Source organism: Cucumis sativus, chromosome 3 (genome assembly GCF_000004075.3).
Source record: "Cucumis sativus cultivar 9930 chromosome 3, Cucumber_9930_V3, whole genome shotgun sequence".
Taxonomy (NCBI): Eukaryota; Viridiplantae; Streptophyta; class Magnoliopsida; order Cucurbitales; family Cucurbitaceae; genus Cucumis; species Cucumis sativus.
In genome coordinates this window covers 4808257-4880345 of record NC_026657.2, presented here as the reverse complement: position 1 = coordinate 4880345, position 72089 = coordinate 4808257, and the positions used below count along the sequence as shown (strand labels likewise).

General features: G+C 31.2%; 3 protein-coding genes and 1 pseudogene across 8 annotated transcripts; 1 reads left to right on the top strand and 3 right to left on the bottom strand.

Moving 5' to 3' along the window:
- Positions 1–2387: 2387 nt before the first annotated feature.
- On the bottom strand, positions 2388–6363 carry LOC101213699 (annotated as a pseudogene).
- A 10512-nt stretch (positions 6364–16875) lies between these two features.
- On the bottom strand, positions 16876–17927 carry LOC101212020. Its single transcript, XM_004149887.3, has 2 exons — positions 17402–17927; positions 16876–17261 (listed from the first exon to the last, which is right to left on the bottom strand). The coding sequence occupies exons 1-2, from the start codon at positions 17850–17852 to the stop codon at positions 17209–17211; spliced, it is 504 nt and encodes a 167-aa protein (XP_004149935.1). The 5' UTR covers positions 17853–17927; the 3' UTR covers positions 16876–17208.
- Positions 17928–25275: 7348 nt separating this feature from the next.
- Positions 25276–27562, bottom strand: LOC101213944 (probable pectinesterase/pectinesterase inhibitor 59). Its single transcript, XM_011652240.2, has 2 exons — positions 26492–27562; positions 25276–26217 (listed from the first exon to the last, which is right to left on the bottom strand). Exons 1-2 carry the CDS (start codon positions 27384–27386, stop codon positions 25523–25525), a joined length of 1590 nt encoding a protein of 529 aa, XP_011650542.1. The 5' UTR covers positions 27387–27562; the 3' UTR covers positions 25276–25522.
- Positions 27563–37199: 9637 nt separating this feature from the next.
- Positions 37200–49535, top strand: LOC101214186 (WD repeat-containing protein 25). Of its 6 annotated transcripts, none has more exons than XM_011652239.2 (5): positions 37668–37805; positions 44430–44833; positions 47678–47839; positions 48024–48508; positions 48940–49535. In XM_011652239.2, exons 2-5 carry the CDS (start codon positions 44719–44721, stop codon positions 49309–49311), a joined length of 1134 nt encoding a protein of 377 aa, XP_011650541.1. In that variant the 5' UTR covers positions 37668–37805; positions 44430–44718; the 3' UTR covers positions 49312–49535. The 6 variants fall into 6 exon arrangements, with proteins under 6 accessions (XP_011650540.1, XP_031738523.1, XP_011650541.1 ...); XM_031882665.1 differs by having other exon boundaries at positions 44430–46438; XM_031882666.1 differs by lacking the exon at positions 44430–44833 and adding an exon at positions 40872–40941 and having other exon boundaries at positions 37670–37805.
- Positions 49536–72089: the final 22554 nt, after the last annotated feature.

Sequence of the window (72089 nt, the reverse complement as noted above, 5' to 3'; positions counted from 1 at the left end):
CTTAATTTTTAATCCATAATTAATTTCTTTTTTGATGGATAATTATGATGATGGTTACAATGCACTTTTAATCTCATTATAATTCATTTTTACGTTAGTTTATTAATTATATAGTGCTTGTATCTCGCTAATATTTTAATTTTTACACAATTTTCTTTAGTAATCTTCATCTGTTACGAAATAAAAAATACATAATGAAGCAAAAAATTAATAAATACAGCAAATAATAAAAAATAGAAAAAAGAACCATGATTATGACTTATTTTTCTTTTGAAATATGATGATTACGTTTTAATCATTTTCAAATTTTTTCACCAACAACGAGATCAAGAAAATGATTAACTAACAAAATTGGATATAATTTTATTCAAACTTTTCAAAATTTTATGTTTAACATAATTAATTATAAAAGAAAACGTTACCATTTCAAATAATGTAAATAAATGATTTTCGTATAACAGTAGAGTTATTAAATTTAATAATAGTAACGTACCTATCACTGATAGTCAATTTTTTTTTGCTATAACTTGTAAATATTTTAATTTATTTTGCTATTTTAAAAAATATTCCTATTTTTATATTGTTTTTATCTCATATCTTTATCTTCTAAGTACTAAATAATAATAATAAGTATTATAGTTTATGTGAATATAATTTAAATATAACCAATATACTGTTATATACTAATAATATTTTAATTAACTTTGGCAACAAAAAAAAGATTGTAACAACTAATTTTAATCAACGAAATATTTAGTACACATCCATCCTTTTCTCCTTGAATGAAAATGCTTAAATTATCTATTTCATATTTTAATTATTTTTCAATCAAAAGCATTTACAATAAATTTATGTTCTTAAATTAATACAAAACTCAAAAGCACTCACTGTACTAAAACTAGTGGATTACAACCATAAATATTCATAAATTAGAAAATTAACGTAACATAAATTTAAAAAATAAAGGAAAAAGTTTAAAGAAAATTTCATCAATTTAAAAATTAACTCAATATTTTCAATAAGTTTCAATAACCATAAAATTGATTTTAAAACAAATGAAAAAATTTGATTGGAGGGAGAAAAATAAATGGATATTTAAATTTAAAAATTAGGATTTAATTTTATTAAAAAAATAAAATTTATTTGTGGTTTAAAATAAAATTCAATTGCATGAAAATGAAAAAAAAAAGAAAAAAAGAAAATAAAAGGTGAGTCTTGAAGACTTCACCCTACACAGAAAGCATCAAAGCTTCCGCCTATAGTTGGACTAAGTTGAGTTAGTTTTCTTTTGGTAAACTTAAAGAATAACAATTTTAAAGCTATCATCCCAAAAAACTCCTACTTACATAAAGTGCAACCTACTCTCTTAAGCTAAAATAAAACAAAATTACACATTAAACCATATGAAATCAAAAAAAGTTAGAGGGAAAAAAAAACCAATAGAGCTAAAGTGTTTTTTTGTTCAAGTATATGAATTTTGGCAAAGTTATTCCATGGTTTATTTGTGCATTGGTCAAACTTATATTTGTACAAAACTTTATTTCATTGAAATTAAGGAATTTTTTAGGATTTTTACAATACTATCGGTTAAAATTTGTGGGCAACTTAATCAAAATTGATTAATGGTAAAATTGTAATATATATTTTAGGATCCAATTTGATGAAATTCAAAGTTTATGGCCAAAATTGATATGCTCATAAGTTCAATGTCCAAATCGGTCTTCCACCTAAAATAATATTTTAAATGTTATTAGTATATGAATATATTTAACCATCTGAAAATTAAATCCCACCGCCGTAAGTTTTAAAAATCCAACAAGATTTATTAGACCCCGTAGGTATTATGGAAAATCATCTAAAGAACCATGTGTTTTGATAGCATATTAAGAGATAGAATAGCAAAGTGCTTTCTTATTGATCTAACGATTGTGCATACTTCACTTTCTGTATCTCGATCACCTACTTCTCCTATAGATAGCACTAATGTTCTGAAGGATATCTAGAAAGACGGTCCCAAGAATCAACTACTACAATAATTCTCTTGTCCAAAAGATTCTCAAGCTGACGAGTTTGGATTCTAATTTTAGGAATCTGATGATCTTTGGAAACAAATACAGCAGAGGCAAAGCCACCACTTCCAGCAGGCATAGACATTGGATTCAAGGAACCACAATAACTGCATTAATTTCAAAAACATCAAACGAACAACTCCACCATGGTACAAAATCTGTGCAACCATCTTGAAAAAGTAAAGAAACAAAACTGTAATATAGAAGACAAAATTTATAAAATCCCCAAAAAAAAACTATAAAGCTAGGTGGAAGTATATTTTCAACATTAACTACAAATGTTAGTGTCATCTTGATCTTATATACTGTATACACAAAAATATATATGGGTACATATACATCTAGAACATGTTTAAGTATTTATTTGTATAAGAGAAAGCATATAATGTGTACAGCAAAAGACACCCCATGGAACAGAGGAATCTAACAAATTGCCACAACAGCTTACGAATGCCAGTTAAGCTTTCTGATACCAATGACACGTCCAGCTGGGCGTGGTGAACTAGAAGAATCTCCACTAGATGCAGCTGTTGGAGCATCATCAGCCTACCAGGAACAAGATGAACATCTTCTTCCTCATCATCTTCTGCAATAATACAATCATGTGTGCATCATAATGGGATTGTGTGTGTGTGCACAACCGCCCGTGTGTGTGTGAGAAAGAATGAGAGAGAGTGAAATTCAAAGCACAATTTAAGCTTGAATTAGAAATACAGAGAAAATTAATTAGTAACTTCCTGACAGGGACGTTGTTAACCTTTTTGCCATCTTCATGGAGTTGGCATATAATTGAAATTGTAATAACTCATGAAAATCAGACTCCCAACCTAATCCTCCTTTGCCCCCTCCCACCAGCCAGGCCACCAACCATACTGAATAGAAATTTATATTGGAAACACAAAGGAAAGTCTTTAGTCATTTTCACTCAGGGAATTTGCTAAACTTTCTATATTTTCATATTTAAGTTATCATATAATTAGAATTCTCATAATTCGTGAAAATATGACTCTAACCTAATCCTTATCCCCCCTTCACCCTACACAAACATCCACACACACATTTGTACGTTAGATCCTTACATAATTCACACTACCCTTCTCAGTTTTCAATTAATAAAATATTCGTGAGAATAAAAAAAAAAAATTACCTTCGTCTGCTATAGTCAGAGACTTCTCTTCATGCCACTGATCTCGAGATAGAAGTTCAACTGCCACAACATCACCATCAAAAGCCCGGTTCATGTTGGTACGCCTATAAATAATAATTTCATCACCAATACTCTCACTTCCAACATATGCTTCAAATGGGTTGTATCGATTAACACGGAGCTTTCCTTGATGATATATACCACGATGCAAACCAGAAGCAATTTCTGACATGGGTTTATGCTGAAAGAAAGAAGAGTAGGATATGTTAATAACCAGAAACCTTATAAGACTCTAGTATTTTTCCTGAAATAAATATAGTTTAGCATATTCATTGTAATACCTCGGAGTAAAGAACCTTTCTCTTCGATGGCCTCAAATCTTCAACATCCTCCTTATTTGCATCTGTATTTGCACTTTGCACTAACAGATCAAGTAAATGAGTTTGCCCCAATGATCTAACATAAGATTCAACTGTAAAGACCAAACAAATTAACCAGCATGACATAAAAAGCTTGAGAGCAAGAGAGAGAACATAATCATTACAAGCACGCCACATGGTAGACACCAAGAGGCTTGAAGCAAAGCTAAAAATAAATAAACATCTAACATACTTGTCTCTGCACAAATTCCCTCTTCCATAGCCCTTCTCCTATTCTCTCTGTCATTGGTTATGAGTAGAACACAAGTAGCACCACCAAGATGATTTTGATACCACTGAGCAGCCACTCGAATGGCTGAATCACAATGTTAGAGATAACTGTCAACACAATTTAAGCAAGCATTTATGATTTATCTCAGTTATTAGCTTATGAAAACAAACATAGAGAATACTTTGGCAGTTACTGTAAATGATGAACTAGAATGTTAGCATGAATACGTATCAGCTATAAATACTGTCCAAGTGGGATAGAGAGGATGGATGAAAGAACTATATACAGTCCAACTTCAGTACAACATTACAGCATCAACTTATGTAATATCAAGAGAATACCTCCATCATTTCGATCATTTTACTTTCTCCACTCATGTCCTTAATATATGTATCCCTGCCAAAAAATAATATCATTAAAGGAAACTCAAAATTCTAGCCACCATGAAAGTTCAAGTTTTTCCGTACATATTTTGATAGTTTATCCCATGGGAGGTTATAAAAAGATTTATAGGGAAACACACCACATTAGAGTTGTAGGTTCATTTACTATGAAAAACTTAGGCATCATACTTCATTCAGCAATTACAATAACTAGTTAAGCCCTAGTAAAGCTCCTATAAGTCATAGTTAGTTTTTTCTTTCAGTTTTTACTTAAGATGCATAAAACCACACACTAGCTTGATGTACGTAGAAGTAAAACCAAAGGTACTCCAATCAACTCTTGATTGGCACAATTTCTAACTAGAAGTTGGTATTAGCAAATGAGTTAGAAGAAAATAGCAATATCCCAAATTTTCATGTAGTTCAGAAATACAATAAAAGATGAAAGATTTTGAATCTCCAAGCCAAGTGTGAATTTATCCTGTTGTTTATTAAATAGTACAATATTATTTAGAGATGACTCTGAAAGGCAGCAATAACGAAAGTGTAAATAGAAAGCATATATAGAAAGCATACTTGTGGTGCTCGTTAAAGAAAACAAAGAATCTCCACAGGGGATTGCTGCAGAGAGCTCTAACTCTGTTGTAAACAGATAGGTTCTTGTTCTTAACCTCATCCAGCACAACTGATAGCATAACCACGTCATCAATAGCAGAATTCTCAAGCAAACCAATCTGTAAAAACGCATCATTTCATAAAACACTAAAAGTTGAAAGCTCAATGTTGACAACAGAAACCAGACGAAAATAACCTGAGTAAGAACAACATTGGTGTCGAGAACTAGAATTGGCGATGTAGAAGCACCCAAACAAGCAACTGAAGACTCACATTTTTGCAAAGCGAAGCCCACAATATATATCATCTCGAAGATAGTGTTCTCTCACTTGCTGTCATGAAGAACAAAAACCCAAAGGAACAAAGTAACAATAAAAGGATGGAAACTAATGAGATGTATAAAATAAGGCCCAAGATTAGTAATTTACTGACCCTCATCACCTTCCCAGACTTCGTCTTTTTAACAAACAACTTGTTGTGCGACATGTCTTCTGAAGGCAGCTTCAACTATTATTCCACTAAAAGATATAAGAACAATTCATGAATTTGAGACATATTCTTAAATGAAACTAACTACTCAATCACCCAAAAGTAAAAACAACCACAAGAAACGGTGAAGTGCTAAAGCACAGCTAATTCCATAAAAAAAGTATGAAAATCATGGATGCAAAAGAAGAAGAAAAAAGAAAGGTGAGTAACCCGACTTCTTGAGATCTCTAATAGGGGTCATTACCACCTACATACAATTTTCCCAACCAAAACTAGTTGACAAATTTGAGGTAAAATAAAATTTTGTAAATAAATAGAACATTGTAAAAACAATTTAATGGGAAAAAGACAAATCTTTTGTTCGCTCCTAAAAACGTTGATAAAAAAAAAAAAAACATTTAGAGTGAAAACGGCCAAGTCAGGGGATCCATTCCAATAGAGATAGCCTATAAGAGGAGAACACCCGATAAGCCAAAAGCAAAACCCAAATAGAAAAAGATACAACCAAATGAGAACGAGGAGAAGAGGGATAAAAATGTACTAGCCAATCAATAAATGATAAAATACAAATGAGGTAAATTGGACACAAAAAACAACATAGTGATCCTTTTTTATGAAGCAAATCAAATTCGATGACGACCAAACTTCATGAAGCCCATCAATGTAGAAGGAGAGCCATTAGAAAGCAGAACCTTAATCCCAGAACAAAAGAAAAGGTGAAGCCATAACAATTTAATGTTAAGTTGAAAAAAACTCCTCTAGCAGTGGTTGTGCTTTTTTGTCATATGATATAGAACTGTCTAGGATCCATAGTTTCTTTCATTCCTCTTTTTTTCTTTGTTCATAACCAGTGGGGATACTTTCAGGCTAGGATCGCCTTGATGGAAAGGCCAAGATCTGAAAACCATGCACAGCCAATGCCATCAAATGTGAGGCTAGGTTGAAGGAGCCAGCAGATGGACGGTGAAAATCGTACCATTCTTCTTCTATGTGAAAAGGAGAAGCCGGTGGAGAACTCAAGGGTTGTAAGTCAAAACACTGATACTAGTGCATGGCACCGTCACCAAGTTGCCTCGTCATGCACTTCCAAGTTCCAATGCTTATTGTTCCTACTTAATCTTATATTTTGAGGTAAAAAACCCGATGCTAACATTGAGTTGCATGACCAACAGCCTAAGCAACACATTGTAAGGACCAAACTTCCAAGTAGTAATAAATACTTGTACCAATCAGTGGGGAATAATTATATTAACAATGTTTTTTTCTAAAACTATTTAGTAAAGTAGGGTTGTTTTTCACTTTTTTTTCAATTTTTTTTTTTTTGTTCTTAAAAACTAAATTCTACTTTTTTTTTGTTTTTATTTTTCATATAATTCTTTTTATGTTTATTAAATTTGAATTTTATTTTCCGTTCTTAAAAACTAAATTCTTAAAATTTAATACTAATCTATTTTTTCTCTCCAACGAAAAAGTCTATTTTTTTTATGAAGATTAATTTTATTGTTAGTGGAACTTATTAAAAATGTGTACTCCTTATCTTTTTAAATTGATGAAATTTCTTCCAATTTTTTTTTTAATTTTAAAATATATGTTTTCGTTAAATTTTTAATTTATGGATGTTTACCATTGTAATCCATTCATTTTATATTATTTAAAGTCCGTAAATTTTTAAGTAATCGCTTGTTATTGAATAAAGTTAACAAAACACTCATTCATAGCATGTAACATATCATAAATGTCATAACATGACATGAATATCAATCATAACGTCATTATCATGTGATTAATATATCATTCATCATAACATATCAGTCATATCATATCAATCATAACATATCAATCATCCATATCAATCACATTATGCTTCTTAGCTACATCAATGCATAATAAAAAATATATTTTAATTTTACTTTTGAATGTCTAGTAGTAGAATCTTTTACATTGAGATTAGCTAAAACAATATTTCTTTTGTTGACAGTCAATTCTCATTTAACTCAGTCCAACAATTTTGGTAATCAACCTTTGGGTATAATTTATATAAATGACTAATCCAAAAAAAAAAAACCAATCAAACCAAAAGAAAATAATCCAACTTAAATCCATAATTTAAACTATTTAGAATAAAAATATAAATATTTAATGGGAGTACAAAAACCCAATCAAGTACTCACCAAAATAGCAAAATGGTTCAACGGATGGCTTGACTAACAAATGAAGGCAGAGTCACATATAAGTGCACCAAAGTTTTCACATGGAGGTTTATCATAGGGTCATTTGTAAACAATATAAATGACACATAATTTTTGTCATTTTCTATATAAAAAACGACAAACAATATACATAATTAATCATTACAAAAAACACTAGAATAAAATTTGAATTAATAAAAAGATCACATAAAAACAAAAATTAAACTAGATTGAATCAATAAAAAAAGTTAATTACATATATAAAACAAAATTAAAAAATATTTGTAGCCCATATAACAAAAAAATAAAAGTCTATGAAACCACTCAATATTTGTATGAATTCTAGATTTGCCCTTATTAGTTTTGAATTTCGCGTTGAATGTCTACTCATCTTATTAGTTCTCATTCTCCTTCTCCATATTTACCCATCTTCTTATTCGTGATATCTCCGTGACTATTCCATATTTTTTTCATTCTTTGTCATATCTCATATTCAGCGTCATCTCCTTATTATTTTTCCATTAGCAGTATCATGTTCTTTTTCTTTCACTATAAATATAAACGATCGTTTACCAAGATTATTGAGATTTTGGTACATGATCGTGTAGGTCTCTCCCCAATATTTATGTTCACCCCTTTACTACTCTCTACATGTTGCACACACGTACAAGTAACATGCACAGGATATCAAATTTTGGTCAAAGAAAATGTACCACCCTCACGTTACATTGGGAATGTCTAAGTCCAGTAAGAAAATTGAATATTGCCAACATGAGTTTAGTTCAACTGACACTTATATGTTCATGAAGACAAGAGGTCTAAAATAAAAATAATTGAATATTAGAGAAAAAGTAAGAAATTATTAGATGATTGTATGAAACTATTATTTGAGTAGGATTTATTTTGATCCTACCAAAATTAGGATATGAATTTCATATTTTATAGTAGGCTAGGATCAAATTTGATACTACCTTTAGTTTTTAGTCATACTCTCACAACTATATTAATATGACTAACGATTCTAAAAGGGTTAAAATCATGTTTTTTTTTATTAATATATATATATATATATATATATGTATATATGATAATTGAAAATTAAAAATTACTTTTTTTTTTTTGTAAAAATTAAACAATTAAGTTTTTTTTTAAAAAATATCTATAATAATAATAATTTGAAATTAAACTTTAGTTAAGAAAGTAACTAAAAAAGAGTAAAGAAAATTAGATGGTGGGCCACTTATTAAAAAAATTTCTTAAATTCAACGCTCGACCTTATGTTTAAAACCAATTATTTGTCTAAATTGTTTAAAAAAAAACATATTTTTGTAATAAGTTTTGTAAACAACATTATTTCAATAAAATATCCAATTAGTGGTTCGTAAACACATAAATCTTATATTAGAAACAAAACTTTACTTAAGCATGCAGGAGCGTTGACACATAAATTCCTTTTTGATGGAAAATTACCCCTTTTGGTCTCTTACTTTTGTATAATAGGTACACAATTTAGTGGTTGTTTTTTTAAAAAAATAGGTTTGAAAGTACCATCTACAAATAAAATAGTAAATGAAGATGAATTTGTTGTTAAGGATGTATTTAGAGAGAGAGTTTTGTTGCTTGATTTTGTAATATTCATTCACTAAATAATAATAAAACACAAGTATCTTGTAATAAGTGCTTAAAACAAAACAAAAAAAAAAAAAAAGAAAAAGAAAAATGCAGAGTTAAATTCATATTTTGAAGGGAAGAAAAAAAGGAAAAGAAGTGTGTTAAAAGTCTAAGAGGTGGCCCCTGAAGTTCGAAAGAAGTCTAATTAACACCATAATTTTAGTTAGTTTTTTTATTTTTATTTTTTAATGTCTTCTTTCCTCACCACTTTATTTATTTAGAACCTATCAAAAGCTCACCAATACAATCATTCTTAATCATTTTATTCTACATATTAAATACAACAAAATGCTCTAATAAATATATTACTTTGTCTCTTTCTTTTTCTTTCCATCTTTATTTCTCTCTCTCTTTTTCATTTTCTTTTTCAATATTTTGAATGATTACTATCTCTCCAACCAAATCCATTTTTACTTTTAATCTCTCCAACGGTTTCAACCCTCCTTAAATTCTTCTTCTTTTTTTAATTGTATTTGAACTTTAGAGAGTATTTTCATTTTAGTGTCTGTACCTTTGAATTTAAATTTTTATTAAACTTAAATTGACACTTCAAAACTAGTTTATTGTCCGTCTTACCCGTTGATTCTAGAATCAATGGTAAAATAGTCAAAAGAGAGCAAGAAAAGACTAAACTAATAGGCTCATGGATACATTGGCCTTGGTCGATCTTAATTGACCGAGGTTGAACCTCTTATCTTAGTTTGAGGGTCAAAGGCCCAACATAGCCTACGTCTTAACATAGTCTGTCTAACAAAGATGTTGAGTCGGTTGACCACGTCCCATAGATGATCTAAATGCAATTTGTCCAATGTGTAGGACCATAATAAGATAAGAAATGAGAAATAGTTGATAAAGCAGGCTCAAGGAAAAGGGCTAATTGGACATGAGTGAAAATAGTTTTATCAGCCTGGTCAGGGATGAGGTTGAGATAGACCTTCTCTGTTTAACCATGAGGTTGATGTGTGTGTTGAAAGCACTGAAAGGTGTACGTCCTAAGTATAAGGATTAGCTACTGTTATTGTATTTGAGATGATTGGATATAAATCATAGCTTAACTAAGAGTTTTGCATCCTTGAAAGGGGAGCAAGTATGGCAGAAGCGCTGGCAAGTTGCTCGCCTTAATTCTTAGTTAATATATACTTTGTGTCACCTCAAAGTCTTAAAACATTAATCATTGTCGTTAGTTAATTCAATTTTCCTTCCTCGCCATGTCTACACTGAGTTCATATCACATTATGTCATACTCTCATATTCACCTTACACCGCCAAACACAGTAGTGTAAATATCTAGAACTAACATCATAATGTTCTTATTCTTACTGTATAGCGTATACCCATCATTTACTACGATAAAATAGGGGCTTAAATTTCCTATGTTCAACTCTAGACTTACCAGAAAACTTCTCTTCGCTTGCACTTGGGTGGCAGAGGAGAAAACTTGTGTTTGATTCTTATGATAGCAATGCATGAATAAAAATGCACTTTTTATCACATAACCCTATTTAGCTGCATATTAGTCGTAAACTTAGAACTACTCTTGTTAAACATAAAAGATTGACACTTGAGAAATTAGAACACGTGAATAAAAATTTCATGACGACCAAGTGTTGACAAAAATTTGAGAGACGTGAAGAGATGTTGAAATCTTTCATTAGAGTTAGTTTCTCATCCCCAACAATGTTCAAAGAACTTTAAATGCTAAACCTAAGTGGCAAATGTAATTAAACTAAGTTAAATAACATTTAATTATCTTAGTATCAAACTATACAGATTAATTCTAAAATATGCGCTAATAAAACCTTTTATTATCTATTAACATTTCTTTGTATAATTTTTTTAAAAAAATTGTAAGAAAATTATTATTATTATTAGTTAATTTGAGATACAAAATTAAATATATTGAAATGTATAGATTAAAATTAGATAACTAAAATTGAAAAAAGAAATATTTTCTGAGATTGGGTTTTTAAAATAGAAATATACATAATTATTGGAAGTTCCTTATTTTTGCCCCCACCAAATTGTTTTCAATAGACAATAAAATACATGAAGATTTACATACAAAACTAATTATATAATAAGTCAAGTTGGGACAGCTCTTGATCATAACATTGCACCTACTAAATAATGATAATCTCAACATTCTTGCTTTAAAAAAAAAGGAGAAATAACCTTTAGGCACTTGAAACCAAATTAAAATGTACAACTTTCGAGTCAATTATTTGTTATATGTTCAATTTTTGTTTTTCTTTTTTTGACAACTATGTTCCCAAATTATATTCATTCAAATTTAAAATGAATAAATCATAAATTTTTGATAGAGATAATCTATTAATCATTGACAATGAATAAAATTAATTTAGGTTATAACCCTTTTCAAAATTTACTTTCAATACATAAAAAACTGTTGAAAATCACATTCACTCACTTATCTTTAGAAGTAACAATTTAATCTTTAAATTTTTTATAATTTTGTTATAATTTAGTCCTTCAACTTTACTATGTAATAATTTAGTTTTTGAACTTAAAAATGTATAATGATTTAGTCCCAATTGTAGAAACTAATGTAAAAATTTAATGAGATTTCATGCGTAAATAAATTGATAAACTAACGAGAGACTACATTATTTTATAAAATTATATATAAGGTCTTCTACATCATATAATAAAAAATGACATAAAGTTTTGATTATTTATTTTACATTAGAAACTAAAATGTTACAAATTTGAAAGTGTAAGGATAAAATTGTTACATACCAAAGTTCAAAGACTAGCTTAATTAAATTTATACAAAATTAAAATTTTCGTAAGGACTAAATTGTTACTTTTATGAATCTTGAGGGACCAAGAATGTTTTATAACCTAGATAATCAACTATATATAACACAAGGAGATATATACAAGCCAAATTATTTTTAACCTAGATATCTAGCTAACCTAGGTTAGCTAAGGAGATATTGTTTTATTATCTTGCAACTATGATAGTCTTTGTTGAAGTGTTGCTTTTGTTGAAGTGTTGTTGAATTGTTACATACCAAAGTTAACCCAAGGAGCTATTGTTTGTTGAGGTGTTGCTTTTGATCATTTAGACATGCCCCCCTCCCCTCTCCCACCCAAATTGTGGAATTTCTATTGTAGTTCAAAACTCTCAGTGCAAAGTTTTGCATTTTCTTTGTCATTTGTTGTATGTTATTATAGTTCAAAACCCTCTATTGTAGATTTAAAGTGATTTTGACCAGAAGTGGGTTTTGACAATACCATCTTGTCAAATTCCATGTTTCTTTGGGTGCCGGTGTCAAAATCTTTTTGTAATTATTCTTCATGTCATATTTTTTTTGTTTGGAGTCTCTTTCTTAGGTGATTTTTTTATGTGGGTTTGGCTTTTCGGATGCTCTTTCATTCTTTAACTTTGTGTCATTGTATTCTTCCTCCCATGTAAGAGAAATACAATTAGAAGGGGCTTTATGTGAAACCCCAAAACTTCTTAAACCTTTAAAACTTGTTAAGATCAGTCAAGGACAAGAGAAAATAAAATTTATAGAAAAAAGAATAAAATACTTGGAATTTAGATTTTTTTAAACTTGAGGAAAAGAGAAAAGTTGAACATTTTTACTGAAGTGTCAAAATTAAGTCACTAGGCATTTGGAGGTAGTATGAACGACAAAGAAAGGCTAAGAAAACATCCAAGGAAGGGTCATTGGACGACAAGAAGAGGTTTAAGAACCTCCAAGCTAGGCGTTTGGACGTGGAGTAGGCGACCAAGTAAAGAAACTAACCTTCAAAGGTGATGCCTAGGTGTTTGGTTAGCTAGGCGAGAAGGATACCTTGAGGGGTGGCTAGGTGTTTAGGCTTGGCAAGGAGGCTGGAATTGGAGGTTAGTATGGCTGAGGAAGGCTTGTCCACGCGAGGAGGAGTGCTAGGTGAAGAAGGCTTGCGGCCGAGTGTTTAGAGGTTATCATGCGAGGAAGACATGGGCATGTCATGCCAGAAAGACTTGCTTAGCATTTTATCTCGATGATTAAGAGGTTAGCTAGGTGAGGAAGGCTTGGACATGCGAGGAGACTAGGCGGCCAAGGCTTTGCAGCAAGACCATGGAGGTTAGCCATGTGTTTAAGGCATCAACGTGTCATGACTAGGGCTTTCGGTTAAACGTAAGTCCAGTTGTCCTAACCATGTCATCATACATTTTATGATCAAGGAGGACATGGAGGAGGTGATGAGGTGCAAGTACATGCATAAGAGGTGAGTCTAATCAAGGATTAAGTATCATCTTAATCGCATGCAAGGGAATTTATAAATAGGCCAACTTCAGCAGTGAATTTCTCACAACTTACTTATACAAAATCACTCATTTTGGTCTTGAAAGTTAAAAAATTGAGTCTAGTTTATGAGGGTTTTTGTATATTTTGGATTTAAGGATATTTGCATTTTCATCAAGGAAAAGTGAGAAAGTCATTTCATGGGTGAATTTGAGTAAAGTGCACTTCCAGAGGGCTACAAGACTCATTATTTGGAATTTTCCTCGCAAATTTGAGGTAAGAAAGTTAATACAATTTAGAGTAACTTTATAGATGGAAGTTTTATCAAAAGAATTATAAATTATAAATTATGATTTTTCAAATATGGGTCATGATTTTGAAAGTTAAACAGTGTCTAGGTAGTGGCTACGAGTCATGCATGTAAGACGAGATGGACGAGTGTTTTAGTCATTAGAGGTTATTTTAGGTCAGTTTGCACGCATATGACAAGGTCATGGCACAACCGAGCGACAAGGCATATGCTTAGGCTGCACGCATGACCCTGCCTTAAGAGGTTAGTGTGGCACATGGTGTGCGGGAAGCACCAACGCGTGTGTTATATATGCATGCAAGGGGCGCTGGGTAGACGTCAAGCATGCGGTAGGCCCCAAGGCCATGCACACGCGTGGTGACCAGCCCCCTACACCATGTCATTGGGCTCCAATTGGTTGTTTTCGAGTTGTTTTGGAATGTCTTGATATTTTTGAAAATTTTAAAGAAACTTTTTGATATTTTCATTTTCAAGGAATTAATCGAGGATAGAATATAAATTTTTCAGGACAAGGAGGATTAGGAAGAATCCATGAGGCCAAAGCTATATTCAAGTGATTGTGAGTAACACCATGATTTCTAAATTATTTATTGAACATGTTTTCATGTTATACAAGCAATAGCTCATAAAATAATTTGCTAAACATGATCTCAAGTTCTTATACAAGCTATGTTATATTGATAAAGTTTACTGAAATAATATATCCAAGCTACATTATAATTTCATGATTTCAAGAAAATGTTTCAAAACTGTCAAGGAAACATTTCATTTTTTCAAGTGTTTTTTATTCATGCCCGAATATTCTATGAGACCTAGTGTATACATGTGGTTAACTCCATATTGATGGTACGGTTGACGAACCTATTTTTAACCATGGATAATCAGGAAGGGTATATTATCATGCCTTAAAGGAGGAGGGTTAGCTATCCATCGACTGTTCCATCTTCGGACAAAGGTGTAAATACTGCCCGTGGCTATGGAGGACTGTCTTCGAAAAGCTATGAAAATGCTTTAAGTTTCATGTTATGACTATTTACTGATAAATGTATTTTCGGTTTTATACTAAAATGTTTATGATAATCATGTTTTATAAAAAAGTTGCTCACTAAGTCTTTCGACTTATCCTTTCAAAAATGTTTTTTCACTTTTCAGGTACAAATTGTGGATCTCTGCATGTTGAATATACTGCTGCCAAGCCAACTTAATTTTCATTATACAAGGACATTGTGTTTGTTCAAATATTCATAACTTCATGATTTATTCGATTTCCATTGTATTTTTGTAAAGATTTCATATGAGTTACACTGAAATAAAAAGTATTTCAAGTTAAAAGACTTTTGATGTTGATTGTTTCACGCTTTCATGTTATGTGTTAGTTGAGGTTATTTTCGGAGGTGAACGACTTCGACTAACATCACATCACGTCTCGTGACGAGCAAGCAGGTGTCATATCTTTTCTCATCCAATCAATTCAATCATCTATCCTCGTTAATTATCTTATTTTTCAACAATTATAATTATATATCATTATACAAATTGACTTTTCTTTTTCATATTAATTATTTATACAAAACCAAATAATTAATATCATATTCCACCAAAATCCAAATTCATAATGAAATATACATACTCATATATATATATATATATATATACTTAATTTAATTCTAATTTCACCAAACCCAACTTTTGTTTTGAAGATTCTAAATCAACTCAACTTCTCAATTCTTTTAATTAACTAAATCTTTCTAAAAAAAAATCAGTTATTTTAAAATTTCATAAATTCAATCATGAATAATCTTTTAGCTCAAACCCTCGAGATAAGTGGAAATTGTTTAAGATAATTAATAAAAATTTGGAATGTTACACAAATAAACATTCATAAAGTATAGGGATATCAACCAAAGAAAAGTTAAAAAATGTCAATATTGAAGAAAAAAGATGTCATAATTTTCCATAAATTTGAATAGAAATATGGATAAAATGTAAAAATGATTGATGAAGAGTTCTAAAAGTTTATAAAAATAAAATTAAAGAATAAATAAATAATTGTTGTTTATTATTTATATAAATAATATAATAATGATATGTTTGTAAGTTGTTGTGCAATGTAATAGAAATATAAATTAAAATGGTATAAAATTGAACCCATAAAGGCATAAGAAATATGTTTAAAAATATGAACCTAGCAATAGCAATTAAAGAAGTGAGCGTATAAATATTGAAGAGAAGAATATTTAAAGAAAGAAAAGAAAAAGGAGGATTGAGGCATTGAGGCATTGAGGCATTGAGGTAGGGGGTGTGGGGGTGTGGGGGCAGGAGAGACAAAATGTGGAGCCCAACTCATAATGGAGTGTGAGATTTCCCGCGTAAAAAGGGAATTAAAAGTAGAAGATCCCTTTCACAGTTCACACACCTTAAAACCCCAAATATTAATTCCGTTTTCTTCTTTTTTATTTTTGTTATTTATTATTATTATTCTCCTTTACACTACCCTAATAATTTAATCAACCCTTTACCTTCCCCCAATTTCTGTCCGTGATCTCTGGCTTTTCCTTTCACACTTATCATTTTTAAAAACCTTCTTTATTCCTCCTCTCTTCACTCACTGTTTTTCTTTTTTCTTTTTTCTTTTTTTCTTTTTCATTTATTACTTATCCCAATTCCCACCCTTTTTCTTCCTCCAAATGCATCACATCACATTACTTATTCTTTCTTAAACATAATCAACCATCTCCATAACCAACTCCACCATACACATGCATCCATTTAAATCATAATCAAACTATCTCTTCATTTTACTTCTAATCTCTATCTTACTCAACATTAATTCAAACACCTTTTTTCCATCAAATGCTCCATTCAATTATCAAATAAATAAATGGTTCTTTCCTACAAATAAACCTCCAATTATACAATCACCTTAATTACTATTTACTCAAATAAATATTAATTCATAAATTTGTTTAAAAGAAAAACATTTAACAAAGCTTCATTATTTATCAAAGTAAAACCCTTGAAGTTTGAGCTTCAAACCAAGACTAGACCCCCCCAAAAAAAAAAACTAATTAATTAATTGAAAACATTATTGATGAGTTGGCAAAGGACAAGACATGTATTAACGCTAATGATATATATATGTACATATTTTCTCCGTCATTATTAAAGATTTACCCTACACAATATCAAATACTTAAAAAAAATAAAATTGCAAAATCAAATATAGGCATAGGATTCCAACAAAAGGAAAATCGTCTCTTTTTTTTTCTTTTTTATACAAAAAATAAAATAAAATAAATAAAAACTCAACTCGTATTACAGTATAAACTATTATTTGAACTAATTTACTTATATAACCATTATGGAAAAAAAAAAAAAAAGACAAAATTTTCCAGCAGAAATTTTGGCGTTTTCCTTCCTCATTTCTATCTGAAACCTTCAAATCCTTTCTCCTTCCTCACATGATTCCTCAAAACCCCTACACAAAAAATAAGTAAAAATATATATATATCTAAATTAATCAAATCCCTCAGATCGAATATTCAACAGAAAAACCAAATTCAGGACAGCAATCGAGGAAATTAAATAATTGGAAACCCTAATTTAATTTCACTATACCTTTGGACTGCGATTTGCAACTAGGCGGATCTTCGAATAAGGAGAGCGCGAGTTGTTTATGAGCAACACCAATATCGAACAGAATCAAACCAGATTTAGGATCATCAACGATTATATCTTTAACAGGAAGCCATAGAAAGAGCTCTTCCTGAGTGAGACCTTGAACGCCGATTAGACTTCCATAACTGAGATTAGCTGTAACAACGCTTTCAAAAATAACTCTGTTCTCGTATTTGGTTAAACAAGGACCATCCAAGAACACTTTGAGGAGTCCGTTTGGAGAAAGAGAATAGGATTTCACTTCTTTTGGGAGAAGGCCGGGTGGGAGGCCTTTGGAGCGGAGGAGATCGTGAATGGTGGTGGAGGAGAGAGAAAGGGATGAGGGAAGAGAGAGAGAGATTAGGGAAATGTAGAAGATGAAAATGGAGAAATGAGGGGATATGGCGGCCATGGCAGATTAAAAGAAGAGGGGATTTTAAGAGGAGAGGGGGGTTTGTTTTGATGTTCTTTGTTTCAATGGGGGAAGTTTTGAAGAAATACGGTGGAAGACTTTGGTCATTTTACTATTTTGCCCTTCTTTCTTCACGGCCCGTTCTTTCTATTTCTGGCCCATTGATTCTCAGCATTTCCTTAAGCCCACTTTTCTTTTTCTTTTTCGTAAGGAAAAATGATGGTTTTGGTGCCTAAATTTTGAAGAATGTCTCCCTCACTTTAGTTCTTCAATTTAAAAAAATATTGCAATTTTTAGTTCTTTAATTTTTTTAAAAAGGTTTTATTCGTGCTTGAAATCTTCTTTTTAATAATTATATGATATTTGATGATTTTATTTTTCTAATTTACAATAATGAGAGACTTTTAAAATTTAAGCTTTTACGATGACTAAAGAGATATACTTTGTAAACTAGGGATAAATGAATTTATTTTTATAAATTTTGGGTTAAAATTATATATTTTGTAAAACTCGGAATCAAATATACATATCCTTCAACACTTAGGGAGGGAAAAGGGTAGTTTTTTCTTATTTATTATTATATTCATTGTTTATAAAAATATCAAAAAGGGAATTAGATAAGCATCCTAATTAATTAGTCATAAAAAAAACTATTTTAATCAGAATCTAAAAAGGGCTAATGACTATATTACCTTTGATGTAAATCAACAAAGCAGTTCTTAAAATAGAGAGAATCTTAAATCAAATCAAAAATGAAAAGGTTAATAATATATGACTAGATCTCATGGACCAAATTTTGATAAACTTATATATTGCAAATATATATATACATATATGCTATCTATATAAAAGGTAGTATAAAGGAGAATATTTTTTACATGTTTTATCCTTCAAATGTTTCAAAATGTCTATTTTACCCCTTGGTCGATGAGATGATCATTTAAGTATATGTGGCTTTCAAACTCTTTATTATTCTTTCATGAGATGTGATTGTTTGCAAGCAGGTGTCTTTATTCTTTGTTATGTTAAGGGTTATAGGTACAATTGATGTTGATGAAATGTGCTTGTTTCGAATATGTAGGTATACTCTTGTTGTAAAAAAAAAGTATTAGATAAAAATAACTTCGAAAGAAAGTGAGTATCAAGATATAGAAGTAAAGTTGGAGAAGAAGAAAAAAAAATAGAGAAAATAAGTTAGAAAAGTCAAATAATATTTGGAAATATTAAAATTAGAGTCAACAAATTTTGTAAATATGACAAAATTTTCTTATAAAAATATTCTCCATCTTTTATACTTCAAAAACACTTTAGCTACTTCAGACTTATTCTTCATGAAATATATCCAACACATTTTGGTACAATCATCAATAAAGATAATAAAATATTTGCTACCATTTAGTAAATGAGTTGGTTCAGGTCCCCACAAGTCACAGTGGATAAGTTTTAGCCTTGTTTTCTTTCCCGTTAAACAAGATCTACAGTTTGTTTTCAGCTCCTTCAGAACTGGTATTCCTACTGCTATGTCATTCTTCTACAAATACTACAACCCTTTTTGTGAAAATGCTCCAACTTCTTGTGCCATAACTCAGTGTCATTCTTCAAGTGGATCCAACAAGAAGCTTTTATGTTGCATCTTTATTTTGAAGAGCTCGTTCCCATTGGAACAAGAAATTAGGCACTTTCATTCTTCAAATAACACTTTGAATCCCTTCTCTACTAGTTGACCAACGCTTAACAAGTTTTGATCAATCTCAAGGACAAACAACACTTCAACAATCAACTTGGTTCCAACACATTGACACTATGTCATTCCCCTTTACTTCTAAATACACATTGTTTCCTATTTTCACCCTTGACTTGAATGATATGTCAAGGTCCTTGAACAACTCTTTGTCACTTGTCATGTGATTGGTACCCCCACTATCAAAAAACCAACCATATATTGAGTGGTTGATGAGAAACAAGTAGCCATAAAGAGTTGAACTTCTTCTTATGGTACTGCAGTATGTGTTCCTTCTTGCTGTTGAGTTTTTACTTCCTTACAGAATCGTTCAATGTGCCCCAATAAATGACACATTCTACACTTCACATCTGGCTTTCACCAGCATCTGAAATGTGGATGGTTCTACTTTCCACAGTGCTTGCATGCACTACCAACATCCTTTGCAAAAGACTCCATGCTACTTTTGCCACTTTCCTTCTTCCTTTTCCACTTCTTCTCTTTTCCACGTTCTCCCTACTGCATTCTAGCTTTCAGTGCCCCCTCAATGCTTCCTTATTTCCTCATCAACCTTCTTTGCTTTTGTGCTTGTAAAGCATTAACTACTTTTATAAAATTAAGTTTTGAGAGGTCTTTAGTATTTTCTAAAAAGCAATGGTTGCTTCATATCGTTCAGGTACTGAAACCAGAATCTTCTGAACCAATCTACTATCGGATAAATCAGTTCCTAATGCTCTTGCCTTATTAGCAATCCCAATCAACTTATCTGAGTATTCTATGATGGACTCAGAATCCTTCATTTGCATTCGCTTGAATTCTCGCACTAATCCTCTCATCACCTTCATACTCACTTTTGAGAAACTCTCGGATCTCCTTTGCTGACTTTAGGGAAAAAGTCTGTTGAATATAGCAGGAGACAAGCTCTGACCTTTGCCTTCTTGGTGACCCTTTCCTTGTGAGTCTTGATCTGATGTAATGTTAGAAGTGAACCAATCTTATAGTTTGATCAATTGCTTCTCAATAATCACAACCCTTCATGTAGGCTTGCATTCTGATAGCCCAAGCCTGATACTTTTTACCATCAAACACAGATCTAAAATTGTTTTATCCTAACTCCATCTCTAATAACTCTCACAAGCGTATCACTCAGTTTCTCTCGGAGATTCTTACTCATAAATCTCTTAAGAATCAGGCTCTAATACCAATATTGAATATTTAAGCTTATGTAGAGAAATGAGAAAATGGAAAGTATTTTATTTCACTAAAAAATGCTCAAAATAAATACTCATCTTAAGTCTAAAAATAGATTACACAATGTTAGCAACTAATCCCACTAACTCCATAAGAATAGAAAATTAGACTTGACTACAACTAATAACAACCTCAACTATTTTCTAGAGCCTAGACATTGTTCGAAATAATAGTTATGAGTGAGAACCTTGACAGTCTATTTCGATGGTTTTTTTTTAACGAATCTATCAATTAAGTTAGTTTTAGTGTGTCTAAAATAATAGTTGATGAACATGTGCTATAAGAATTGTACAATGGCCTTAGATCTAAGTTAGGTAGTTTTATTGATATGAACAACATTTATATATATCTTTGCTTAGGCCCTATAGATGTCTTAAGAAGGATTTGGCTATAAGGAATGATAACGATGTCAAATGAATTTACCATATTAATAATATCGAATGTTGAACAACATATTGCCCTTATTTTTCATGTTGTTGGCCTTTTAGCGATTTCTTTGGGTTCATCGTCTTCAAGTTGATTTCAAACTGAAATTCATTCAGATGGAGGTTGTTTTTTAAAAAAAAAACATAGAGGTTAGAGGTTCTCCGGAGGAATCCTACAAGATGATAGTCAAATTTCCTTACAAGTTGCAACTTAATAACCCAGGTATGTTGATAATATATGTCATTATATATGTAATTTATTTTTATTACAAATTTGTACCATTAATGTTCATATTTAATATGTTCATAGGTTCTACTGTTGAATACCAAGTTGATGTCGATGGTAGATTTTGATACTTCTTCATGGCATTGTCTGGTTCTATTTCTGATTGGCAACATTGTCGTCCAGTCATATCTATTAATGGAACAAGCATGAAGAATAAGTATGTAGGTACTCTTTTATCTGCTTTAAGTTCTAACACCAATAATCAAATATTACCACTAGTTTTTTGTGTGGTCGATTCTGAAAATGATTCCTCTTGGACGTGGTTTTGCAATTAATTGAAGTGAATAATTTGTGGTAGAAATGACATTGTCATAGTATTTGACCGATACAAAAGTAAATGCAAAGCGATAGAGGTAGTAGTTTCCAACGTTCTACATTGCATGTGTCTGGTTCATTTATTTAGAAATTTGAAGTTGAAGTATAGATGATCAACAGTCGATACCGTGTTTCATGCATGTGGCAAGGCTTATAATGTTGTTGACTGTGAACATCAAATGCATTTGTTGGAATCAAATGCACCTAGTATACATGAGGAGTTACAATCAATTGATTTTTCTAGGTGGTCTTGTGCCTACTCATCACTTAGTAGATATAATGTCATGACTACTAACATATCTAAGAGTTTGAATAATATAATTATCAAGGCTATGGAGTTGTCAATATGTTCCATGCTTGAGGTTTTGAGAATGAAGTTGCATAGATGGTCTTTTTAGCGAAAAAATGAAGTAGACTATCAAGTTACATATTTTATAAAAACAATTAAATGTATTTTAAGGGAACAAATTGAACTTAGTCGATGATGTATGAAGATATATTTAATTTACACATTTTCTATATACATAATTTAATCATTTATATACCTCATTCATTTTCTATTTAATTACCTATGTAGGACAATTCCGTCAACAATATGAAATACCAGGTCATCCATGACACATCTCAATATGTTGTGTACTTACCTTCGAAGATTTGTACTTGTAGAATGTGGGATATATATGATATATAGACCAATTTATTGTATTCTCGGTATTCAACAAGCTTCTCATCAAGTTCATTTGATCTTCCAAAACTTGATAATGTTGCCTACATCGAAAACATCCATTACATACATACTATATTTTTCACCATGCCACTCATCCATGTTACTTTAAACATATTCATCATTTAATTTATAAAATCAATTAAAAAACATACACTTGTAACTGTTTACCGTTGTAAATCAAAAAGCAATTTACCAAAATGGAATAAAATCAAAATAACATAATACATGTTTCTACATTCAACCTTCATCAATTTCTCTATTATATTGAACTAAAATATACTAAGATCCTTGTGAGACCAGTTTAAATTTTGGTCATTCAAATCTTTCACTATGAAACTCTACTTTTCTCTTTTTTTTTGGCTCCATCAATCCAAATGTTTTTGTGAACGAAGATCTCATTATCCTTGAGGTAGAGTTCCTCTTCTCATGCTCGCTCGCTACCCCTCATAGCCTACTGATAAGAAAATATATCTTTTCTTTGAGCCTGTTATTATAGACAATATTGAATATTGTATATTTCACATATTATGCCATACATATACATAACATTAAATATATACGTACAATTATTGTAGCACTCTTCCCAACTACAATTTTCTAAACAGGTGCTTTTTCCTTTTTTTTTCTTCTACATAAATCACATTAAACATAATTTAAATATTTTCATACTACGTATAAATTCAAAAGTAATAACTATATTTACAACTATACTTACCATCATTTCGGCCAGCTTGATCCTCATGATAGTGAGTATGTAATATATAGAGCAACACATAATTATATGATATAATAAAGTATTGTCACATCTACTTATATTGATAAGATACATATTGTCTTTTATTTTTTACATTTTGTCAATCCTGATCATCATTAGAGTGAGTATATAATATATACACCAAACATAATTTTATCAGATAATAACATTCAACTATATATATTGATTTAAAAGTTACATGTTGTCCTCCTTTTTCACTATCTTTATCCCTTGATCCAATTTATCTTCACCTTTATTTCTCTCACCGTTCCCTTCATCATTCCTATAATTGTCCTCCTTCTCTTTGTTGTCAATTTCTTCCATTGTTGGATTGTTTTTCTTCAGACTCATTTGTGAGATTTTGTGTTTCTTTGTATCTTGGTAATAGATTGTATAAACATAACAAATATATGATATATACCCTATCGTATTTGAAATACGAACTGAAAAACAATACTAACTGGATTTAAAATGCATTGAACCACTATGTTGTTCGTTCATACGCCTTATAGAGAATGTTCTACTCTAGATGACGATGAAAATCCTAATCTTTTGGTTGGAAGTGACGAAGATGGACGAGTGGGAGAATTTTTTAAAATACGAAGAACGTTTACACAACCGCCATAGTTCACTCTTAATTTACCTCTGCACATTCCTTTTTTTAAATTCTTTTATTTATTTCGTATTTCTAATCCCAATGTGTAATAAGGTAAATTGGGTCATACATTTGTGAAATTCTATAGCTCGTTTAGGACTTTTATGAAAATTATTATTGAAATAGGCTCATTATGTAAAATCATATACCAAATTAGGCTATTCTATTTGAAAACCCTAAAAAAAAAACTATTATTTATCGATTATTGTTTTATACTTTGTCTAGGTCCATCAAATGAATACAATATACGTCGTGTGGCCATTGTTGAAGACTCCAACAAATTGACTACATTTGTATGCAAGTCTAAAATAATAGCCTTTTTTTTCTATTATTTACCCAATATTTGTACAGACTTCTCAATATAAGAAATTTTCTAACTAAAGCCATCACTAACTCAAATCAAACCCAAATAACTAGAAATATGTCAAAAAGTAAAGCTTCATATAAGTTCACAACACAAATAGAGGATATGTCATATGTGTTACACCACCACCTAAAAGAAGAACAAATAAGGGTGAATACTAAAACGACCCATTTGGATTTTTCTATTGAATCTTTGATTTGGTATGGTTTAAAATAACAAGGAAACAATTTTTTTTGTTTAATTTAATTTTGGTTATATATATAAAATAATAACAATGTCATCCACATACACTAGTAAATTAAAGCAACAAAAATATCTATCATAGTTTCAGACAAACAAAGAATATTATTCATTATGTGGTCGTTAAACCTATAGAGATTAGAACATTAGAAAACTTTGAAAACATTGCTTACTTGAGGTACAATTTGGATTCTTCAATATACAAAATGAGTAGATATACTGTTAGAAATTAATTAGCTAAATACATTATGGATAACACATTCTTAGATACATTTCTAACTTCAAGATACGTGCGCATTTCTAGATACGTGTAACAGTTCAAGTACATGAATGGTATGCATACATGTACTTCATTTATTTTATGTCTTTCAAGAAGTGTCTCTTGAGTCATATAGAAAGTGTTCATTTCTTTTCCCTTGGAAGTAAGAAAGAAAAATATCGAATCAATGAAAGCAACAAATTAAGTTTGAAAAGAAAGTGAGTTTCAGATAACAACATTCTTCTCTGGCATGTTCTTGAGTTTTGTAAGTAAGAGAAGAGATTTTATCTCTTAAAAGTTTGTAAGATTTTAGAGTGAAGTTAGAGAATGCTTCCAACATATACAAGGCTGATGATATTCAAATGGTAAATCCAGAAGAACTTTTTAAAATAAATCATGAAGAATAGGAGTAGATATAGAAGGCAGATATCCAAATAGTAAATCCATAAAAAAGATCTTCAAATAAATCTATCAGGAAGAAATGCAAATGAAAGAACATGTAGCATCTCATAATCATGATATAATTATACAAATTACCCCTTCCTACATTCTATTTTAAAACAATAGTTAGATCCCAAATCACACCCCAATATAATAAAATATTTTATTTAAATAAATAAACAAAAATAAGATGGTGAGAGAGAAGCAAATTCCAAACCTTGAAAGTTTGAATCTCAAACTCCAAGCTTGAAGGGAACTCCGGTGGCCGGAAGCCATGTCTGGCCAGCAATAAGTCTCTGAACACTAAACTTAGATGCCACATTTGGGCTTTTAATGACATGAAAGCCAGGCCATTTAACTCTAAACCGCGTTGAAGCTCTTGGCCCAATATTACGGTACTCCCCATAATACAACGTAGCTTGAGCAAATTTACTACTTTGCCACGCCAACCATCCGGCTGGGCTAACCAACCAATCAATGTAGCTTCTCATTATCACAGTCCGTGAATACTTCTTCCATGGCCTACCCAAGTACGTCTTCACCGAGCCAACCATGGGTCGCAAGTCAGCCGCCGCTCGAATTTGTGAGTTGTGGATTGATATTCCGCTGTTTTGAAATGGGTCCTCTCGACCTTGGGCTGTGATCACATTGACTTGCCCCTTTAAAGGCCTTCTAACGTAAATCATGCAATTTTGTAAAACTACTGCCGCGTTGCCGAAAATGAAGTCGATTGTACCGTAAACGTAACATTGTTTATAGAATTGCCTCTGTGAAAGGACCATTAGTGTGTCTTGGTAACCTTCAAAGCTACATCGATGAAACACTGATAGGTCTGATGATGATCGTAGTGCCACTGCTTGGCCCATTCGTGGACCGGCTGTGTTCACGAACCTTATGTCTCGAGCTATGAAGCCTGGACCTTGGATACCTAAAACCTCAGTAAAATTAGTTAAGTCACATTTAGAAAAAGGAAAACACTAGTTCCTAGATTTTATGATAATATTTACTATTTTCTTGAACTTATGTGTTTGATATCTATTTAAGTTTTTTATTTTGTTTTTAACAAATTGATGAACTTGTAATAGAAATAGAATGGTTACCAAACAATTACCGAAATAATTTAACTATATGAGTGTAATAATAAATAGCTATTTTAAAACGGTATAAAGTGCAAAATATAGAAGGCCAGGAGAGAAATCCACCAGCGGTTGCCGAACTGAAGGTGGTGAAACCGGCGGCGACACTTCTTCCACTTGTGATCACCGTAAATCTCATCCCATCTCCCACCAACATTATATTCCCATTATCATTTCCAACTTCAATATTTTCTCTATATACCCCTCTTTTTACATAAATTATAAATCTCCCCCTCCCACGCCTCCTCGCCGCCGCATCAATCGCCGCCTGAACCCTCCGAAATGTCCCCGACCCATCTTTCGCCACCACCAAATTAGCCCTCACCCTCCCCGGCCTCGACTCCAACAACTTGCGATCACCTTCCGAAACCCACATCGGAAACGACCCATTTCTACCATCATCATATTTAACCCCTTCTTCCTCCAAAAATCCACCATTAATAGCCAAGCAATTACTAATCATCTTCGAAACATTCAAGCATTTGATCGGCGTTATAAAATCCGTCACATTGAGATCCGCGGCGCCGGAGTTGCATAAATCGATGTCAGTAAGAGCAGAGCTAAGCCAGGTTTGCGCATCGAAATCCGTACAACTGCGGCGGTGGATTGCTTCATCCGTAACGACGCAATGGAGTGTGCGGTTTAATTGGAGAACGACGTCGTTGTAGAGCTTGAAACAGTCAGTCCACGCGGTTCTCTGGCGCGAGGTTTTACATGTCGGACCGAAGCGAGCAGTGTAAGCTCTGGCTTCGGCGGCTTTTTCCAAAGTGGTTTGAATGGCCATTTGTCGAAACTCCCGTCTGTTTTGTGGTGGAGGTTTGATTGGGGACATGAGGGAAACGCAAACTCTTGGATGGGGCGTCGTTTTGCACCATTTGATGATGGGATTGGCAGAGACATTATTTGAAAGAAGTGTGAAAAAAGTTATGGAAATGAAGAGGATTTTGTAATGTGAAGCCATGAGAAGAGGGATGAATAAGATGGAATGGGGAATGATAGTGACAGAAAATAGATAATGGGATCGTTCTTATTGTTGTTTGCTTTGAATTGCTTTTCTTTTAAGAGGGAAAAGAATTAATTATTTTTGCGTAGGTTTTTGTACCGACTCTGACCAAATATGTGTCAGAAAGTGAATGGGAGCAGGTTTGTGATACAAGGAAAGGAAAGGAGAGATTGTTGCTTTTGTTTTTTTTTTTCTTCACTTGCTCATTCCTTATGCATGGGTGGTTGTTTTGAGTATGTAAAATCATATTTCTAATTTTCTTTAGAATCAGCTATCTACGACTTGTACTGCACTTTCTCATTTGGTGCAAACATTTGGTAAATCATACTGTGAAAGAGAACATCCATATTATATCTTATCTTCAACTAAGTTACAAACTCTTTATTTACTTTTTAATGAAGGATATCAATTCAAATAAATTAAATTAGTCTTTAACATATCTTTGATTTTTAATGCTTTCTTTTCAACTCTTGTAGCTTCCAATTTACTCTATTACTTCCATGGTTTCATCATACATGGAAAATATAATAATAATAAACCAGCTTTCAGTTTATTGTTATTATTTTCTTCTTTTTTACAACTTTTAATTTATTTTTTAACTATGCTTTTCAAACCAACTTCTCACAGATATTTAAAACTTTACTTGAACTTTAAAACATATTTAGTTTTTTAAACTACAAATAAAAAAATTAGCTAACAAATTATAAGTTTATGGTGAGAAATTAATTTATATTTCGATTTTGATATTTATGTTTATTTAAAGAAAAACCATTTGATTCTTTCTCCATATAGTCTTCTATGTGTACTTTTATTTTTCATTCATTCCCTTCAACATACTTTTAAAATATTCATCTTCATACTTAATTTTGGTTCATTTTATTTATTAAATTTTTTAAATAGTACTAATTTAATTTTTAAAAAATAAAGTAAAAATGAAGATGGAAGAACTAAAATGAAACAAAGTTGAAAGTATAGAGACTAAAATGAACCTAAACTAGAAGTATATATATGAACAAAAGCAAGTCTAAATTCTAAAAGGTACAGAAACAGTTAATTAAACCTAGTTTTTATTGTTTTCTATAACGGATTGTTCTCTTAAATTAACCTTACCTGATTGATCATCTACTTGCATTGTCATTCTTTAACTTGTTGATTATGTCCACTTGAAAGTTTGAATTGAATTTAAAAAAAATGTTTTTAAAAAAGTTCACGTTTGTTTAAATTTTTTTCTAAAATTTATTTATTTTAAATAGCTTTCAAAATACTTTAGGTTCTTTTCTTCAAAATAACTCATTTTTTAAATTAAACACTTGAAAATATAATCCAAACACCCTTAATCTACTTTTTAAAAATTACATATGTTTTAAAAGTTTAATTAGTTTTCAAATGCATGAGTACAAAATAAACAACGATAAAAACTTAGAGATGAAAGAAACGTTATTAAACTTAATTTTAAAAAAGATTTTTTTCTCGTGAAAAAAAAAACAAAAAACAAAAAAGTCTTGTAAAATATTTATCAAACTCAGCCTAAATGATTGGCAACATGTGGTGAGTAGTTGCCTATATTAAAAAAGAATTTTAAATAAGCTATTTGAAAGTGCAAATCGAGTAATTAATGTCAATCGTTTAAGCAAAGTTTGAGGATCAAACAAAATATTTTAAAAAGGTATTAAATATTGAAACAAAACAATCTCTAAAATTATGGAGTAGAGCACACGTCACTCATGCTGTCACTTAATTCATTTGTTCTTATTTTAATATCAATCTTTGTTTTTTAGTTCATTTTAAATTTTCCTTCAACTATGGTTATATATATTAACAATTTTCTTTGTATTTTTATGATTGACATATTTGTTATATTAAATAATAAATACATGAGTAACTTTACTAAAAAAAGAGGAAGGAAAACTTTAAAGAAAAGATTGCTTTTGATATCCTTCATAAAAAAGAAATTAGAAAAAAATTATATAATTGCCTTACTTTTCTTAAAGGACATGTATATTACTAAAACTTTTGAAGACTTCAATAATCGCAATTCGAAGTACCCTTTTCTTAAAATTCATAGATTAATCATTACAAAATTGAAATATTACAAACAAAATTAATTAATAAACTAGCCTTGCTTGCTTCCCAAGATAAACTTATTTAATTTTACATTTGATTAAAATTTATTTAATTCGAATTTAAATTGTTAAAGAGCCGTTAGGCCCATAGTTTTGATAAATTGCTTACAATTGGGATAAGAGCTGCATAATTTGTAATTTGTATTAAAACATAAGTAGAATAGAAACTTAGGTTTTGATTTATGAATTTAATAATTTGCAAATGATACGTTAAGTCAAGTGACTTAATATAATATATATCAGTAAGTTTTTTGTAAGTTATTTGAGATAAACAGACCATGTTATCTTACAACGCCCTCTTAATACAATTAGAAATCAGGTAATGTAATAATTTTATTTCTTTCATATTATCCTTTTTTTTTCAAACAAACAAACAATATTCTATTAGTTTAAAGAAGAGAAAAGTGGTTCTAGTAATTAAATTATTGAATTCATTGTAATGTATACAATGAAATAATTTTTATTCAACTTGAAATGGGATGGATTGTTTCATCTTATTAATTGTTAATTTTATTCAATCAAATATTTTGTCTTTTTAATGTTTTCTTTTAAGTTTGGGATCTTATTAATTAAATTGTTTTTTAAAAATATAAAATACATGTATTTCTTTTGGTTTTCTTCTGCACAATGTCATCCAAAGAATCAATCAACTAATGTAACACTTTCATTTCAAATAAATGCATCCTATCTCGAAGAGTTGCATCCCATCAACATCAAATGCATTAAGTCATCTAAGATTTCACTCAAAAGTTACAACTACTCAATGAATAGTATAATATGGAAATTTACGAAAAATGTAGAGGTAAAAGGGTTACGTAAAGATTCTCCCTACACGGCCCCTTCTAACATAGAGAGATAAATAAGTTAATATTTCAAAATTAGGTTTAAATACTTTATCATTTATTACCTCGACATGTCATTCGGTAGGTGTTTGTTTGGACTCATACTATATTTGATATCACAACTCACAAGGTTCTATCTCGAAATCAATTGACAGTAGGAGAAGTAGTTTCGTATAATATTATAAAAAATTGTGAGGACGTGAAAGTCTTAACTTTTCAAATATTGTAGGAGCCGAGTCCTTAACATATATTATTAGTGCTTCTTTTGAGTTCACCACGCCATTCTTAAATCGAAGTTAATATAAATCCAACAAAAGAAAGTAGCTAGATACATCGTAAGTAAAAATTACTAATAATATCTTATAGCAGTACATGGTAGATTGGATCTCTGAGTTTTCGTAGAAGTAAATTGAATAAGAAGGGAATAAAATAAAAGAGGAAGTAGGGTTGGTATGTGGGACACCCATGTGATACTTTTGAAAGATACATAGATCATTAATTAAATAGGATAGGACCATTGATATATATTATATATAATACACTAATCTTTAAGATTAAGGGAAAGTTTTTAAAAATACTTAATTAATTAAATATATGATCAATAGCCTTCTCACTTATCATGTGATAATCCATTAATAAGCTATCAGATCTTTGACATGTGATGGGGCTGATCACTATAATTTTTTTTTCATCAATAGATATATCGTAAAATCAATATTTTCAATTTATATTCCTAATTTGTTTTTTTGTAGGTTGTATCAATTTAATAGGTAGGATGAAACCCTAAACTGATATTAAACATTATGTTTAATTGATACATCCTTAAGAAAAAAGTAATTTTCATTTGAATAGTTGTTTTCAAATTAATCACTACATTATTATAAAAGCAAAAATATTTAAATCCCCTAAGTGATGTGCTAGAACTATACTTTTGGTGCTTTTTCTTAAAGAATTTTTTTTAAAAAAAATTTTGTAAGATAACTTATTATTTAGATTTGAAAAAAAAAACTAATAAATACAGTAGGTTTAAGATAAACACTTGTAACAAAATACTTTTAAGGGTAGAATGTCACTCTCTAGTTGATAATAATTTGTAAAATTATTCATACATCTCAAATGTCATCTATCTCACTTTTACTATATTCTTGTGACTATTACCACCTTACGTTGGTCGACTTCGACTATTTGCCATCTATACCATTGTTGTTGATAAACTTTGACCATCACCACACACTACCAACAACTGCCAACTCCAAGAAAAATTATCTCAAACAACCAACATTTCAGTGACCATTATTTTAAGTATTAGTTCATAGGTATTCTATAGACATTCTTTCTAGCAATTAGGCATAATCGAAAACAATACTTTTGGGGTATAACAAACCAAATAAATTTGTAAACAATCTTTTTTTGTTAGACAGAGTTATGAAGAAATACTCAAATTGAAACTACTGTTTTAAAAACAAGTCGATCATAATGAACCTTAATTATAACATCATTCTAATTTTAGTGTCAAATATAAATTGTCTCTAGAGATTTAAACTAGAGATATTATTGAAATTTTGAATACTTCTACTTCACTACAAGAAGCATAGGGTTTGTCAACGCAACTATGTGTCGCTAAAATGCCATTATGCTTGAGCAAAAGCTACACTGACGTAGAAGGGCACATCAGCATTGATGTCATGATTGACGTGTTGTAAGAGGTAATGGAGACGTTGGTACGAGACGACGTCAATATAGGATTTTGGCTTACGCATGATTCACCGACAAGGTCAACACGTCGACAATACACTAATGTCGACGTCAAGTCTGAGTGTCGACAAAAGAGTTCTGTCGACGTCAAGTCAACTTGACGGCAATAAGAAAGTGTTGACATCGTCGTGTAGGTCATTGAAGGTAAGACCGACGCAGTGTCGACATAACTTGAAACGATGCCATGTCGTTACATGCGGCCATTCACGACGTGGATTCTGCGTCGAGAAAGCCCTTTTACTAATTCTTTTATTATTTAATTTTTTGTTGTCACTATTAGGATTGAATTCGATTTAAATGATTGAAATTATAATATAGGTAATGTAAAATTAATAAAATATCAAATCAAATATATATTAAAATTAATTCAAATATATAAAAATACAAACATTTGTAGGTAGAAAAATAACATGAATAAGCTAAACTAAAAACTAAAAAACTAATCTAAGCGATACAAATGCAATCCCCCCATGTCTTCGAATGAAAGTTTAAATATATATCACCCCAATAAGAAATGAAAGAATGTAAAAGTTTAAAATTATGTACATTAAATGAAGATATCAAGGTCCTCTCGCTGCCCGAGTGAGCTCTTCAATTATCTTCCTCATTTCTTTAATCATCTTCTGATCATTTTTCTTGTGCCTCCATCTACTTTCTTTTTCTACTTCCTAAAGACGAGTTTTTAGCTCGTGAACATTTCTGACGTGCATCTCTCGCTCATGGGATGTAGAGAAAGAATTGACAGCAGCGTGTCGGGACTTTGGCCTACATGGGTCTCAACCAAGACCTTTTGAGTAGTTTGATCGTCTACCCAAAACTATCTCGCATATCTCGTCTCCAGAAAGTGGTTGAGAACCCTCTAGGGCAGGCTGGGATTGGATGACCAACATTTGATTATGCAATAAAAATTGTATCAATTAAGTAAATCGTGTGTAAATGAAATGTACGTATAAAAAAGAAAAAAACATAGCAGAAAGTTACATGAGCATCTGCAATTGCTGGCGAATTGAACCAGTCATCCCGAGCATGTGTTTCCTTGAACAACTCCACTCGGTCGATTGGATGACCCCATTTTTTAATGAGCTTGCACACTCATTGTATAAACGACTTGGCGTCGCTACTATGGTTGTAGGGCTACTTCGCTCTAGCAGCCCTATTCATCGTTGATTACTCTTACAACCAAATAATATCAAAATGGTACATAAAAAAATGAACTATTATTTGAGAACATTAAAAGTTCTAAATCACCTCAAATTGTCGAGTAAGGTAGTGGTTGCATAGGAAATGTCAATCTTCCACATGATTTTTCAATATGAGGGGGTGAGTTGGCATGTTTCTGTCAAAATCACTCAACTTCTTGAATCGACGATGGTTTTGCCCCCTAAACTCCTTCTAGGTGGTGAACATTTGATGCTCAACAAACCGATTAGTTGCTGGATCTGTGAAATCAAACACGACAAATTGCTACAAAAGAAAAGTACACACGGATTACGATTCTATATATACACGCAGTAGGTAAGTAACATATATGTACGATTGATTTTAAAACTTACCTGTAAAGAGCCCTTCACGAGCTCGATATAATCTGCCGTAACGTCAATCCACTTAAGAAAATGAACTGGAAAATTATTCATACAGCTCGATATAGTTGAAGTGAACGGCGTGTGGAGGGATCAACTCATCCTGTACTGAAGCAATCGATATGAGAATCTTCTCATTTTGTGCAACATATCGCTCCAACTCCAAGTTCCTCAAGTGCTCACGTCTCCTAAGAGTACGAGCTATTTGAGAGTTATCTACGAAAATAGAATAATTTCATAAATTAATTGTTTATGTAATGGTAGAAGTCAAAATCAAATGAACCAGTTTCATGAAGCTTGGGACAATTGTGCTCTTCACAATTCTGGGTGAAAAGATGATATGTTTACTTGAAAACGAAATATCAGACGCAAAGTCATCAAAGAAAGACTGGACCACTTCCTCATCAATAATGATTTTGCGACTAGATTCCTTCATATCCAGATTAGTCATTTAAATTTTTGTTGGTCGATCATAGACCTGTCATCTTTAAAATGGTAGTGCAAGTACCTAAAATTTTACAAAAAAGAGTGACAAATTGATCATAGTCAAGGATGGATGGTTGAAGTTTTAGAAGTATAGAAATATTATTAACAGTTGTTGGATGCAATCTAGAGAGGAGGGGGTGACTGGATTTTTGGATAGGGTTAAATTTTGTCTAGAAAGCCTAAGAAACTAGAACCTTGGTAAGCTGACAGGTTCTATCTGAAACGCCATTCATAAAAAAGAAGAGGAAGTTGAAACCTTTAAAAGTTGTGATGAGGGTGGGACAAAAGGAATATTTGTAAAGCAGAGGTTGAGCTTGGAAATTTGCTAGAAGAGAATGAGATATATTGGAAAGTAGATCGCGTGACGAGTGGCTCAAATGGGAGGATAAGAATACCAAGTGGTTTCATAGTCAGACGTCTCACAAGAAGTAGAGGAATGTGATTAAGCCATTCATTTTCATATTCTTTCTTCTGCAATTTTTCTTTTCCTTTCCATTGTATTTTTCTCTTTTTCTGTAATTTTTTTTCTTTTCCTTTCCATCATCTTTTTTTTTTTGTAATTTTGTAATATTTTTAAAAATTATTATTTGAGTCAAGATCGTGTGCTAAATATAAAATATTGTGAAAAAAAATCATTCGAGATATTTGATTGTCAAATGTAAACGATCACATTCCAAATATAAACGTTCATGTTCTAAATATAAATGATCGTGTCAAAAAATCTTGAAAAAAATAGTCGAGACTTGACTACTTAATTTAACCGATCAAATCTAAACGATCGTGTGCCAAATGTAAATGATCATGTGTCAAATCTAAATGATCACATACAAAAAAATCTTGAAAAAAATCGTTTATATTTGGCTACCAAAATTTAATCGACTAAATTTAAACGATTAAATTAAACTTTCGTGTGTCAAATCTAAACGATTACGTACTAAAAAAAATCATTTAGATTTGGTTATCCAAATCTTAATGATCGTATATAGAAGAATAGCTAAATCTAAACGATTGTTTTCCAAATATATTATGAGCGCTGGATGCCAATTAATTGTAGAACATTTTTGGAAATTTTCATTGTGGGCTGTGGGCATTTTTCATTTTTGAAATTATTCTATACATTTTTCATTTTTGAAATTGTTCTATACGGTATACAGTGTAAATATTTTGCTATTTTGTTCTATTTAAAAAAAAACCCTAAAAAAATGTATAACAAAATATTTTAAAAAGAGCTTTTGCAAAAGTAGCAAAAAAAAAAATTATAATAACAAAATATAAGTCACAACATTTTCTAAATTTGCAAAAGTAGTAAATATAAAAGTGATGACCCTCTGATAGCCTTATGATTACTGTCTAATATCACTAATTTTGTTGTTTTCATAATATGCAAAAACAAATTGGATCCACGAGCTGTTTTTTTCTAAATGTTTTTTTTTTCATTTGATGCAATTTTCCATTTAAAAAGGTATTTAAACTTTGAATGTACAAGAATTTTCTTTAAAAAAATTCAATTTAATGGCGAAATTTGAATTAAGATTTATTTGAATTAATTTTTTTACCAAATTATGCTCATACTTTTTCAAAATGTAGTTTTGTTTTCTTTTTCTTCCTTATTTTTATATATTTCATTAAGTTTCTATTTTTTTTTTTTCATTTTTGTTGCTCGTGGAACAACAATCACCTTCTTTAAAAAGAGGGAAAAAACAAATAGAATGTTTTATGTTTAAAAGAAAAATCAGTGATTTAATCAACCGTAACGATTACTTTAAAAAATGTTGAAAATTTCACATCGTATTTAAAGAAATTAAGCCAAATTATTTTACGAAAATTAGTATGATTTGGTAAATTAAATATACGAAATTTGTGTATTTGGAGTTTAAATATGAATTTAAAATAATAATAATTAATAATTTATTCGCACTTAACAACTACCTAAAAAAAGGTTAAAATGGATGTCACATTTAAATAAATTTCTGAAAATTGTTTTACTAAATAGGACAATTTAATAAATTAAATATAGAAAATTTGCATTTTGAAATATAAATGAATAAAAGGCACCTCATCTCGATTGGGTTCGAGATCTTTCTCATGCAATGTTCTTTGCGCCTCTTCCTCCACTATGAATGAGGACAACCCTTAGATGAGTACATCTTATCATAACACTACTTCCATGATCTCTCAAACACATACTATCATAACTAGTTTTATCATAACATTAACCCTTCCATAACCTAACACTTTCTCCAAACGTTCCCTAAATGTTTAATATGATATGAAAGCATTAGAAAAAACAACCATTTTAAGTGGGTTAATTTTCGTAAACGTAATAAAACACCAAAATATTTATGACATGTGTAATAAAAATAAAAAGACTATGATGCCGATAAAATATTTTTATAAATTTCATAGTTGCCATTGATATTTCGGATGATTTGTCACTTTTTTTTCTTCTTATTTGTATTTTATTTATCTTCTCTTTTAGATTTCTTTAGCTCATCTTCCACATTTTCTTTCTCCAATTTTTATTCATTTTTTTCTTCTAGCTCCTATTCCAGGATATCAAGTTCGTTTAAATATCATTTTAATATGATCTAAATGATCGGTTATCAAGTCAACACGATTGTTTAGTATTATCAACACAATCATTTAAAATTGAAGTTTTTTTCTCATTGTTTAAAAAGAACATAATTGCGTGGATATGATTTAAATAATCATTTACGGATCAACACGATCATTTAGATTTGAACCATTTTTTTCCATAATTTTAAAAGTACTACACAATTGTGTGGATATGATATAAATGATCGCTTGCTATAGTAAACATTTCATTTAGCGTACGATCGTGTTGATACTACCTACACGATCATTTATCATTTTCTATACGACAACCTATCATGATCGTTTAAAAGAAAATTAGAAGGTGACATGTGATAAGACTAATTAGTTTTTTCTATTTTATGACAACATCAAATGCGAAAATAAAAAAAGGTAATTGATGACAGTGTCTCTTATTTGGCTATTTCTCCTCGCTGCCGTCGACGTTCGGCCGCAGAACGATCCCGGCCCCCCACCTAGGTTTCTTTCTTCTTCCTCATTCCCTACGGCGCCCACAGACCGACACACCAGCCCCTCTCTGTTGTCGGTCTTTGACACATCTCTGTATCCATTTTCTCTCCGTCTCTTATTCTGTAGCCTCACACTCCAAGCTGCCATTTGCACAATGCTTCCATCTTCAGATCTCTCGTTGTGATCAAACTTTTTCTGTCTTTTCTTACGTTCTTCTCTATTTCAGAGCTATGGAATCTCTGTTCAAAGCTTACTCAAATTCCTCTGACGATTACGACGAAGAAGATGAACCTAAGCCCAAGCGCTTGGCCCTCTCCTCTTCACCTTCAAAGAGACCCGAACGCGAACCTTTTAAATTCAAGCCGAACTTACGGTCATTGCATTGCTCGGACTCTAATTCTGAGACTCATGAGAGGATTATGGTTCCTGGACGCTACGTTTCCAAGAGAGAGCGAGCACTCTTGAGTTCAACTCCAGCATCAAGGGCTCCAGACTCATTTCCTAACCCATCATTTCAAACTCCACCTGGTATCTGTCCTTTTCGTTTATTTAGCTTCTAATTTTTCCGTTAATTGAAAGCAATAGTTTTAGTTCAATCAATTGCCCCTTTTAATATTCTATGTAGAAGAATTTTATTGCTTCAAGTTGAATATCCTTACTCATGCTGGTTCATATTGTTAATTGCTAAACTATCTCGTCTCTTTGTGTACTTATAGTTTGGTTCCACTTGTTTCCAATGAACTTTAGTGATGAATTCGGGATTCTGGGAAAATTTTGTTAAGGAATTGATGCTGTTATTTAAGACTTAGAGATGAGGTTAATTGGATCAGTTACTTTATATTTACTATGAAATATAAGGGAATAAAGAACCAATTGAATAGGTAAAGGAAGAAGTGATTTCTAAAATTAACTTCGAAGAGGCATACGACCAGGTTGATTGGGACTTCCTGGACAAGGTCATGGTAAAAAAGGTTTTGGTTATAAATGAAGAATGTGGATATGGAACTATGTCAGGAATTTGAGTTGCTCAGTCCTTGTGAATGGAAATCCAAACGGATCAATCAAGTCTTTAAGGTGGCTAAAACTGGAGACCCTTTTTCTTCCTTTGTTGTTCTTACTAGCTGTGGATGCTATGAATAGACTCATCTTGAAAGAGTTGGAAGGTAACGTTATAAATCGAACCCTTTTAAGGTTGGTTCAATGGTGGTGGCTTCATCTCATCTTTAGTTTGTTGACGACACTATGTTGCTCTGGTAAAGAGAACTCCTTTAGGATCCTTAACCACCGTGTGGGATTCTTTGAGGCGATGTTTGGGCTTAAAATAAGATCAAGTGTCAAATTTTGCAAATCAATTGTGATCATGAAAAACTAAGGAGATGGGTTGGTATGATTGGTTGTGTGGGATCCTTTCCTTTTTCTTACTGTGGCCTCTTGCGTGCGGGGAATTCGAGGACTATCTGACAGAGACAAGGTTGTTAAGCCCTTCAATCGATCAAATAATATTTATATTTTATACGATTGATTATTATGAAAGAGTAGCATTAGTGGTCAGACTGGGTTGAATTTCAAGGAAGCTCAAAGATTAATTCCTTAAAACCCATTTTTAGTTAAAGCGGTAAATTGGTGGGTTGTGTGTGAACTTGAGAATCAAAGGATAAGTGAGCTAAAGAAGGTGGTTGTTCCTTTGATTTTGTTAAATGAGCAGATGCGCTTGGTTAACGGAAATGGAATCCCCCTATTCACGCTTAGTTAACAGAAATGGAACCCCCTAATTCATATTTATGGTCCTTGGATATTACTCAATCAATCTTGCTCACACAGTCTACTTAATGGGTAATACTGACATTAAACGTCGTAAACTATTAATTAAGACTTGCATCCTAGTTAAACTGTGTGCTGACTAATTAAGATGTGAAATTCATTAAGAGATTAATCAAACACATGCATTGGGTTCTAGGGTGAAATCATGATGATTAACTGACAAAAACACCAACTAATTAATCAATTTCTCTCTATCTCTAAGCTACTCAAGGCAATTATACGATGTTTCCAAAAATGCCGTGAAACAAACCCTATACTCATGAGATGACTCTTGCTACTTTGGCAATCAATACATAACAATTACAATTTATGTATGTTTCTAGTGTTTAGCATGCAATATGCTTAATGACTTGGGTTGTCAGTCTCAACCATTCCACACACTAAAGAATTAAAGCAAGAGATACAGATGGCTAAGAGATAAAAATATACATATATTTAGCACAATCCTCTCATAAACATGCAATGGGTTCATCCAAATCCATAACTAAACAAAGACTAACAAAGTTCACATACCTTAGTAGCAATCGAGGTTCCCCAACATCAAGCCATAATACAAATCAAAAGAAACTATGAAAGGTGGTGAGAAGTTGAAGAACTCATAAAAAGGCTTATAACTTGGGATGGGTGCGCCCCTCTCAGTCCTTGCATGTTTTTTCTTGGAAAATGAAGTGGTATATATAGGAAATGAAGGAGTGTCACAATGAAGAACTCATAAAAAGGCTTATAATAGGGCTTAAACCTAAGGTTTCATGGGCATCCTAACTTATCACAATGGAGGTAGCTCCTTTTACCCTATCTATTTACTCACTCAACAAAATTTTCTTGTGCTTTATTTTTCTTCTTCTCTTTCTTTCTTTTCTTTTTTCTTTCTATTTTAATTTTTCTAAGCTTGCTTTCCTTTCACTCTTTTGTTTTTATTCACTTAGACTCATGACTCTCTTTTTCTTCTTAGTCTCATATTGCACCCTCTCAAGTGAGACAACTGTGAGACCCCCAATCATACATACGTATGTTAGGAAGGGTAAGAAGGGAAACTCACCAACATGTAAGGAGAGAGAATGAGTGGGAAATAAAAGAATGTGCAGGAGGGTCCCACTGGGTAGGAATTTGAGGGTGAGTATAAATAGAATGATTGAGAAATAGGGATAGGTATCTTTTTGGGTTATCTTTTAGGAAAGGGAGGCGGCAGCAGCCGATAGGAGAGGGGTATCCTTCTTGTGAAGAGTGCAGGTTTGTTCTTATTGTTCATTGTCTTATTTTCATTCCTTATTGTAGCTGTAACTTTGGGCTATATATAGATATAAAGGATCACAGGGTGCTGTCTCTTTTTAGCCCTAGTTGGGTATTTTATTAAAAAGGGTGTAGAATCCTAACAACAACACGTCAACTAGTGGGGTCTTTTGGAGTGACTACAAACTTAGAGACATCATAAACCCATCCTAAGAGTAAAAACTAAGGTTGTCTAGTGCGCTAGGAAAGTAAGCCAAGAAAATTGTTGTAAAGGTCTCATATAATGCTTATTTCAATGAAAACAAGTGAATGGGGATGGAAAACACTTCCTAGGCCATCCTAATTAAGTAAGAAAGCAAACATTTCTATGAAACTAGCATGCTATAAAAGCAGGCTTTTTTTTTTTGTTATCCTTGTATTCTTTCATTTTTTCTGAATGAAAGCAGTTGTTTCTATAAAAGAATAGGTAAGTAAGCATAAAGTGTTGGAACTTTATTTTGCTTATTATTCTTTTAAAAAATTACATCATCTTACTTCTTACAGATTTTTCAAACAAAAGCAGAGCTCAATATGAAAGATACAAGCAAGGATGTGCAAATAGGGAAAGTAAAAGGTACAGGTCAATCCATAAAGGATGAGTTATATAAAGATGCTGATTGGACCGAAAGAAAAAACAATTGAAGCACAAAGATCTTGAGAAAGATGTGCACAACATGATTAAGGCAAAAACATCATGAAGCCCACTTGAGGGGAAAAAGTTTCACCAAATAACAAATCTGAAAACCAAGACAATCAAGGTGTCATATTGATATAGACACCCCTCTCTAATCAATTTTTTTTGAAAAGAAATAGAGCTTTCTAGATTCCATTTAATTCTCTTTTTTTCTTAGTTGAAAATTGGCTGGGTTGCTTATTTGTTGGTATCGTGTTATACAAAGATCAAGATCACTAAACCAAGAGGCTAGTGCCATCGAATATGAAGCTGAGTTAAAAAGATCAATTGATGAAGGATGAACAAAATCGTACTAGTTTTCCCCCATATGTTCATAGAAAGGATGAGCAGAAATCAGTGAAGTAGGACTGGGACTTGAAAGAAGATACGCTTTTGTGGAAAGTCCGATGGTAAAGCAATGATGTGAAATGTGTCGCGAATAGACGATACTAATCTTATTAACAAGAATGGGTTGATAACCCTAAGTGCATTCACTCAAAGCACAATCACAATCAATTATCTTTGCCATCAACTCTCATTCTCGAGAAGATTCTACTAAGCAACTCACTACCCTTCCCTCTCTTCGACTTTCTATTTATAGCCTCCCTTATAGTGGTCCCCACCCTTACTCGTTTCTCTCTTTCTTGCCTTTACCTCTCCTATGATATTGATGTATAACTGAGGGCCTAACATTACTCCCCCTCCTAAATCCACCTTGCCCTCAAGGTGAAACATAGGAAATTTCTGGTTAAAATCTTCAATTGTTTCCCAAGTAGCACCATGAGGAGGTTGTCCCTTCCAAGCATTTGGATTTTTGCAATAGGCATAGACTCCTTCAGGTTCGGTCACCCATTCAAATTTCTTTGATAGGGGAGGTAGTGCTGGTTCCATTGTCTTATTTGATCCCCAATGTTTTCTTCAGCTGCATGATGTAAAAAACTAGGTGGATCGAAGCTTCTTTTGGTAAGGCCAAGCGATACGCTACCTTCCCCACTCTTGCTTCAGTGCGGTAGGGCCCAAAGTACTTAGGTGATAGCTTCTCATTATGTCCTGTCATCATCAAGGTCTGTTTATGAGGTTGTAGCTTCAAATACATATATTCTTCTATTTCAAACTTCAATTCTCTTCTTTTACGATCAACAAATTCCTTCATACATTGTTGGGCCATTGTCAAATGCTCCTTTAAAACTCCCAAGGCTACATCTCTCTCTTGTAATTGATGATCAAGGGTGGAATTGGTGGCCGTTTGCTCTCTGTAGGCAATTAGAGCTAGTGGTCATTGGCCGATGGAATGATATCAATGGAAGCATTATAGGTGGTGTTGTGCCAATGTTTTGCCCAGTGCAACCAAGCATACCACTGTGAAGGTCTTTTCCCGCAAAAGCAACGCAGGTAGGCTTCAAGACTTTTATTTACCACCTCTGTTTGGCTATCTAATTGTGAATGGTAAGCAGTGCTTCTATTCAATTGAGTCTCTGCTAGTTTGAATGATTTCTAGCAAAAATGGCTTAGGAAAACCTTATCTCTATCAGAAACTATAGATTTGGGGTATTCATGAAGCTTTATTATCTTCTTCACAAAAAAATCAGCTACCCCTTTCACTGTGAATGGGTGTTTCAAGCCTATAAAATGGCTATATTTTGTCAGACGATCCACCACCACAAAGAGGCATCAAACCCTTGCGATTTTTGGTAGTCCCTCAATGAAGTCCGTCGAAATGTCTTCCTATACTGTATTTGGAATGCTCAGGGGCAACAACAATTCAGTTGGTGATGCGCCAACAATTTATTTCTTTGACAAACTAAACGTTCTTCCACATATTTCTTAATACCACCCTTCATACCTTCCCAATACAACTCCCCCAATAATCTTTTATAAGTGCGTAAGAAACTCGAATGTCCTCCAAACACAAAGTCATGGTATGTATGTAATATAGAGGGAAGTAACGAGGAGGTCTTGGAGATTACTAAGCGACCTCTGAATTTCAGCACCCTTTGCTCGAGTGAGTAATTAGATAAACTATCTTCATTCTCCAATAGCTTCTCAGTGATCCCCTTCAATTTACTATCTTTATAGACCTCCTCCTTGATGACAACCACATCTAGCAAGGTGGGTACCACCAAGTTTGCCAACTCGATCCCTTCATGTTTTCTAGACAACGTGTTAGCAACCTTGTTTTCCACCCTCGGATGATAGACTACTTCAAAATCGTATCCTAATAGTTTGGATAGCCACGGTTGATGGTGGGGTTGAATCACTCTCAATTCAAGTAATTATTTGAGAGTTTCTGGTATGTCTTTATAATGAATTTATGCCCCAACAAGTAAGGATGCCATCATTACACTGCCATCACAATTGCCATTAATTCTCTTTCATAGACTAGTTTTCCTCTGTCTAGTCTTGAAAGGGTGACTGAAAAAGGCAATTGGCCGTTTGTTTTGCATTAATACTGCCCCTAAACCATAGCCTGAAACATATGTTTCTAACTAAAAAACTTGCCTAAAGTTCGGTAGGGTTAACATAGGCAGGGTTACCACTGCTGTCTTCAATTGGTCAAATGCTTTACTGGCTTCCTCTGACCACTGATATGCCCTCTTTTCAGAAGCTGAGTTAATGAGGCTGCAATGGCTTTGTAATTTTGGACAAATCGTCTATAATAATTGGTCAGGCCTAGGAAGCTCCTTACTTTTCGTATACAAGTTCGTGGAGGCTAATCAATAATTGCCCGAATCTTACTAGGCTCTGCCTCTACACGGCACCTGATATCATGTGCCCCAAGTACTCCTGTCGTCTTTGTAGGAATTGACATTTAAGTCTATTAGCATACAACTTTGCTTCTCGTAAAACTCCAAATTCTACTTCAAAATTTTGAATATGCTCCAGAGTCTTTACTGTAGACTAGAATATCACTAAAAAACACGAGGACAAACTTTCGTAGATATGGCTTGAAGACCTTATTCATCAAGGCTTGAAATGTTAAAAGGAGCATTAGTTAGCTCAAGTGGCATAACCAAGAATTCATTGTGACCTTCATGAGTACGAAATGCCTTCTTCTCCACACATGCCAGATTCATTCTGATCTGATGGTACTGGATTTAAGATCAATCCTTGAGAACTCTGATGCTCCATTCAACTCGTCAAACAACTCCTCAATCACTAAAATTGGAAATTTATCAGGAATGGTCACATTATTCAGAGCTCTGTAATCAACACATAATCTCCACCTCCATCTTTCTTTTTTACCAACAATACTGGACTCGAGTAGAGGTTGGACCTCTGTCTAATGATTCCTGAATACAACATTTCGGCCACCATTTTTTCCATTTCTGTCTCTTGGCTGACACATATCTATAGGGTCTTACATTCGCTGAAACCTTTCCTTCTTTCAGGTGGATATGATGGTCAACCTCTTTGCTTGGAGGTATCAAAAATGCATTTGAAATATGATGATGGGGAAATAGTCACAGAGGCGTTTGAAGCACAACCCAATACTGGGCCAATGTCTCACTATTAGCCTGAGTGATGCAATAAATCTCTTTCCTGCTCTTGGTAGCTTTGGAGGTCGAGAAGAACTTTCCTAGGAAGAGTTTCTTCATTTGTGCCCAGGTTGTCATCGATCCGGCAGAAAGGAGGCATGACCAGTCCTTGGCATTGTCCTTCAAGAAGAAGGAAAAAGTTATGCGGTTTAGCTTCTCCTCAGTCACTCCTTGTGGTTTCATACCACAACACATAACATGGAACTCTTTGGTGTGCTTGTGTCGGTCTTCACTTGCAAGACCGTGGAAAATAAGTAGTAAGTGATTGAGACTAGTTTTAAGATCAAAATTATCCGGCGTTTTGAGTAAAGCAGAGTGGATGCCGTGTCAGGTTGGGCACAACATGTCCACTTTTGCTAGAATTAGCCATAATTTCTTCTTCTTCTTCTCCTCTTGAAAGCTCTTCTTCAAATGTCCTTTTTGCACAGATTTCTTCTTGAAATGTTCTTCGCTGTCTAGCCTTTCTTTTTCATCTCTTTTTCTCCTGTCCTAGTTTTGCAAAATACAACAAGGAATTTTGATCCGGGGAGGATCAAGTCATGCAAAGAAAGAAAAACAAAGAACGATAAAATGATAAAAAACTCTTTAACAAGAGAAATTAAGGCACTTGAGGACACATTTTTTTTCTTACAAAATAAATTTATGTTGTTCACATGTTGTGAAATATTACATTTAAAAACATCACAATAACAGCATACAATAAATACAAAAGAAAAATAAAATGAATTAGATACAAAAGAAAAAAATAGAAATGGGAGGGAAAGAAACCAAAGTTGCCGGTCTGCTTTTGAGAAAGAGGAAAAATCTTGAATTTTTAATAAATGAAAACGAAAATATTAACAAGACTTTCGAATAGTTTATACAAAAAATGAACAATTTCTAGATACATTAAAATTAGCAGACTTAGTATTAAACAATCCTTTCATCTAATGGGAGGAAGAATACTGCCTCTTGGCTGTCAGATTTGGTAGCATGACAGTTTGCATGCAGTCTGGAAATAGTCTTGTCTTTTCAACTTCTTTTTCTTCTTTTTAATTCTTCTCTACGTTTTCTTCTATTCATACACCATTTCTTTTTCTTCAATCTTTTCTCTACTTCTGTAACAGTTTTCTTCTTTTCTTCAAAATTTTCCTTTTACTATACTATTTTTGAGTTTGTGAGTCGTGCCCAAGACTTTTCTTCATATGTTTGGCTTCTTGTATGCTTGTCACAAATACACTAGTGCTATGATCGAGGTGTTCCTACTTCCTTCTTAATCTGCTTCACAAATACACAGAAGCAGACGGGTCACTTTTTATATTTGCTGGGGGTTTGCTATCTTATGAGTTTTGTGGAGTGAGGGAAATAGTAGGATATTTGGGAAAGTGGGTTGTGACTCTAGTAAGATTTGGTCCCTCGTTTGCTTTCATGTTTCTTGGTGAATTTTGATTTTGAAGACCTTTTGTAATTGTTCTATAGGCTTTATTTTACGTTGCTGTAGTCCTTTATGTAGAAGGAGCTCCCTTCTTCGGTAGGCTTGTTTTGTTGTGTGCCCTTGTTTTCTTTTCTTTTTCTTATTGAAAGTTGTTTTTATCAAAAGAGTAAATAAAATTTTAATATCAATGGTCTTTCGAGAGGGTTATGTCTCTTCCAAAATCCCTCACAAGAGAATCGCCATGTTGATCCCGTGCCTAAAAACGGAACAAAAAACCTCAACTCCACTATTTATAACCAAGTTTCATCTAGCTTATTACTGATATGTTACTACTAATGTCATAATAATATTACCAGTATGTCACGTCATAGCACCTCGATTAAGAAGACTACTACAAGAGCTAAAGTGGCCTCAAGAAGGAACAATTTGGTTCATCGTTGTAGTGAAAGTAAATATCAATTATCCTTTCATTAGATAATTAATTAAAGAAGTATTGATCAAGATTAAGTATTTTACTACACAGCATCATAAGTTATGTTCATGAAGATGAAAAAGAAGCTTCTTGTTGGGGAAATCTAGTGAAGAGAATGTGGAAGTTATATAGATACATAAGGGAATAAAATTTAGTTTATTAGACAAAAGAATTGCATGTATGCATGTGTCGTCTTTTTTAATGCCTCATGGAGTAGTATTTAAAGGGGAATTTTTCCTTGTTTGAACAAGTTTGAATATCTTTATTTTGACTCGGAATCTTTGAAGTTGTTGGGCTTTCCATCCTCTGGATTTCTGTCTAATTTAATTTATGTTTAAAAAGCCTTTTCTTAGAAGAACTGTAGTCCATTCTTTGCTCATTCGGTCAAGAGGATCCCATTTAGCTATTGATGGAGGGTGGAGAGTTTACTTATCTATGGACACTTCAAGTTTTATTACAACGTGTTTGAACTTTCTTGTCATACTTCTAAGGATCTTGTCAGACTTTGTCGACCACTCTTTGATCCTCAATTCTTTCTCCATCAATCTATTAATAAATAGAGTGATCATGATTGGAAATTTCTTCTATAGTTTCAGTACTTTTTTATTTTAGTAATATGCTTGCCGTTTTATCATTTTAATGATATGCTTGCAATCATATCATTTCCATTAAACAATGAAGGAATACTATTCTTCTAACCAATGTAAACTCAACTAATGGATGGAAGGACTATGCTTTTCTTAATTGAGTTTACAGATGGAAGCTTTAGTAAGTTGTCTTATTCTATGCTTACACTTAATCTTTGAGACAAACTTATATTGCTATTGCTAGGATCATCTGCTTAAATAACCTTAATGATTCTACAGCCAATACATGCAACATATCTTAACTTTTGGAAGGGATGCATTTATTAATAAAAGGTTGATGTGTGCTCCATTCATTCTCTAATACCACTTTTGGAACCACTGATGCGCACAATAAATTTCACTCTAATGTTCTCTTACAAAACTAAAAGAGAAAGAAGATTATTCTTTGGTATTTGGTTTGTTTTTTCTTCCCTGATTACGGAGGGAAGAACTCTCTGTAGGGGCATATAGGAAATGTACTGAGAATGAACTTTCATGTACCAAGAATTATATATTAATGTATTGAGGAATGCATATAGGAAATGTACCATGTCAAGAATCTAATGAATCCAGCTTACAATTTTAACAGTTGGAAGTCTTTCGGATTCTGATCTTCCACGTGATATCTTGTCACTATTGAGAAGTAGAGCCAAAGACTATTTACAGCAAGGTCTGATGCCTAAAAGGATGTCTGTAATTCTTGATTGCCATAGGAAAGCTGTCAATTCAGTTCAATGGTCACCAAGTCATGGTGAGCTTCCTCTTATTTCCTTTCGTCTTTAGTAAATTATTTGACATTTGAGTTCACTATTGGGTTCTTTCAAGTTTTAAATATCATTGCCGGATGTTTTATTCTGGTATGAGACAGATTATTTAATATGGCTTGAGCATGTTTGTGCCTTGGCTTATTGATCTGTTTGTTAGAGTTAATGCAGCTCATCTCCTTGCTTCTGCTGCTATGGATCACACAATCTGCATATGGAACGTATGGAGCACAGGGCAGAAGCTAGCATTCAAGTCAAACTTCCACAACGCTGCAGTTAAAGATGTTCAGTGGTCACAACAAGGATTATCTGTTCTTTCTTGTGGATACGATTGTGCTTCAAGATTGATTGATGTTGAGAAGGGGACAGAAGTTGGAGTATTCAAGGAGGATCAAGGCGTTGCAGTAGTAAAGTTCCATCCTAACAACCCAAATCTCTTCCTTTCAGGTGGACTTAAAGGCAGCCTTCGAATGTGGGATATGAGAATTGGAAAAATGGTTAACAAATACAATCGACGCCTTGGTCCAATCCTTGATGTTGAGTTTACTCCCAATAGCAATCAGTTCATCTCTTCTAGCGATGTTTCCACGAGCAATAGCAGTGAAAGCTCTATCATCATTTGGGATGTCACTAGAGAAGTTCCGCTTTCATATCAGGCATGTCTTTTTTCGTTTTCCTTTTCATCACTCCAATTGTCATTTATCATCGTCCATTTGTTTTGCATAATCCAAATGCAACTACTTTGTGATAAAGCTGAATATGAAGAAAAATCTTTGGTCTTGACATTATGCAAACCCTGATGTTACCTAATTATGTCCCATCATTCCAAGTGGTTTTTAATTAAAAAGATACATCCAATACCCTCCGCATGTTAATAAAACATAATTGAAATTAATTGCAAATACTGCTGTGTGGCTAATATAAATAGTTATTACTTTAATACCATGAGTGATCAGTTGTTGTGGTAACTAGAGGGATACCTATTTTATACATTTAGGTGCCTAAGGTAATCTTTTGTTTTCTTTTCCCCCCACTTTAATTATGCATGTTTGAAATACAGAAGAGCTAATTGAAAGTGACATAATAGGTTTATATGGAAGCCTATACTTGTCCATCTGTGAGATGTCACCCCTCTGATCCAGCTTTTATCGCCCAATCAAATGGAGGTTATATTGCAATATTCTCTCTAAATCCACCTTTCAAGTTAGACAAATACAAGAGGTATGAAAGTCATGGAGTCTCAGGCTTTCCAATAAAATGTAACTTCAGCCTTGATGCCAAGCAAATCATCTCTGGGTCTTCAGATGGCTCTATATATTTTTATGATTATAAATCCTCCTTGCTTATACATAAACTAAAAGCATCTGAACAGGCCTGCATAGATATTGCCATCCACCCGACCTTGCCTAATGTAATCGCCTCGTGCAGTTGGAATGGGAAGATCTCAGTGTTCCAGTGATTGTTTTATTTATGTCTTGATTGTTCTTAGATTTTTCCTTCTACTGAAATCAGGACAATATAATGAATGTTGAATGTCATTCTACATTTTGTCAAATGATGAGAATGATTAAAGATATTTTTGTAAATGTTCTCACCTTGTGCCCCTCCATGATCATTCTTTTAGATTCAATTATATCTTCAGATAAAACTTAATGGAAGTAGGTTCAAGAGATTATTCTTTCAGCATGTTCTCGATTGGATTCCCAAAGAGATAACCCTATCAAAGGGAAAGCATCCTAGGCGTGATCTCATTCTCTTAAATCATTCCTCTTTAATATTAGATTGACTTCTTGAATAGGAAGGAAACAGTAGTACGACTTCAGGTTCTGAACTTCTTTGTATTCCAAAAGTTCTCTAAATGTAGTCTGATTTACCAAGTTATTGATATAACAGATGGTTGATTCCAGGATTGGGTTTGTGTAATTTGGTTTTGAAAATTTGAAGTTAAATTTATTTGATGGAATCGTGCTAATTAATCTTATGGAGATATATTCTTGATAACATACACGTGTAGAATTCACCTTTATATTGCTCATTAGTTCTTACAAATCATAAATGAACCAACTAAGAAAAAAAAAAGACCGGAGTTGAACAATTGGGTTTTCACTACTCAAGTTACAATTTAAGCATTGTTGCATACTTGATTACTACTCTAGTTATTGCCAACTTGATTGATTATTGTCAATCAGTTGGTTAAGATACGTCATTACTTAGAGGTTTGAGGGTTTGATTCTTCTATACAAATTGTTGAAGTCAAAAAGATATGTGAGCAAATATCTTCAACAACCTTAGACTATTTTAAATTTAAAGCACGAACACATAATTGAAAAAGAAACATTAATAGCAATTTATAAAGCCTAGAAGATAAAAAGCAAAAAATGTGCAATAGCATCATCCCTTTCCCTCCAGACACTTTCAAGCAATAGATAAAACTGCCAATCTACTTTTGAAAGAAAGGGGAACCTTTTTTTGTAGTCAATTGAATAGGAATTGAAATTGTCTTTCAAATTAGTGAAAGGGAGATAGCATATTGAAAACCTAAGGGGTTCTAATGTTTAAATTAGGCCAGTAAGTAGTAGGTAATTTGGATGTTCAAGTAATTTGAAACCCCATAACATTACATTATCATAATAATGAGGAGAAATATAATTCATATATATATATATATAGGAGAGTGATGTGCTGATCCACTTCTGTTTCGGTGAGGGAAGTGTGGGGGCCTAAAGAAAAAAATTTGTTAAAGAAAGACAATTATGGAAATCACTTTCCAATTCTTCATGGGGTTTAATTTTTGGGGAGACAACACACTCACTTTTAGATTCCTTTTTCCAAATGGGACCAAATATCCTCACCTTTCACCACCAAATACACTACTATTCATCTCTTTCATCTATTACATATATATATATATTGTAACTTTTACTTTTCATTATATACAATCTATTCTTGTATTGTTTTCATTTCTAGAAATCTTGACAGATATGATCTATGTTATATGTTATTGTGCAAATATTACGTATATGTCAACCGAGAGATGTATCTCAACTTTTTAGGCAAAATTAAAACCAAACAAAAATAAAGTGGTTTCCTTACCAAAAATCAAGTTGATTGATCATAGTTAACCAAATTACGTAACCCCAACTTACAACCATGAGTTCCTATCAATAAAGAAACAATGCAACAACAGAATCTAATATATTTAGTAAACCTGTGTTTGAAATGATATGTGTACAACACTACTTAGACAGTCAGCACCTTTATAGCCCAACATTTATGTTATGACAAAAGGGAAATTCTATGCTACAAAATAACATGACACACAATAGAGTTTTGTTTGGTGAAGCAATCAACCATATAAAATGAATGACACTATTTTATATTTTATAATTGGTGAATGACAAAAACATGCAAATAAATCCGAAAAAAACTTAGACGTATTATTAACTTCACATATCTCTGTATATCTCGTATCGGATTGTTCAAACACGATTTGTTAAGCGATAAACTTTTCTTATTTTTTTTAAATATTTCTTTTGTTTGTTTAAAATAAAATGAAATGCATAAAAAATGGTACATTCATTTTCAAAACTAACGGTCGCTCACTCATTTGAATAGTATACGCATTTTTATATATATGTATGGTCAAAAGAGAATATTTTTTTTTTTTGATGATTTGACTTGCAATGATGGAAAGAGAAAGTAGAATACCCTTTGGATAAAAATAATAATAATAACAAAAGAAAGAAAAAAAAAAAGAAAAAATCCAAACACATGCAGAACAAACAAAGTCCAACTCTACACCCACACACCTGACCCTTTGGAATTTAAATTAAACATTTTGTTGGTTTTCAAATTATACATGAATATGTTCCCCACATTTCTTGGTAGCTACCCAACCAAACTCTCTCTTTCTATCCTAAAAAAACCCCTCAATCTTATTGTCTTATACCATTTTTCTTTGAAACTGTGGGATCAAACCCCTCAAAAAAAGAAAATAAAAAAGCTTGAATAAAAGTGAAAAGGTTGATTAGTATGCCCCTACCCCATATGAGTGCAATCATCATCCCAAGTTGAAAGGGTCTTTTTTTTTAAAAAAAAAAAATTTAAAATTTTTGAACTTGCATTGTTATGGCTTTGGGTCAAGAGGGTTATTGGTTGTGGCATTTAAGGCCCACAAGATGGCCAGTGAGGGGACACATAGCCATGGGGTTCCAAGTGTTTTACCTAAACATTATTTAGTCTAACTTTAATTTGCTAATTAATTTATTACCCTTTTCAACATTTTAATTAGACACAAAACCCTTCATCCTCTCTCATAAACTTATATAAAATATTTACTTTTCATTCATGCCAACATCTTGCTTTTGGATTGGGAAACCAAAAACACACATTCATTCTTTTTTAAAGAATTAATTAATATAATTAATCAATTAAGGAATCTAATAAACTTTTCTTAAAAAACTCTCATGGAATTTAGAGGTATCCCTTGTTGCTTTGTAATAAATCAACACACAACACAAAACACTTCCCTTTTAGCCTTTTTACCCAATCAACTTTCTTAAATCATGATTTTTTTTTTCTTTTATGATCCATCTTGTCATGATTTTCAACTTTGTTTTTAATATTTATACACAGATATATATTTAATTATATGTTATCATGCATGTAACTTTGTTATGTGCCTAAGACACAATAGGGTTCAAAAAGTTGCCGACAAACTCATTTTGCTTTGTACTAGGCATGTGATTTGTGGCCTAAACCTAAGTCAATCATTTCCTTATTTTCTTCTTCATTAATTTTCTCTCTAATTTGTACCCTAAAATGCTGTTTTCTTATATTAATTAATTACAATAAGTTTAGGAGGTGAAGCAACACCATTAATCATGATTTTCTTTTCTAAGTGTTTCTTAAATAGCATTTCTTTTCTTTCCTAATTAGGAAGTGTATGTGCTTTTCATTCATCTAAGCTGGCATTTCTACATTTTTTTTGAAGTATACAACTCCATGCATAATTTGCTGAAAAAGTTGGGAAGGATTTTGATTCTCAACTATGATTCTAAAAACATTTTTCTTTTATACTTTTGAAGAAAAATATTTCTCCAAAAGAGAATAAAGACATATAATGTGAGATTTTGTTAAGTGGTTTTGATATATATATATAATGTGAGATGAACAAGAAAGAATTAAATAACTAAACGAATGAATGAGAGGATTTGGAATGTTGAGTTGATTCAAAAACTGAGTTTAAATAAATAAATAATTAGATCTCACTACATTCACACACACCCAAAATCTTAACAAATCCGGGTTAAACCATTACTAAATAAATGAATCTAGCTATTATAGAAAAGAAAGAAGAAACATATGTAAAACATCATTAAGGTTAAGCCTATGAGAGGTTATTAAAGTAGTTTTTTTCTCTAATTAAAAAAAGAAAATAATAATAAAATGGTTGAAGATTTTATTTGTTTTAGTTGGTGGGTTGGTAATGATATCTTAAAAAGGTGGAGAATACAATTGTTTTGATGAGTGAGGGCATGAAGGGTGATGAAAGAAAAAAAGAATCCAACTCCCATAATTTAGATCTTCTTTACTGTTTATATATGCTTTTGATTTGAAACAAGATTTGGTTTCAACTTTTCATAAAGATTTACCCTTTTATCTTTTCTTTTTTTTTTCCCCAATCTAAGTGGTTTTCCACGTCTCATGCTCTTATGAGATGCATGAACTTTCAATTTTTTATTTTCATTATTTTTTCCCTAAAGTTTATAACTCAACTTTCCTACCCTAATTTGGCACCATATGTCATTTCCCCCCTAAAACTTTGCTACCTCTACTTATACTTTTTAGCCTAAATTAGGCTAAACCCTAAACCCTAACATGACAAATTAATATGGAAGCCATTATTAATTTATCATGTTTCAAAAAGCTTCAAGTCTACTCAAATTTTTCAAAACTTTTATTAGGTATTATTTAACGAAAATTGTTTAGGATGATAATTGTTTTTTACTTTTTAATTTTCTTTTACCAATAATTGCCTAGCTGATCACATTTGTTTAGGTTATGACTTAACAGCATATTTATTAAAATAAATGGATTAAAATGATATGTAACATTTTCGTGCGAATCTAAATTAGAAAGAATTTATTGAACTAAAAAAATGGGAATAATTTTAACATTTTTCATGTAGATGATTTGAAAATTTGAACTTTTCTCGTGAAAAAGTATGTTTAGATTTTTCATGCAATTTTTTGGTTATGATATGAACGAAATAGAACCGAATGTTATTGTGGAGTGGATATCATGGAATCTAATATTGTTGTTTTTTTTTTCTTCTCAATTTTATTTTATATGTTTTTACTGATCATTACGGCCCGACTTGAATTTGAAGGTTTCAATCATAGTTGAGTTAGAGGAAAGCTCTACAAACAAAAGGTGGAAGTATCATAATTACAACAAAGGATATTATGAGATCATATCAGCTATATCAAGACGTTTTTGAAGAATTGACTTGACAAACGACATGTTGCTTTTTCCCAAGAACATTATACAAAATTCAGTAAACTGCAAGTGGATCTAATAAGAGGACACTTGCATTGTACACAACTTTAAGCACAATGTCAAAGAAAATACGTACCATAAGTAGGCAATTAAAAGGAGCAAACAGAAAAATAACGACATAAAGATTGATAATTCAGTTTGGTGCAAAATCATACATCTGGGAGCAGCGTGTCCGATGAAATGAAAGTTCACTATATAAAAAGTTTAGCAATTACAACAAAAGTACTTATCTCACAAAGTCTTCATCTTTAATGACTTCCCTATAGCTTGTTCTTCAACGTTTCAACTTAAACTCCCCCTAAATACAATATTAAATCTAACTCCTTATGAGTTCTACAATGGCTACCAAACTAAAAATCTCAATGATAAGTACAAGAATTTTCAAGAACAATTCAAGAAGGTTGAGGCTTATTAGACAATTCCTAAGCTTAAAACTTTCAATGTATAAACTTTTCTAATGTGCAGCTAGCCCTTAAAATGAATAAGAGCACCATATAAATGTGACTTTCTTTGGAAAAATATATGGAAAGAATAAATATTATTTACAGAAAAATAAGGAAAGCAAATATTGCATAATAATAAAGATTCAATGAAGGGTACAAATCATGCTTTCATATATAGAAAGTATAATCTGAACAAACTGTGACTCAAGTTTTGCCTTTAATAAAATTAGCGGATCAACTGTAGTAATAATGTGGTTATTTTTTAAGGCAAAACAAATCAACGTCTTTAATTAACAAACCAACAACTATTAGAAAAATTTAAAACCATACAAAAACCAACAACCACGTCTTTTTTATAAACGAACCAATAACCATTAGACAAAAACTGATAGACAAACCAACAACCATTAAACACACAACCACATTCATTCTCTCCCTTTTGTTTATTAAGTTACAAAAAAACAGCCGAAGTTAACAACGTAACAATTAAACATCCGTCAAACCAAATAAAGGCATTCAAAAGCCCGAATCCTCTAATGCAACTCCATAAAGAACAATATTTAAAACAATATTATGAGATAGATCAAGAGCCTCTTTCTTAGCCACAATTCTTTTTCTAACATATTCAACATCAACATGACTAACGGTTGGAATATAAGATATACTAACCTCCTTAAAGCCCCTTAGGATCTACATATTTCATGCTCAAATCCAAAACTGTTTTATCAATAACAAAATCAACGTCATCCTTCTTCGTATTGATACATTGGCACAACATTCAACACTTAAAAATCTTTACACCCATTCTCATCTTGACCATTACAACTCACAACATTTTGATCAATGAGAATACTATCAACAAATTATGAGACACCACAAAATCAGAAGATCAATTTTTAGAAACAACACTAGAAGATACATTAAAAGAAACAATGTCATCCTTTAACACATTATCAGAATAATCGTCCAACTTGTTGAAGCAACAATAATAACTTTTATATTAACCTAAAAAACACAATTGACGTCAACAAAAACAGTAATAGTAACCTTTTTAGAATAAAATGACTTACCCTTCATCAAGATTTTAGATGAGACAACAATGATTTTACCCACAAATTTCGCAAGAGCAACATTATCAATAATCTCATCACACATCACACGAGATTCAACAAATATTTTAGCACAACCAATGACAAGCTTTGTGAGGATAGTAATCTAAACAACACATGTTTTAAAGTCATATATTTGAGAACATTGACAAGTATTCACTCTGTTTCTAAAGATTAACTTGACCTATTATGATTTTCCTAGTTAATTTTTTTTTATAGTTTCTATAGGACAGATATACATTTTGGGAAGAAAGCACAATTTCATTGAACTTCACTGTGGTTGGGGATGTTGCAACCAAGTTTAAAAACATTAGAAGTTGAGAGTAACAATTGTCATAGGATTGTGTTCCTTTTATGATGGAACTTATCACTATTAGTCATTAGACATCTTCCTTTTGAGAAATTAACATTGGTAAGCCTTCCACAATAATAATAGCATTGAGAGAAGGAAGTCCAAGATATTGAACTATTCCTTTGCCACCATCACCAAAAATATCATGTTCAGGAACACATGACTTTAGATCAGTTAAGAAAATTCTTCTCTCTCTTGTGATATACATGGAGCAACCACTATCATCTCTAACTAATGTATGAAGAGACGTAAATGCTACGTTATAATTAACATCCCCAAGATAAGTATTATCTTTTATCTGCCATTCAAAGTTTTTTTAGGTGCACAAGTAAATGATGTATGTATATACCTCTCTGGGAAAACAAAATATATTTGATTTTTGTTCGTAGGTGTGCCATAAAGTTGAAAAATTACAGACAAATATGACCTTTTGTAACGATTCAACTCTTTATGCTAAGCTGATGTCATTACTATTAAATTAAATAAAGCTTTTCTAAAAAAGATTTAAATAAATAAAAGAATGCACTAAATCTTTCGATAAAATCCTCAAATACTTATTTATAAATCATAAATAGATTATGGAGAAATAAAAGTAAAGGTCAAATACTAGTTTAGACCCTATTTAAAATCATAAGAATACTCATGAGTTCTAAAATTTTAAATAAAGTATTGTAAATCAAAATGTTGAAAACTCAAAGGCTAACAATCATAAGCTTTTCCCTATGGCAAACTACGATCACTTTTTGTCATTCGCCAACTTTCCTCTACTTCTACTTTTGCCTGAAAAGTTAAACATAGAAAGAGTGAGTATAAACATATACTAAGTAAGAGACCCACTAATAGTCCCGTTAGGTGTCTGTTAACTTCCCGTTAGTGTCTTGTAAGAAAGTACCACATAACTATCGTGCTCCCAAACACACGCTATCTAGTGATCCTAAAGGAACACATCTGCTTTTCGATGATCCTGAAGAAAAGCCTAAGAGAATTGGGTTGAAAGTGACCACACAAACATAAATAGTTAGCCACACAAGCATAAATAGGTGGTGATCTCGAAGGACACCCATATGGGTACGATCCCAACAGACAAAATTAATAGAACACCATAGCCTATAACATGTAGCATATCATGAATATCATATCTCAGTCATAACATATTTCAATCATAATATAAGTCATAGCATGTCTCATTCATAACATATCTCGGTCGTAACATATCTCAGCCATATATATCTCAGTCATACATAACGGTCATCTATGTAGCCATCTATGTCAGTCATCCCTAACAGTCACATTATGCATCCTAGCTATATTAATGCATAAAAAGGGAAAAATACATGCAAGCCCTTTAGTCTACTGTCGAAGGTCTAATAGTAGAATCTCTTACCTAGCGATTTGCTTAACAAAAATTGTTCCTAACAGTCACAACTTCCAATCAAACAAAATCCTAAATATAAACGTAATTGAATTAATGGTTTGACAACCAACATCAAACAATTAATTACTTAGGCTTTCAATCGTACCAATGAAGGAGGTTGGAACCAATTCAACCTAGGTTGGAAAAAATCCACAGATCAAATTCTCCAATTAAATTTAGACAAATCTTCAAGTAAAATAATCTAACTCATTCCAATTCTTTCTTTCTTTATTCATTCATTTTTTCTTTCCTTAATTTATTTTATGTTTTCTTTTTTTTACTTATTCACGTTACTATCATAATAATAATTATTGTTCAATGCACTTAAATGTAACTCTTTGTATTAAAATTTTTAATGTTTTAAAAATCCTTTCAATTAAAATTTGTTTATGTTTTAAAATAAAAATTATTTTTAATCATTTAGCAAATTTGTCTATAATGTTATAAATTTTTTTATGCTTTTCAAAACATTCAAATTTTTATCTATGATTTCATAAAGTTTCTTAAATCAATCTTTTCTAATAGTTTAACTGTTTTCTTTAAATAAAATCCTATGATAGAATCTAGAAAATTTGGAAGTCCAATTTTCTAGAATTCATAAGGTAAGAGAGGGATCACATCTTTGAAAGTCCAAGATGTGATCACAAGAAAAAATAAATTTAATCGATGTTTTAAGAAAAAAATATTCCAAGACTAGCTACTACGATGAATTTTGAGAAATTGTAATAATTACTCATTTTCTTAAGTTGAGAAATTTCCTTCAATATATAATCTAATTAATGAAATATTATTCCACTTATTATATGAGATCATTGCTTCAAATATTGTAGTCTTGAGTGGTGAAATAAGACATTAGTTTTAAAATAAATAAAAAAATATTTTCAATTCAAAATTTAAAATTTGACCACCGTTTTTTCTAAATGGGTGTTGTGGGGTGCTAATACCTTTTTCCACACACAAATGACTCTCGAACTCAACTCTATTTTTTGCATACCATTTTTTTAAAGAAATTGTTTACTTTATTTCAATGTCCAATCATACTATAAAAAAGATTGACGACGACTTCTATTTTCTTTTAAAACAAACTCTTTTGAGGACGTTAGCCGCTCCACGTTGTCTCGGGCATGTGGCGACTCCGCGGGGGACATGAGGCTTTACCTCGAGAGTTTGGCAATTTTCTCTTTTATCTTGAATTATTTTATTCTTTAATTTTATTCTAAGTTTATTGTGTGTAGTTATTGTGCATTTAATTATTACACATACAATCACGAGCCTCCTACCCAGGCTTTACCTTCATAAGTTAGAATTGAGAACAAAGTAATGTTGACCTTCGAGAAGCTTATGCTTCCGTGCAGGCACACGAAAAATTCTCAATCAATTTGGTCAATTCGTCGTATATGACTTTGACCAAATTGGGAACCTTTATCGTTTAGGGATTTTAGAATTAATCTCAGTTTTAAATCTTTTATGCATTATACTAGTGTATTACAACATGCATGTGCACATATATTTCATTTTAATTTCATTGATTGGTTTTTTTACTTAAGTTGGTTCAACTATCACAATTGCATAAATTTTTTTAATAAAACTTAACAACATTTCATTTGCCACTTTTGATTTTTCTTAATCAATTAACATCTTCGTAATTTTGTTCAAGTTTTATAATTTTTTTTTCATATTTAAAAAATATATATTTTAAGAGAATTCAATAACTTTTCTTCGTATATTTAGTACTTTTTTTTAAATTTTTTTTGAAAAACATATTTATTCAACTTTTCTTTTTCCTAAACAAAAATATATATCAAGTAATATTTAGTATCATTTAATAAATTTTCTTGATATATTAACTATTTAAATCTAAATAAAAAAAATCATGTTAGGATTAAATAACATTAACTTTAAATTCTAAAGTTTTGAGAATGATCCTTTGAAATACTAAAAATGATTTTTTGAAATACTAAAGAAATATGATCGTATAAGAAGAATATGACTTTGTGTTAGCACTAATCTTCTTTTTCAAGAAAAAAAAAGAATTTGGCAAAAAAGAAAACCTATTGTGTAACTTTCATTTTTTTTCTTCAACTTATTTTTGTGAAACAACATGCATATTTTTTTCTTATTAAAGCTTGAATGTTTTGAAAGTTATTTTGGAAAGGGGAAAATTTTCCAAAGTAAAAAAAAAAAACAATCTAAGAAAATAATAAAAAGTTTTAACTTTATCAATTTGAACATTTTACTTGATAGCCATCAAACAAATTTGACTAGTTAATTAGAAAAGAGAAGCTCTTAAATCACTATATGCTATGAATAAATGATTAATTTTGACGATTTCATACAACTTTTGGATTGAGTTTTATCTAATAATTTTTTCATTTCATATAACCATATTGTTATCCATTTTATCTGGTTAAAAATTGCGTTAAGTAAAATTTGATTTCTTCCTAAGAAGTCACACTTTTACTAAGGTATTTTTGTTGCCTCATTCAATAAATAACTAATAATGTTTTAACGTTAATGATTATTTTTTTTTTTGCAAATATAAACTTAAAGAATGGAAATATTTGTCAAAAGAAAAGTTTTTTATTTTAGAAAATAAATATATCATATGTTATTATTTAATCATTATATCATTTTACTTGCATGATCGCTAACACTAAGAGTAATTTCATTATCATGATTTACAATCATATGTTTATAAACACGTACTTGTATATATGTTAAAAACTATTGGCTACTATTTTATTTAAAAATCTCATTATTTAGTCCTTGCATTTAACTTTTTCTTGAACATATTAATAAATTTTATTCACTTTAACATGATGATTCATTGCATTACTGCAAGATCTACTTTACTTGACACTTTTACATACTTGACGTTTTTTTAAAAACGTAAAGTATTGACCATTTTAAAGGAAAAACGTCAAGTATAGTTTCAAAAACGAGGAGTTTTCACATAATTTTTTGAACTATTTTACGTTAGCTTTTACTTGACGTTTTTTTTCGCGTCAAGTATAGCGAACTTTTACTTGACGCAAAAAAAACGTCAAATATAGTTTGAAGAAAGCAAAATTTTTACGATTTTAAAATTATTTTACGTTAGATTTTACTTGACGCTTTTCCAACGTCAAATATAGTACATATTTTACATGACATTTTTTTTAACGTCAAGTATAGTAAATATTTTTGTTTTGATAAGTATAAAAATATAAAAATACTTTTTATTTCCTTACATTCATTAAATAAAATTATTAAAATAAACTACCAGGATGATGCGACACGTTTATGGCACATCAAGCGTTCAAGTTGGCAAGTTAAACATTAGATGTCCTTTGCTGCCTGTGGGAGGGAGGTGGAGGGAGGGGAATAAAATAAAACATTTGAAGGATTAGACCAAAAGAGTCTAACTGGGGTTTTTCACCAACACATGTAATAAATAAATTTTCGCCATCACGCATTGCAATTCTTTTTGCAAAACCATGCGATATAAATAGGTATGCAATTCAATAATAAAACTATGAGTTCAACCAAGTCATTTCAATGTCTCAGGCTACACGATTCAAATCTCATTAACAAATATTTATAAATCATTTAAAGACTATTTCCTTGCAAAACATTTATAATAAATCGTATCACATAAAGGCATTTCGCATAACGCACTTTACAATTCATAACGTCAAATCATATAAGGACTTTTGTACCCTCCTCAGATTTTGTGGCCATGCATGTGGAGTTTTCTCAAAGCAACAACAATAATTTCTATCAATTCCATTATACATAATGCGTCTTCCAATGCTAGAACACATAGCAAGCAATGAACATCTTATACCAGAACACAAAGCAAGTATAAGACATCACATACTAGAACGCATAAAGAAAATATGAGGCATCCTATTCCAGAACACACAACAAGAATAGAGCACCCCACATCAGAATACAAAAGCAAGTGTGAGGAAATCTTATCGCAGAGGGTGCCAAAATCATTTCGCAACGATCATTCAAATTCATTTTTAAATCCAATTCAATTGTAAATAAAATCTACTTTTAAGATGTTGAGAAACTTAATAGAAATCAATGAACTTAAGTATTGAGAGGAATTTACCAAGATTTCATCATAATAGAAATTCATTTGATTTAAAATCATTTTGGGAAGAAACCATTCAAAATAAGTTAGCCTCCTTTGTGAGCTCTTAGCCAAGAATTCCTTTCTGAATCTTAACTTCACGATAGCTCCCAAATCTCTTTGAAATTGCTTCAAAAAATAATTCTCAAATTACCAAACCTCACATATTTTTAAGTTTCTCCAATGAAGCTTCCTATGCCAGAATGATTACTTTTGTTGGCACTAAAAATCATCAAATATCAAAGCACCATGTGTTACTGCCACCTCTTATCCTGAACTTAGTTGGACGATAAGGTCAAATCAATTCACCGACCTTATGATGTCAACTACTTCATGGTGAAGGAAGCTCACATCGGCTCATAGTTTATTGAACAACTCCTTCTCATCACATAGTTAGAACGTGATATGCAGATTACCTGCAAGTTTTTCAGTCACTAGTTTCCATCGCACACAATTTTAATATGTGACTAGTTCTTGTTGCGTATAGTTTTAACGCGTAGGTCAAAGTGCGACCAAAGTCTCACACAAACTTTCTTCCTTAAGGAAACATCAGAAGGACCAACCTTGGCAGAGTTAGATTCTTCAACAATCGAAGCTTAACATGTATCATGAATAACAAGTTTATCTATTAAGGCATGAACTTCATCATCCGAATCAATACATGAATGAGTCTCTTCATCAGATAGCATGACAAAATACCACTGTCCTTGTTTCCGTAAGTAGTTAGGACATTTAACATGAAAATGTTTGAACCTATTGCATTCTCAACATCTTCTAGATTCATTTTTAATCGTTTGGTTGCTACTCCAATTTTGATTGAGATTGCCTCCTTGATCAAAAGATTTTTTTAGATTTGAGCGACTTGTTCCCGCCACTGCTACCAACATTTTTGACATAAGGGTCGACATAATTTCCTCTTGGGTCTAATCTCTTATCCCATCTCTTAAGAGCTCTTCCAAACTTCTTTGCCAGGAGAGATATGGATTCAGCTAAATTCTCGTATGAATTTGTCTTCTTTTTCAGCACTTGATCCTTAGATGAGAAGACTTGAAAAGCTAGTCCTTTGGATTTCTTTTCAACCCTTTCATCACAAAACATTTAAAAAATACCTACGTCTGGAAGTCTATATGCTTGGATGAAAGATATATAATCACTAATATTAAAAAAGTTTCTCATGTGGATAAGAACAATGCTTAAATAATGTTTAAGAAGTACATAACTTTTCACACGAAGTTATATGCTCCCCCAACCTTGATGTTCTCGTAGTGGGTTGAATGATCAAGGCTCCCCTTAATCAAACGAATATTGCAAAATCTTCACCTACATACCCTCTCATTGTTCCTTACGAACCACGTAACCAAGTTTTTAATCTTGACAAAAACTTCTATCATAGGAAGAATATCAATTCTATATGCAAAAATTAGTTCTTACACATATTTGGCTAGTCCTAACACCACCTCGTTCAAACATATAAATACCAACCATGTCAAGGAAGACGCCTCACAAAAGGAAAGAGCCAAGTAACAAGTAAACCAATAAGGCAAGAAATTCGCAAGACACAAAAGCAACTAAGAAGCCAAAGACACCATGTCAACGAAGGGGCGAAAAGAAAAATACACCATAACATATATACACACATATGAATACATATTATATAAAGTGGAGGGGGATTGAGTCCGTTGGACCTATACTAAATTTTCTGTTTCTCTTTTCATCCTAGTCTTTTTTAATAAAAAATATATTTTTTAATTTATTATTCTTTTTCTTTTTTCATTTCTTTTATATATTTCTTATTTCTATTCTCCTTTTTTTCACTTATTTTCATGAATGAAATTTTAGTTATTATTTCCTTTTTAAATCTATGTTATTTTTAATATTTTTTTCATGGGATTTTAACGTTTGTTTCTTAAAAAAGGTAATAAGATGTTTACAATTAATTTTCAAAGAAAAAAGAAGGTTTTTCTGCCTCATTTTTATTTCCTGTTTCATGACTCCCTTAATGAAAAACATGTGCATTTTTTAAAGAAAAGAAAAATAAAGCTTATTGAATTAAATAAATATAAGTATATTTGATAATTTAAGAAGAAAATATTGTAAATATAAAATTGTTCAAAATATTTATAAATATATTAAAATATCAAATTCAAATAAATGATAGACATCGATAGAATCTTTGATATTTTAGTATACTAGTAAATATTCTAGTTATATTTGAAAACGAGCTATGAATTTTCCTCGTAAGTCATAACAGATAAATATCTATTATATTGTGCAATAAATTATTGGTCATTGAAAATTTTGTTAGACAATTTTTTAACACGTCTAATTTGGACTTATTCATATATATAGTTCTACATCCCTCGAACTAAATGAATTAAGATAAGAGAAATAGATAATTATAATGGATAGCAATTTTGGAAATAATAATTAAATATATAATAATATTAAAAAATTGTAAATATAGAAAAATCTATTAATAATAGACTTCTATTTGTGATAAACTCTGATAGATTTTGACAAATTTTACTATATTTGCAATTATTTAACAAATGTTACTACATATGTTGATGCTTTGAATCTAATTGCTATATTTATAGCTATTTCTAAGAGAAAACATTGCATATCAAATCCATTAACGATATTCAAATGATAAAATATAAAGACATTTTGAAATATAGTATAATGAACAAAAATATTTACAAAATATATGACAAATTTTCAGATGATATCAATGATAGAAATTGATAGACTCTTATCCTTGTCTATCAATGCATTTAAAGACATTGATAGATTTCTATCGGTGTCTATCGTTGATAGAATATAATATTTCTTTATACCTTGTAAATATTTTCAGCAATTTTGCCATTTTCAATCATTTTCCTAAAATGTATTATAAATTTTTTTTAGGATAATTGTAATTGATAGCCATTTTATGAATAATAATTAATGATATAACACAATTTAAAAGAAATTGCAAATATAGCAAAATCTATCGCTGATAGACTCGTAGGGTTTATCAGTGATATACCTAATATTGACAACATGGTCTATTAGTCATAGACTTCTATCATTGATAGAATTTGACAAATTTTGCTATATTTACAATTTTTTTAAAATGTCGCTATATATTTAATTATTTTGAATCTAATCGCTAAATTTGCAACTATCCTTATTTTTACCGTTTTTTTCGACATGAAATTATATTAAATAGTTCTATATATAAACTCTTTATAATTTTTTTTATTTCATTACATCGTGTGACAAGTCTATTTCAATTCAAGAAACAAGAAACAACGACATATAATACTACAACCTTGAGGTTTCATGTCCGGCCTCATGTATTAAAAGGAATTATCGAACACATATATATAAATCTTCAAATTTTTTCATTTTAAAAAATCAAGAAACAAGTAAATGAAGAAAAGAAAAAAGAAAAATATTATAAAATGGTCATTATAATATCAAATTATAGTCTGAGTTAACCTCATACTTTGAAGTGTGTGGATATAATTAAAATTAATCGTACCTCTCATAACTTAAATCTAGGATGGAATGGTGTCAAAATTGTTAGAGAAATGATAATTTAGAGTGTGGAACATGAGGAAAAGAGGAAAAAGGAGAAAAAGAAAAACGAACAATAATTAGAAGGAGAAATGTGTAATGTGTTATGATATATTAGATTGAAGAGGAGGGGATAAGATTGAGTTTTAGAATTGATATTACAGAGAAGAGTGAGAGTGACCCCCTAAATTTAGGGCACTCCACTCGACAAAGTATGTCTAAAACAGTGGAAAGGGACAGACAATTTTTGGTTTAGGGTTTAGTAAAAGTTAACAACAAATGAATTATCAGAAGTTGCTGTGTTTGAAAGTGAAAGCAAGAAACACAAATAGTGAAAATGGGGAATTTCCCATTCTTTTTTCTCTTCTTTTTCCCCTACTTTTCGACATAAAGTCGCACATTATGGCTTTTCTTTTTCTTTCCATCTAACTGCTCTTTCTTCCAATTTAATTCACAATTGTTTCTACTCATTCCATCTCGCTCTCTAAACTGTTAAAAGAATATATGATATCTTTATTTTTAACTACATTCTCAAGGGTTAGAAGAAAATATAAGTACACTCCAATTAACATAAACATACAACACTCCATCAACTTGCCCAAATCCAAAATCAAATAGTATTGTATAAAAATATCTAACACTTCCTCCCACTCATGGCGTAGAGATATCATCTTTATTTGTCTGTCTCATCTTTTTGTAATTATAACTATCAATTAGAAGGCTTGTCTGTAGCGTCTTAATTTTGCTTTTTTATTTATTGCCGAGTACTTCTCAAGTGCACCTCTTGATTCCTACCTTCTATATTTTTTTTGTTTAAAAAAAATAGAAAGAAAATAAAATAATAATAATTTGAACACGGGGCCACCTGATCAGATATCATGTTAAGTCACTATTTGACGTAATAGAATAAGTTGATGGATAAAAATAAATTTAATATTAAATAAAAATTCTAACATCTTGAAGAATTATTAAAAAAGGGTTGTCATAGTGGAAATGATAGTTTTGTACATTTGATATAAGAGCAAGGAAGTGAAAAAGTATGGAAATAGATGATGTGATATTAAATTTACTTTCGTCCCAATTAATATATTTATTTTTATTTATTAAGTCTGGTATATATAATAAACGGTAAAGGGTCCATCATGATTTATCAACATCCTATCACTTAGTAATTGTTTGAAATGAAAAAGTTATTTGTCATATTTGGTAGAGTCACATCGTTACACATTAAAATAAACTTAGATTTGTTTTAAGTTGGGATTTAGATTTCATAAATATGGTAATGGAAACACAAATAGGGAATGTCACAATATATAATACAATAGTAAACTGTTCATCATAAAAACTCTATGTGTGTAGGTCAACTACTTTGTCTTAGCAATTGTTTCTCTCTCTAGAAAGTGGTACAACCAAAGTACATTATTGTTGCTTATTCGTAATTATACCAAATTAATAAAGTCATTTCAATTTCCATATGCTTTTGGGATTATAGTGATCATATTATTATTTTGGTTGTCGGCCAAAATATATATATATGCCAAAAAACAAAAGAAAAACAATGCTTTTTCATGTAGTTGGTGTGAAAATGAAGCTTATTATTATAATAATAATGCAAGTCATGTTACTAAATTTCATGTCGTCTTTACAGTAAAAACTTTTAGGATGTTTTGAATTTTTATCAAACTTGTTTTCCTACCTAGTTTTTATAGAGTGAAAGTCTAATAAAAACCTATGTTTTCTTAACCCCTTTTTTCTTCTTTTTCAAATTATATATATATATATATATTTATTATAATAGTAGTTGTCTCCTAATAATTGAACTTAGCCGCTAACGATACATTTAATTGTTCGCATCCAGTTAGAGGTTTGTTGTTTCATCTCTACTCTTACTGTTAGTGTGTTTTATTTTTCTTTTTAACTAAGTCAATTTAAACTTTTTTATTTTTATTAATTAATTTTTTTCTTCCATTTCTAATACAATTCATATCTATAATATTTAGTCAAGGTTAAAAGGTTTATATCCACGCCTCAAAAACTTCTACCCAACGACCTAAATAATAGTGGATAAAGAGATTAATGTAAAATGTATAGATATATTATAATATAAACTAAACAATGAGTAGGAATCAAGCTAATATGTTTTTTTACTAATAGAAGTCTATCGATCTTAAAAGTTTATCATTGATTGACCAATAAAAATTGGTCATGGAGGTCTATCAATAATAGTGTGTTATATATCACTGCTACCCTATTATATTTATTTGATAGTACCATTGATATAAAAATGTCGGTGATAGTGTTTATCATTGTTAAACTGATATAATCCTCTTGTACTAACTCTTGATAGAATTATAATAGTTCTACAAAAATATCCATGATAAAGACTTGTTAGAGATAGTTTGGTACCAATGGTAGACTTTAGAAAAAAAAAAGTAATTCGCGATGATAGACATCAGAAACTTGAAATTTGGTGTCTTTAATGGGCTTCTAGAACAATTTTTATGATTAAAAGTAACTTTTGCTATATTTTCAATTAGTATATTAAAAATTAAGTCTATCAATGATAGACTCAAATAGTAAATAATAGTATATTAGTGATAGAAGTCTATTACCGATATATTTCTTTTACTAATAGACTTTACAAGTGATAAGCTAGCCTATGAATTTGATAGATTTGAATGAGTGATTGGGACATTTTATATATATATATATATATTTGAATATATATATATTGCTATACTTGTTATTAGTTTTAAGTTTTACTATTTTTGCAATATTTTGATCTGATTGATAAACATTTTACCGATAGACGTTTAACTTTGTTATATAATTATATTGTATTTAAGTTTTTATGATGCACTATAATTTTAGTATATTATATTGATGCACTATAATTTTAGTGTAATATATTGATATCATTCTAAATGGAAAAAGAAAAAGTAAAGCTAAGTATATATTCATCAAGAGAGTAAAGTGTAAAACATTTATGATATTATGGAGATCATAATATATATAGGACGAACATAAAATGATATTTAACCCAAGGAATTAGTCCTAAGTACATAAGTTGATCAATGTGTGTAAATTACATTATTGTCCCAAAATACATCAATGAGCACAAGTCATAGTATGATCTATATTGTTTCACCTTTTTTAATTTGCTTTTAGATTCTGCCAAATAAAAGTGAAAAAAAAAAGCTGATTATATATAAATAGAGACATTCTTTTAAAGTAATTTGATGATTATCTTTTCTGAACAATTTACAAATATTAAACTTTTTATCCCTATAATTATATATATATATATATATATATATATATATATATATATATATATATATATATATATATATATATATATATATATATATTTAAAAAGGACATCTCGTTTGAAATAAAACCTTTTTAGAAAGTTTTTCTTTTCAAACTTTAGACACCTTACACATGAACACAATAAACCCTAATTATGTTTTGTTGTCTACAACTCCTAATTTAATTGCAATCTAAAGTTGATCAATATGAACATAGTTTTTTTTTTTTTTTTTTTTTTTGCTGCGGATTGTGTTGAATTACACAAAGACCAGCCAACTAATCACCTTGTTTAACTTCATAATTGGACGTGATTTTAGAAAAAAGAGAAATTAAATAATAATAAATAAATAATAAATAAATGGGGTTGCATGTGAGATAATAAATTATGTAGTAAAAGAGAAAGATTAAAAAAATATACTGTTATTATATTGCATGTGATATAAAGTAGATAGGCAGTGAAAAAGAGAGATTAAGAATAGAGTTATTAATTTGAAATCCTGGAAGAACCAATTGATGGAGAGACAAGTGAAAATGTGTATGATACAAATAATTATTAATTAAATCAAAGTGTCGCATTAATTAAGGCATGATCCTGTCTTAACGACATGCTGCTAATTAATAATATCCTTTATTGGTTTCCACACATTAAAGTGTCTCTAGCTATGTTTAAAATCCTAATTCAACACTTTCAAATTAAATATTTTTTCAACTTAAGGCTTAAATTACTCATTTTAATGTAAAGTTGATGTACTAGGTTTTGACTTAGGAGAACATTTACCAATGTATCTCTCTGTTTTTGTAGGGATTTTAATTTTTTATTTTATTTAATTGAATTTGAAACTATGCCCAATACCCTCTTTTTTCTCTTTGGGAAAAATGATAACTATTTGTTATAAGTTAAATTTTGTCAACTAGTATATTTTAGTGTCATTGGGAGGAGACAATTCATCTCTTAGTGCTTATTTTTCGCATGAAATTTGTGAGAGATCAACTTAGATATAATAAAACTTCAAAACTATAAAAATCTCTTCTTTAGATATGTCTTTTTAGAGAGTTTAATATACTTTTTTTTTTGGCTCAATTAGTTGAATTTAGGATTCAATATCTTTTGGTGGAAGATATATACTTCTTTAATCAATCCGATATTTTCAATCTATTTTGTTTGAGATAAAAGTAAGAATAGAAGAGTCATTGATCGGATTAAGAAAATTATGAAGCATCAAATTAAATACTTCTTTTCACAAATAAAATTGAATAGAATATTTTTATAATATATTTTAATTTTTAAAAGAGCCTACTGATTCATGAAATAATATTATGGTTTACATTTTCAAAAATATTGGTAGAAAATAACATAAAAAAAGTTACTCAATAAGAAAGAGTAAAAAATGTAAGCTTAATTTCTAAAAACAAAAAATTAATTAGGTTTGTTTTGTACTATTTCTTTTTTAGTTTTAGTTTTTAACAATCAAACCTAAAAATCCTACAACACCATTATTATTATCTAATTTTTATCAATATTATTTAAAAAACCATGACAAAATTTGAAAACTTAAAAAAAAAAAACTTTTGATTTTGAAATTTGGTTAAGAAATAACCTAATATATTTAAGGAAGATGCAAATCATGTAAAAATAGTAAAAAGAAAGAATACATATTTAAAAATTGGAAAACAAAATGAAATGACTACTTAACGGGACTAATGGTAATTTTGATCCAATTTTTTTTTTATCTAATTTAGATAATATATATTGTAGTTATCTAATAGAAAGATCCTATACTTTTTAAAATCTTATACTTTTTAAATTCTCTGAACTGTTCAAGCTAACAAAATTATGTTTTTTAAATTTATTTTAAAATTATGTGATCTAAATAGTACAAATTTCTAAAATTTCATCTAATAGAAGTTCATAGTCGTCTTTTAGATGGAGAGTTGACATTTCAAGTACGGAACACAAACAATAACAAATTATAGTGCTAAAATCCATGGAAGCATTAATGAAATCTATATTTAGTGGCCACTAAGATAAGTTTTATGATTTATAATTCTTCTACCTGCCATTTTGCTGTTTAGGCTTTCATCCAAGAACGGGAAAAAGCTCATCCATCATAAATAAGACGTGAAGCGGGGTTTCCCAAGGGTGAATATGGCTAAGAGGAAGTGACGAAAGATCTAATTCATGAACCTAGCTAGCCCTCTTGCCCCATGAGGCAATTGCTCGTTCTTAAATGATAAGCGGATTTCTATGGGGGATTGCACATAATTCAGTAAATGGATCCCAAGTCACTTGACAAAGACGAGACGGACTCACTTTGAATACGGAAGAAGTTACTCGACCATAGGAAGTCCTTTTAGTGGAATCAGACTTGCTCCCACGGAGCGGTTAGGAGAGGGATGAAATAGCTCGACTGAAAGGAGAGGGATGAAATAGCTCGACTGAAAGGAGAGGGATGAAATAGCTCGACTGAAAGGAGAGGGATGAAATAGCTCGACTGAAAGGAGAGGGATGAAATAGCTCGACTGAAAGGAGAGGGATGAAATAGCTCGACTGAAAGGAGAGGGATGAAATAGCTCGACTGAAAGGAGAGGGATGAAATAGCTCGACTGAAAGGAGAGGGAGGACGGAAGCGCCGGAAGCTAGATATCTCTTTCATTCTAAGGCTGGGACGGGAGGAGTTGAACCTCTCACTCTACAACTCTATCGAGCTTAGCTCTTCTCAACTTCGTAAACTACGTCTCCTTTCTTCGAACCTCCATAGTGGCCTGACCACGTCCCCTCGGTTAAGATGTGAAAAATGGACTGAAAGTGGGTTTCATCCTGGGTTGCAGCAAGTGGGGGGGAAGGCCAAGAGGTCAAAGATTCATTCTCAGTTTAGGGCTCTCTTTAATAGGGCAAGACCCATTCATTTACTTACCGATTTCCCGATCGGGACGTGTGAAGCATATGCTTACAGTACCTCATGCGCAATGACAAAAGATTCAGAAAATGGAGTGCAAACGCGTACCACCTTGACTAGAAAGGATCAAACTCATCAATCTAGTCCAATTTTAGGTTCAATAACCACTGAGTTTGCACGGGCGTTAATCCTTGATTTTCAGAAATCAGCCTTAGGCGATGAACGAAGCAACCCCTTCCTTAAGAAAAGAGAAGAAGAAGAAAGGGGTATAGGAAGGAAGGTCTACGATACCAAGTTCAACCATTGGGCGCCTGATGAACCTAGGAGTGGGGTAGAAGAAAGTTGCGAGACGTTTAGTTTAGGAGAAGAGGTCCCATTCTTATGGCGGTAGCATTTGTCATTCACCATTCCGCCACTAGTCCGCTCCCGTGGTTCGATCTATCTCTCATTCATGAAAGGCTTAATTAC

Excerpts from the sequence above, each read along its gene's own strand:
- LOC101212020 (XM_004149887.3), bottom strand. The coding sequence starts at position 17,852 with ATGGCCGCCATATCCCCTCATTTCTCCATTTTCATCTTCTACATTTCC. Across the intron at positions 17,262-17,401 it reads TTGCAAATCGCAGTCCAAAG|GGGTTTTGAGGAATCATGTG; the intron begins GTATAGTGAAAT and ends TTTTTTGTGTAG.
- LOC101213944 (XM_011652240.2), bottom strand. The coding sequence starts at position 27,386 with ATGGCTTCACATTACAAAATCCTCTTCATTTCCATAACTTTTTTCACA. Across the intron at positions 26,218-26,491 it reads CTTCAGTTCGGCAACCGCTG|GTATCCAAGGTCCAGGCTTC; the intron begins GTGGATTTCTCT and ends CTGAGGTTTTAG.
- LOC101214186 (XM_011652238.2), top strand. The coding sequence starts at position 37,508 with ATGGAATCTCTGTTCAAAGCTTACTCAAATTCCTCTGACGATTACGAC. Across the intron at positions 37,806-47,677 it reads ATCATTTCAAACTCCACCTG|TTGGAAGTCTTTCGGATTCT; the intron begins GTATCTGTCCTT and ends CAATTTTAACAG. Across the intron at positions 48,509-48,939 it reads AAGTTCCGCTTTCATATCAG|GTTTATATGGAAGCCTATAC; the intron begins GCATGTCTTTTT and ends GTGACATAATAG.